At 44.7% G+C, this 72089-nt stretch overlaps 2 protein-coding genes across 4 annotated transcripts in view; both read left to right on the top strand.

The window, feature by feature from the left end:
- LOC140207052 (uncharacterized) overlaps nt 1-13806 on the top strand; it is a 15653-nt gene extending 1847 nt beyond the window's left edge. The window contains exons 2-3 of one of the 2 annotated variants that reach the window (XR_011888474.1): nt 8627-9992; nt 13217-13806. Coding sequence is in view for 1 of the 2 variants with exons in the window: in XM_072275375.1 (XP_072131476.1) it covers nt 8780-9778 (999 nt within the window). In the remaining variant the exon portion in view is untranslated. Of the gene's footprint in view, nt 1-8626; nt 10065-13216 lie in introns of those variants that run through there. The other variant, XM_072275375.1, reaches the window with a different exon arrangement.
- A 14580-nt stretch (nt 13807-28386) lies between these two features.
- Nucleotides 28387-42061, top strand: LOC140207050 (uncharacterized). Of its 2 annotated transcripts, none has more exons than XM_072275373.1 (2): nt 28387-28460; nt 39710-42061. In XM_072275373.1, exon 2 carries the CDS (start codon nt 40113-40115, stop codon nt 41319-41321), a length of 1209 nt encoding a protein of 402 aa, XP_072131474.1. In that variant the 5' UTR covers nt 28387-28460; nt 39710-40112; the 3' UTR covers nt 41322-42061. The 2 variants fall into 2 exon arrangements, with proteins under 2 accessions (XP_072131474.1, XP_072131475.1); XM_072275374.1 differs by lacking the exon at nt 28387-28460 and adding an exon at nt 31307-31375.
- The last annotated feature ends 30028 nt before the right edge of the window (nt 42062-72089 follow it).

Below are 72089 nucleotides of genomic sequence, written 5' to 3'. Positions count from 1 at the left end.
TGTAAATGTCCTGAATAATGGAAAGTTCACATCTACAGATGCGCTGGGCTATCCGCACCACTCTCTGCAGGTTCCTGTGATTGAGGGAAGTACAGTTCCCACACCAGGCAGTGATGCAGCCAGTCAGGATGCTCTCAATTGTGCCCCTGTAGAAAGTTCTTAGGATTTGGGACCGATACTAGACTTCCTCAAGCATCTGAGGTGAAAGAGGCGCACAGCCACATATCACACAGCCGGTATGTACAGACCACATGAGATCCTCAGTGGTGTTTATGCCGAGGAATTTAAAGCTGTTCACTCTCTCAACCCCAGATCCATTGATGTCAATAGTGATCAGCCTGTCTCCATTCCTTCTGCTGTACAGCCGTCCCCAACCACCGGGCCGCAAAGCATGTGCTACAGGGCCGGGAGGAAACGATATGAGTCAGCTGCACCTTTCCTCATTCCCTGTCACGCACTGTTGAACTTGAACATTGGGTTGTTAACTGTCCCTTATTTGCTGGGACATCTCGTATATTGGGCTAAGTTGGTTTGTCGCATACGGATTGTCCCATATTTCCCCCGCTAAGGTAGAGTGTTCCTATGAAACGATTCATGCTGAAATGGCGTGAAGCAAAGAAGCAGTTACCATTAATGGGAAAAATTTATGAGCATTCCCAGACCCAAAAATTAACCTACCAAATCATACCAAGTAACATATAAAACCTAAAATAACACTAACATGTACAAATGTAGTAAAAGCAGGAATGATATGATAAGTACACAGCCTATATAAGATGAAAATAATGTATGTACAGTGTATTCAGGAAGATTAAGCCAAAGCCGATTTGCGGGAAAAAAAATCGGCACGTACGCGCATGCACACACAGTGCCAACGCAAGGCTTCATGGTCATTGTAGTCTTTCTCAGGGTAAACACAAGTGACCCATATTTGACTGCTACTTTTGTCCCTTATTTGGGAGTGAGAGAGTCGGCAACCCTAACTGTAAAAGACATGCTGAGGTGAGTTTAACCCTACTCGAACACTACCCACCGCCCTCAGGTCGGCCGGTCCGCAAGAATATTGTCAATATTAAACGGTCCGCGGTGCAAAAAAGGTCGGGGACCCCTGCTGTAGTACACAACCACTTCCTTTGTTTTTGTGACATTGAGGGAGAGGTTGCTTTCTTGACACCCAGACAGGTGTTGTTCAGACAAATTCTTCAGCAATCAAAAGGTTGAGCATGGTGTGATGAATGTGCTGAGCTGTGTATATCACAATGCAGGAAGCATCATTGGAAAACCAGATGAGCTCAGGGCATGGAAACATGATATTGTCGCCATTACTGGGACCTGCTTGCACCCAACGGTCTGAGGGATTTAGAGGAACAAATTTGTAGAGAGATCACAGACCATGCCAAGAAACAAAGGTTGATTCAGTCAGTGATTATAATTTTCCATATACTGACTGGGACTCCCATACTTAAAAGGACTAGATGGGGTAGAGTTTGTCAAACGTGCCCTTAATCAGTACATAGAAGTCCTGATGTCGAGGTGTTCAATAAGCTGTCAGGGAATGATCCAGGGCTGGTGACAGAAATTAGTAATCATAATACTATGAGATTCAAAGTAAGTATGGAAAAAGAGAGGTCTGGACCATGAGTTGAGATTCTAAATTGAAGAAAGGTTAATTTTGACGGTATCAGAAAGGATCTAGAGGAACAGATTTGTAGAGAGATTGCAGACTGTGCCAAGAAACAAATGCTGATGTGATTATAACTTTCCAAATATTGACTGTCTCCCATACTGTAAAAGGTCTAGCTGGGGTAGAGTTTGTCAAATGTGTCCTTAATCAGCATGTAGAATTCCCAACGTAGAAGTGTGCAATAAGCTATTAGGAAATGATCCAGGGCTAGTGACAGAAATTAGTGTATGGGAACACTTGGTGTCTGGTGATCATAATGCCATGAGATTCCAAGTAAATATGGAAAAAGAGAGGTCTGGACCACGGGTTGAGATTCTAAATTGGAGAAAGGTCAATTTTGATGGTATCAGAAAGGATCTGACAAGTGTGGATTGGGACAGGCTGTTTCCTGGCAAAGGAGTACTTGGTAAGTGGGTGTCCTTCAGAAGTGGAATTTTGAATGTGTAGCGTTTGTATGTGCCTGTCAAATTAAAAGTTGAAAGGCAACTGGTGCAGGGAACCTTGGTTTTCTAGAGATATTGAGGCCCCGGATATTTTGTTCCTCTAAATGCCTCAGACTGTTGGGTGCTACCAAGACTCATTAATGACTACAAATCATAATTCAATGCCCTGAGCATATCTGATTTTTTTTTAGTTGTCTTCTGTTAGTTTTAAAAACTTTCCAATAGTTTTTGTTCTATTATTTGCCCTCTCTTTGGCTTTTATGTTGGCTTTGGCTTCTCATTTGTGTCCTCCTGCCTATCCAATGCTTCCACTTCTTTGGGATGTATCGATCACTCAGCTCCTGAATTGCTCCCAGAAACTTCAGCCATTACTGCTTCATCGTCATTCCTACCAGTCTCCCCTTCCAATCAAGTTTGGCCAGCTTCTCTGTCAAAGAAACATGGAAAAGTTCTGTTAAACAGGTCATTCAGCCCATCGAGACAATGCTGAAAATATTTAAACTCTCTAATGCAACATCCCGCACTGGGACCACAGCCCTCCATACCCCTACCATCCAGGTACCCATCCAAACTTCTCTTAAATGGTCAAATTCAGCTGGCACGAGCCACTTGTGCTGGCATCTCATTCCACACTCTCACAACAATTTCAGTGAAGAGTTTTTCCACAGGTTCCCCTTGAATTTTCACCTTCCCCACTTACCCATGACTTCTGGTTGTCATCCCACCCAATCTCTGTGGAAAAAGCTACTTGCATTCACCCTATCTGTACCCTCATAATTGTGTATACTTCCAACAAATCCTCAAAGCAATGTATAATTAATCAGAGTCTTTTTCACATGTATAAGATGATGAGGGGCATTGATCATGTGGATAGCCAGAGACTTTTTCCCAGGGCTCAAATGGCTAACACGAGGGGACACAGATTTAAGGTGCTTGAAAATGTGTACCAAGGGGATGTCAGGGGTAAGTTTTTCCACAGAGAGTGGTGGGTGCATGGAATGCACTGCCAGCGATGGCGGTAGAGGTGGATACAATAGGGTCTTTTAAGAGACTTTTGGATAGGTACATGAAGCTTAGAAAAGTAGAGGTCTACGTGCTAGGGAAATTTTACGCAGCTTCTAGAGTAGGTTACACGGTCGGCACAACTTTGTGGGCTGAAGGCTCTGTAATATGTTGTAGATTTCTATGTTCTATGTCAAACAGCGAAACAAGATTGGCTGTTCTCCAATCCTCTGGTACCTCCTCCTGTCACCAACGATGATTTAATTATCTCTGCTAGGGGCCCTGACAATTTCTACACTTACCTCCCGTAGGGTCCGAGGGAGCACCTTGTCATGCCCTGGAGATTTATCCACCCTAATCTGCCTCATGATAGCAAACATCTCCTCTTCTTCAATCTGTACAGGGTCCACAATGTTAATGCTGTTTCCCACACTTCGATAGACTCCGTGTCCATCGCCTGAGTAATAGAGATGATCTTCCCCATCTGCTTTGGTTTCAAACATGAATTACCATTCTGGTCTTCCAGAGGACCAACTTTGTCCCTTGCAATACATTTGATCTTAATCTATCTCTAGAATCCTTGAGGGTTATCCTTCATCTTTTCTGTGAGGGCAACCTCATGCCTTATTTAGACATCCTGATTTATTTCCTATGTGTTTCCTTGCATTTCTTATACTCCATAAGAACCTGCCTGCCTTTCCCTGTTATGCAACTCCATTTTGTGCTTCACCAGGGTCTCAATATCTCTTGAAAACCAAGGATCCCTACAGTTTCTAATCTTTACCTTTTATTCTGACAAGCACATACTCGCTTTCTACTTCCAAAATTTTGCTTTGAAGGCCTCAATTTACCAAGCACACCTTTGCCATAAAGCAGCCTGTCCCAGTCCACAGTTGCCAGATCCCAGTGTCATAATTCCAGGTGTTGATCCATGCCTTGAACACATCCGCCTTTCCTACGCTGCTCCTGGTATTGAAATATACAGGACTCAGCATATTCACTGCACCATGCTCAACTTTTTCATTCCTGACTTTGTCTGAGGACTGAACAACATCTGTCTCCACAACCCCTCCACTATCTGTTCTGTTATTCAGGCTCCCATTCCCCCTGTCAACTTTAGTTTAGTCATAGTCATACTTTATTGATCCCGGGGGAAATTGGTTTTTGTTACAGTTGCACCATAAATAATAAATAGTAATGGAAATAGTAATAGTAATATTACTATTAGTAAATAGTAATAGTCATAGAAATAATAATAGTAATAGAATAGTAATAGAAAATAGAAATAAATAGTTAAATAGTAATATGTAAATTATGCCAGTAAATTATAAGTCCAGGACCAGCCTATTGGCTCAGGGTGTCTGACCCTCCAAGGGAGGAGTTGTAAAGTTTGATGGCCACAGGCAGGAATGACTTCCTATGACGCTCTGTGCTGCATCTCGGTGGAATGAGTCTCTGGCTGAATGTACTCCTGTGCCCACCCAGTACATTATGTAGTGGAATGGATACATTGACCAAGATGGCATGCAACTTAGACAGCATCCTCTTTTTAACCCCCCACCCCTACCCCCACCTCCCACCATGCAGCTCTATCACCCCTTTGGCTTTCATCTCTCAGATCAATAAAAAGGGGGTGCATACCAATTGGATGAGACACTGGTTTTGGGAGAAGCTGGAGTGTGGTAGCAGATGGTTGCCTCTCTGACCAGAGGCCTGTGACTAGTGGTGTGCCACAGGGATCAGTGCTGGATCTGTTGTTGTTTGTCATCCATATCAGTAATCTGGATGATAACGTGGTTAGCTGGATCAGCAAATTTATGGATGAAACCAAGACTGGGGATTCAGTGGACTGCGAGAAGACTATCATGGCTTGCAGTGCGAACTGGACCAGCTGGAAAAATGGCTTGAGAAATGGAAAAAAGAATTTAATGCAGACAAGTGCGAGGTGTTGAACTTTGGTAGGATCTGCAAGTGTAGGTTTTACACAGTGACTGGTAGGGCACTGAGGAGTGTTGTAGAAGAAAGGGATCTTGGAATACAGGTCTATATTTCACTGACACTGGTGTCACAGGTGGATACGGACGGAAAGAAAGATTTTGGCACATTGGCATTCATAAACCAAAGTACTGAATACAGGAGATGGATGTTGTCTTGACCTTGTACAAGACAATGGTGAGGCCTAATTTGAAGTATTGTGTGCATTTTTGGTCACCAATCTGCAGGAAAGATGTAAAAGAGTATGAAAGATTTCGCAGAAAATTTGCAAGTATGTTGCCAGGTCTGGAGGACTTGGGTTACAAGGAGAGATTGAACAGGTCAGGACTTTATTCCTTGGAATGTAGAAGATTAATGTGAGATTTGATGGAGGTATACCACAATTATGAGTGTTATAGACAATAGGTGCAAGAGTAGGCCATTCAGCCCTTCGAGCCAGCACCACCATTCACCGTGATCATGGCTGATCATCCACAATCAGTACCCTTTTCCTGCCTTCTCCCCATATCCCTTCACTCCGTTATTTTTAAGAGCTCTATCTAACTCTTTCTTGAAAGAATCCAGAGCATTGGCCTCCACTGCCTTCTGAAGCAGAGCATTCTACAAAGCCACAACCCTCGGTGTGAAAAAGTTTTTCCTCAACTCCGTTCTAAATTGTCTACCCCTTATTCTTAAACTGTGGCCTCTGGTTCTGGACTCCCCCAACATCGGGAACATGTTTCCTGCCTCTAGCGTGTTTAATCCCTTAATAATCTTATATGTTTTGATCAGATCCCCTCTCATCCTTCTAAATTCCAGTGTATACAACCCCAATCGCTCCAATCTTTCAACATATGACAGTACCCCCCATCCCGGGAATTAACCTTGTGAACCTACCCTGCACTCCCTCAATAGTTATAATGTCCTTTCTCAAATTTGGAGACCAAAACTGTACACAATACTCCAGGTGTGGTCTCACCAGGGCCCTGTACAACTGCAGAAGGACCTCTTTGCTCCTATACTCAACTCCCCTTGTTATGAAGGCCAACATGCCATTAGCTTTCTTCACTGCCTGCTGTACCTGCATGCTTACTTTCATTGACTGACGAACAAGGACACCTAGATCTCGTTGTACTTCCCCTTTTCCTAACTTGACACCATTCAGATAGTAATCTGCCTTCCTGTTCTTGCCACCAAAGTGGATAACCTCACATTTATCCACATTAAACTGCATTGCCATGCATCTGCCCACTCACCCAACCTGTCCAAGTCACCCTGCATTCTCATAACCTCCTCCTCACATTTCACACTGCCACCCAGCTTTGTGTCATCTGCAAATTTGCTAATGTTACTTTTAATCCCTTCATCTAAATCATTAATGTATATTGTAAATAGCTGTGGTCCCAGCACCGAGCCTTGCGGTACCCCACTAGTCACTGCCTGCCATTCTGAAAAGGACCCATTAATCCCTACTCTTTGGTTCCTGTCTGCCAACCAATTTTCTATCCATGTCAGTACCCTACCCTCAATACAATTTTCTGTAATTTTGCACACTAACCTCCTATGTGGGACCTTATCAAAGGCTTTCTGAAAGTCCAGTTACACTACATCTACTGGCTTTCCCATGTCCATTTTCATAGTTACATTCTCAAAAAATTCCAGAAGCTTAGTCAAGCATGATTTCCCCTTCGTAAATCCATGCTGACTCAGACCCATCCTGCTGCTGCTATCCAAATATGCCGCTATTTCATCTTTTATAACTGATTCCAGCATCTTCCCCACCACTGATGTCAGACTAACTGGTCTATAATTGCCTGTTTTCTCTCTCCCTCCTTCCTTAAAAAGTGGGATAACATTAGCTACCCTCCAATCCGCAGGAACTGATCCTGAATCTATAGAACATTGGAAAATTATTACCAATGCATCCACAATTTCCAGAGCCACCTCCTTAAGTACCCTGGGATGCAGACCATCAGGCCCTGGGGATTTATCAGCCTTCAGTCCCATCAGTTTACACAACACCATTTTCTGCCTGATGCAGATTTCCTATAGATAGGGTTATTGCAAGCTGGCTTTTACACTGAGATTGGATGGGACGACAACCAGAGACCATGCGTTAGATTAGATTATGAGAACACTCAGTCCTCTTTTATTGTCATTTAGAAATGCATACATGCATTAAGAAATGATACAATGTTTCTCCAGAGTGATATCACAGAAAACAGGACAAACCAAAGACTAACACTGACAGAACCACATAATTATAACATATAGTTACAGCAGTGCAAAGCAATGCCATAGTTTGATGAGGAACAAACCATGGGCACGGTAAATAAATTCTCAAAAGTCCCCGAGTCCCTGAAAGCAGGCGGCAAAAGGGAGAAACTCCCTGCCATAAACCTCCAGGCACCGTCAACTTGCCGATGCCTTGGAAGCAGCCGACCACAGCCGACACTGAGTCCATCCGTCCGAAAACTTTGAGCTTCCGACCCGCCTCTCCGATACAGCCTCCCGAACGCCTTCGACCTCGCCCTGGCCACTGAAACACACAGAGCCGAGGACTTCGGGGCCTTCTGCTCCGTAGATTCCGGTTACCACACAGTAGCAGCGGCAGCGAAGCGGGCATTTCAGAAGTTTTCCAGATGTTTCTCCGTACTCTCACGTCCGTCTCCATCAAATCAGAATTGTGCACGGTCCCCTACTTGACAGATAACAGCCATCACCACCGAAGTGGCCACACACTGCCGTCACGCCGCCATCTTCTCCTCCCCACATTGTAGGGTTAGGGGTAAAAGGTGAAACATTGAGGGGAACGTGAGGGAAAACTTCTTCACACAGACGGTCATCCGGGTGTGGAATGAGCAGCCAGCTCAAGTGGTGCATGCGAGCTCAATTTCAACATTTAAGAGGTTTGTATAGGTACCTGGATGGTAGGGGTACAGGAGTAGATAGTTTAAATAGTTCAGTAAAAACTAGATGGGCCAAAGGGCCTGTTTCTGTGTTGTCCTTTTCTGTGACTCTGTGACAAGAACCTTAGATAATACTAACAGTCCCTCGGATTCATTTTAACAGCTGTGCAGACCAACCATACATCTGAGTAGGAGATACTTACATGGCATTAAAACAGCAGCACTTTAAATTAACAGAACATAAAAGAAAATCCCAGCTGCACGTCAACAAAGGCTATTTGTGTGAGAGTGTTTCAGTTACTGTGGGGCCAGGAACCCATGCAGCCTCAGTGGGAACAGGGAGTAATACCAATGGAGAGAGTCAAACTGAGCCAGGTGACAGATTGGAGATGGCAGAAATGCCCCATTCTTATAGCGACAGGAAGAGCATCAGAGAGTTTGATGGGTATTCCAGATACCAGCACTGTGCCCAGTTACAAGATAATTTCTCTCTCCAACTTGGGTTGAACCTCACTGTAACAGTGTGATGTCAGATCACACTTTGGCAAACAATAGTGATCTCATCTGAAATGTTGTCCTTCACCCATTGATGGATTTTGTAAATCTTTTTACAGCTTAAAAAACGACGAGGAATTTGTCTGCGAATTCAAACACAACACACCAGTTTTGCTGTCTCTGTCTTTGTATTTAAGAAGTGGAGCAAGGGATTCAATCGACCATCCTTCCTGCTCGCACTGTGGGGAGGGATTCACTCGGTCGTTTGACTAATGGCTCACCAGCAAGTTCACACTGGGGAAAGGCCATTCATCTGCTCAGACTGTGGGAAGGGATTCACTAAATCATCTCACCTACTGAGTCACCAGTCAGTTCACAATGCAGTGAGGGATTTCACCTGCTCAGTCTGTGGGAAGAGATTCACTCAGTCATCCAACCTACAGAGACACCATCGAGTTCACACTGGGGAGAAGCCGTTCACCTGCTCAGACTGTGGAAAGGAATTCACTCGATCATCTAACCTACAGAGTCACCAGCGAGTTCACACTGGGGAGAAGCTGTTCACCTGCTCAGACTGTGGGAAAGGATTCACACAGGCATCTCACCTACTAAGACACCAGTCAGTTCACAAAGGGGAGAGGCCGTTCACCTGTTCAGACTGTGGGAAGACATTCACTCAGTTATCCAACCTACAGAGTCACCAACGAGTTCACACTGGGGAGAAGCCATTCACCTGCTCAGACTGTGGAAAGGGATTCACTCAGTCATCCACCCTATTGGCACACCAGTCAGTTCACACTGGGGAGTGGAGGTTCACCTGCTCAGAATGTGGGAAAGGATTCACTCAGTCATCTGAGCTACTGGCACACCAGTCAGTTCACACCGGGGAGTGGCCATTCACCTGCTCAGACTGTGGGAAAGGCTTCATTCGGTCATCTGATCTGCGGGCACATCAGCGAGTTCACACCGGGGAGAGGCCGTTCACCTGCTCAGACTGTGGGAAGACATTCACTCATGCATCCAACCTACAAAGACACCAGCGAGTTCACACTGGGGAGAGGCTGTTCACTTGCTCAGTCTGTGGGAAGAGATTCTCTCGGTCATCCAACCTACAAAGACACCTGCGAGTTCACACTGGGGAGAGGCTGTTCACTTGCTCAGTCTGTGGGAAGAGATTCTCTCGGTCATCCAACCTACAAAGACACCAGCGAGTTCACACTGGAGAGAGGCCGATCACTTTGGGAAGAGATTCTCTCAGTCATCTCAGCTGAATGTGTATCATTGAGTTCACACTGGGGAGAGGCCGTTCACCTGCTGTGAATGTGGGAAGGGATTCACTCAGTAATCTAAACTTGTGATACACTACCGGGTTCACACTATGGAGAAGGTTTCAATAAGCTGCATGCTGGATATTTGTCAACACAAAATAATCTGCAGATGCTGGGGTCAAAGCAACACCCACAACGCGCTGGAGGAACTCAGCAGGTCGGGCAGCATCCATGGAAAAGATCGGCCGACGTTTCGGGCCGGAACCCTTCATCAGGACTGTAGAGGGAAGGGGCAGAAGCCCTATAAAGAAGGTGGGGGGAGGGTGGGAAAGCGAAGGCTGGTAGGTTCCAGGTGAAAAACCAGTAAGGGGAAAGATAAAGGGGTGGGGAAGGGGAAGCAGGGATGGGATAGGCAGGAAAGGTGAGGAAGGAATAGGGGAAAACACAATGGATAGTGGAAGGAGGTGGAACCATGAGGGAGGTGGTGGGCAGCTGTGGGAAGGGGCAGAGTGACATAGGGATAGAGGAAAGGAGGAGGACGGAATTATAGGAAGTTGGAGGATTCTATGTTCGTACCAAGGGGCTGGAGACTACCTAGACGTTATATGAGGTGTTACTCCTCCAACCTGAGTTTAGCCTCATCATGGCAGTAGAGGAGGCCATATATGGACATATCTGAATGGGAGTGAGAAGCAGAGTTGAGGTGGGTGGCTACTGGGAGATCCTGTCTGTTGTTGTCCCAGTCCACAGTTGCCAGATCCTAGTGTCATAATTGCAGGTGTTGATCGATGTACTGAACAGATCAGCTTTTCCTACGCTGCTCCTTATATTGAAATATACAGGGCTCAGCATATTCACTGCACCATGCTCAACGTTTTCATTCCTGACTTTGTCTGAGGAATGAGCAACATCTATCTCCACAACTCCTTCACTATCTGTTCTGTTATTCAGGCTCCCATTCTCCCTGCAACTTCAGTTTAACCCCCCTACCCCCACCTCCCACCGTGCAGCTCTGTCACCCCTTTGGCTGTCATCTCCCAGATCAATAAAAAGGAGGTGCATACCAGATACAGGTAAATAGGAACAAATGGGGTACTTATGAAATACAGGAAATTCAAGTGAACACTTACGAAAGAAATAAAAGAAGGCATGAAGTTGTCCCAGCAGACAAGGTGAAGGAGAATCCTCAGGGATTCTGCAGATATGTTAAGAGCAAAAAGACTGCACGGGAAAAAAAATAGTCCTCTGGAAGATCAGAATGGTAATCCATATGAGGAGACAAAATAGATGGGGGAGAATTTAAATATTATTTTTGCATCTGTATTTACTCAGGAGATGGTCACAGAGTCTTATAGAGGTGAGGCAAAGCAGGATCAACTTCATGGACCCTGTACAGGTAACAGAAGTGGAGGTGTTTGCTGCCTTAAGGCAAATTAACGTAGATAAATCCCCAGGGTTTGACAAGTTGTTCCCTGGGACTCTGCGGAAGACAAGTGCAGAAACTGTCGGGGCCCAAGCACAGATATTTAAATCATTCTCAGTGACAGGTGATGGACTGGAGGATTGAAGGATAGCCAATGTTGTTCCACTGTTCAAAAAAGGCTCTAAAAATAAACGAGGAAATCTTACATTGGTGAGCTTGACATCAGTAGTGGGAAAGTTATTGGAACATATGTGCAGAAACCGTATATATAAGTATTTGAATAGATGTGTTCTGATTAAGGATAGGCAGCATGGCTTTGTGCATGGTAGGTCATGTCTAACCAATCTTATAGAGTCTCTCGAGAATGTTATCAGGAAAGTGGATGAAGGCAAGACAGTGAAGTTAAAGTCTCATATGGGAGGTTGGTCAAGAAGATTCAGTCAGTCAGCACTCAAGATCAGATAGTAAACTGAATGAGACACTGGTTTTGGGAGAAGCCAGAGTGTGGTAGCAGATGGTTGCCTCTCTGACCAGAGGACTGTGACTAGTGGTGTGCCACAGGGATCAGTGCTGGATCTGTTGTTGTTTGTCATCTGTTTCAGATATCGGGATGATAACATGGTTAGCTGGATCAGCAGATTTATGGATGAAACCAAGACTGGGGATTCAGCGGACTGCGGGAAGACTATCACGGCTTGCAGTGTGAACTGGACCAGCTGGAAAAATGGCTTGAGAAATGGAAAAAAGAATTTAATGCAGACAAGTGCGAAGTATTGTACTTTGGTAGGACCTACCAGTGTAGGTCTTACACAGTGACTGGTAGGGCACTGAGGAGTGTTGTTGAAGAAAGGGATCTGGGAATGCAGGTCTATATTTCACTGACACTGGTGTCACAGGTGGATAGGGACGGAAAGAAAGATTTTGGCACATTGGCCTTCATAAACCAATGTACTGAGTACAGGAGATGGATGTTATGTTGATGTTGTACAAGACATTGGTGAGACCTAATTTGTAGTATTGTGTGCAGTTTTGGTCACCAACCTACAGGAAAGATGTAAAAGAGTTTGAAAGAGTTCAGAGAAAATTCACAACGATGTTGTCAGGTCTGGAGGACTTGGGTTATAAGGAAAGATTGAACAGGTCAGGACTTTATTCCTTGGAACATCGAAGATTGAGGGGAGATTTGCTGGAGGTAAACCACAATTAAGAGGGGTATAGATAGGGTAAATGCAAGCTGGCTTTTACCACTGAGATTGGGTAGGACTATAACCAGAGGCCATGGGTTAAGGGTGAAAGGTGAAATGTTAAGGGGAAAATGAGGGGAAACTTCTTAACACAGACGGTCATCTGGGTGTGGAGAGAGCAGCCAGCACAAATGGTGCATGCGAGCTCGATTGCAACATGTTAAGGGTTTGTATAGGTACCTGGATGGTAGGGGTATGGGAGTAGAAAGTTTAAATAGCTTGGCACCAACTAGATGGGCCAAAGAGTCTGTTTCTGTGTTGTACTTTTCAATGACTCTGACAAGAACCTTAAATAATACTAATATTCACTCTAATTCCTTTTAACAGCTGTGCAGACCAACCATACATCTGAGTAGGAGATATTTACATGGCGTTAAAACTGTGGCACTTTAAATTAATAGTACATACAAGAAAATCCCAGCTGCACGTCAACAAGGGCTATTTGTGTGAGAATGTTTCAGTTACTGGGGCCAGGAACCGATGCAGCTCAGTGGGAACAGGGAATAATACCAATGGAGAGAGTCAAACTGAGCCAGGTGACAGATTGGAGATGGCAGAAATGCCCCATTCCTATAGAGACAGGAAGAGCATAAGAGAGTTTGATGGTCATTTCAGATACCAGCACTGTGCCCAGTTAGAAGATGATTTCTCTCTCCAACTTGGGTTGAACCTCACTGTAACAGTGTGATGTCAGTTCACGCATTAGCGACTGAAGTGATCTCATCTGAAATGTTGTCCTTCAGCCATTGATGGATTTTGTAAATCTTTTTACAGGTTAAAAATGACTAGAAATTTGTCTCCGGGAATCTCGAACACAGCACGCCAGTTTTGCTGCCTTTGGCCAGATATTTAAGAAGTGGAGCAAGGGATTCACTCGATCATCCTTCCTGCTCAGACTGTGGGGAGGGATTCACTCGATCATCTGACCAACTGGCACGTCCGTCAGTTTACATAGGGGAGAGGCCATTCCCCTGCTCAGACTGTGGGAATGGATTCACTCGTTCATCTCAACTGAAGGTACATCAGTAAGTTCACACTGAGCAAGGCCATTTGCCTGTTCTGTGCGTGAGAAGGGATTCAGTTGGTCTTCCAACCTGTGGACACACCAGTCAGTTCTAACTGGGCAAAGGCTGGTCATCTGCTGAATTTGTGGGGAAGGATTCACTTCGGTCATCTGACCTAATGGCACACGAGCGAGTTCACACCGGGGAGCAGCCGTTCACCTGCTCAGACTGTGGAAAGGGATTCACTAAGTCATCCACCCTATAGAGTCATCAGCGAGTTCACACTGGAGAGAGGCCGTTCACCTGCTCAGACTGTGGGAAGGGATTCACTCAGTCATCTGGACTATTGGTACCCCAGCGTGTTCACACTGGAGAGAGAACGTTCACCTGCTCGGACTGTGGAAAGGGATTCACTTTATTACATCACCTACAGAGTCACCAGCGAGTTCATACTGGAAAGAGGCCGTTCACCTGCTCAGACTGTGGGAAGGGATTCACTCAGTCATTGGGACTGCTGGCACACCAGCGAGTTCACACTGGGGAGAAGCCGTTCACCTGCTCAGACTGTGGGAAGGGATTCACTCGTTCATCTGATCTGCTGGCACACCAGCGAGTTCACACTGGGGAGAAGCCGATCACCTGCCCATACTGTGGGAAAGGATTCACTTTATTACCTGACCTATGGAGACACCAGTCGGTTCACACCGGGGAGAGGCCGTTCACCTGCTCAGTCTGTGGGAAGACATTTGCCCAGTCATCCGACCTACAGAGTCACCAACGAGTTCACACTGGGGAGAAGCCGTTCACCTGCTCAGTCTGTGGGAAAGGATTCACTCAAGTCATCCACCCTACAGAGACACCAGCGAGTTCACACTGGGGAGAGGCCATTCACCTGCTCAGACTGCGGGAAGACATTCAGTCAACCCACCTACAGAGTCACCAGAGAGTTCACACTGGGGAGAGGCCGTTCACCTGCTCTCATTGTGGGAAGGGATTCACTCAGTCATCTAACCTTGTGGCACACTACCGGGTTCACACTGGGAGGAAGTTTCAATAAGCTTCATGCTGGATATTTGTCCATCACTGTCGCTGAATGCAATTTCGAGAGTGACTGTTGGTGCTGAACTCTGCAATTATTGCTGCTGCTCACCACACCCAGTTCTGCACCCTGGTCACTGGACATGGGAGGAGTTTCTTCTGCTGCATATTCACCTTTAATGGGACTGGAGTTGAACATTCTGGATCTGAGACATATAAATCAGTTCTATTTTAAACTCTGTCTTCGGTACTTAGTGAATTTATGACACACTTAGTGTACAGTAGAGAGTCAACTCAGGCCGGCTGGACCCTGCCAGTGATTCTGTTCCATGACAGTCCTTTAAATTCCACCCCTGTGGTTCCCCTCTCGCTCTCCCTGTGCTGATGGGTTCCAAACAGTCACCACTGTGTGGGTGAAGAGGTTTCCCTTGAATTTTCTGCAGACTGAAGAAGTCAAGCTGACTGCAGTTCTGTCTGAGATGTTCTTCGCCCCTCTAACCTCTGGACTGAGGAAGAATGACATTGGTAGTTAACCTCCTTAATCATGACTCATTTCCACATTATGGGTCATTTTCCCTGCTTCTAAAGGGTTGTTAGAAAACACCACTGTCCTTTAAAGACTGAAAGCAGAATGGGAAACCATTAGTTGGATGTTCAATGGAGCAGGGTCAGAAACCAGAGGCGGGTCTGCACGGGGCAGAGTTTGGGGCTCTGGACGATGGTCAGGGTAAGAACGTATGATGAGGAGAAGGGAATCAGCAGCGGGGTGTGGCAACGAAGGACAGAGTCGCAACATTTGGAAGCTGACAGAGAAAATTTTTCTGTTTTCTGACTGATGACACAAACAATATCTGTGGTGAGGTGCTCCACTGGTCAAGAAAAATGTGTGTTTGGAATGGTTATATCTATTGGGGGAGCTATTCCTGCTTGTTTATCCTGTAATATTTGAATGGTATTGTGGATTGTCCTCTCTGAAATAATGTATTGATTATCATATAATTTGTAAGATTTTGACTGTAAAACTGGATCAGGCTCGAATTTATGGTGCTGTAATGAAGTGATGGAGGGCATTCATGAGTTTGTATTTCAACGCAAGGTTTTGGTGAATGATATTTGCCACTTGATTATACCTTTGTAATTAATCAGATTGAGTTCAACTGCTGCAGGATCCTGAGATGTGTTGGATTGTGTCTGGTTTCTCTTGGCATTTTCTGCATTTACTGCCTTGTTTGTGTGTATTTCATGTATTTTTGTTTTTTTTTCCTTTTGTTAACCACCTTGTCCTGTATTTCTGGAAGGAACCCCTGTGTTTCTGGGAAGAGGTCTCCAACTCTCAGTCAGGTGCTCGATGCTTCCTTGTCACCATCTCGTCTGCTCAGATCGTTGGGATGTCTCCCATGGAGGGTCATACTCATTCAGCTGGTTAATGTTTTCTTCCATAGTGATGATTCATTTATCTGAATTAGTATCTCATTGAAGTTTTCTGGTCTGTATTTCTTATCACGATGGCATAGACACACCTGGAGTGCTGAATCCCGTTCATTTTTGATGAAAATATATACGTAGAAGTTTTATCTGACTGTTGTGTGATTTTTTTTTTTCATGTGTGTGATTCCCCTTCCTCCTCCTGTCCAAGGTAGTGTTAACCTAAGTGGGTCTGAGTGTAAATAGTCTTTTCTAAAGCTGTCATTTCAGTTCTTTATCTTTGTTAATTTTCCTGATTGCAATGGGACCAAGATATATTTTATATTAAAAAAAAGTCAATGTCGATATTGATGAAAGTGTTTATTGCCTTTGTTGTATTTGTTAACTATTGAGCTCTGTTTGGCAGGTTATTTTTATGCCTTGAACTAAATTTTGTCAAAGGTTTTCCCTATTTAGATATGTCGGTATCAAGAGTCCTGATGAAGGGTCTTGGCCCGAAATGTTGATTGCCATCCATAGATGCTGCCTGACATGCTAAGCTCCTCCAGCACTTTGTGTGTAGTTCTCTAGATTTCTCACATCTGCAGGTCCTCTTGTTTCCCAGATACTTACATCTTTCTTGAAAGAACAAGCCAAGAACAAGCCGGTAGTGGGGTTGTGTGGCTCTGTTGGTAAAATATTAAATAAAATCATTAGAAAGAGGTGGCATAAAGTCAGAAGGTGTAGAATCTGTGGGTACAATTAAGGAACAGCAAATGTAAAAAATATCCCTGATGGGAATTGTATGGAGACCTCCAAACAGTAGTAAGTATATGATCCACAAATTACAATGGGAGATAGAAAATGCATGCGAAAAGGGCAATATTACAACAGTCATGGGGGATTGTCATGCAGGTGATTAGGACAATTAGGATGGTGTTGGTCTCAAGAGGAGGAATTCCTAGAATGCCAACAAGATGCTTTTTTAGAGCAGCTGGTGTTTGAGCCCACTTGGGGATCAGCTATTCTGGATTGGGTGTTGTAATGAAGCGGAATTAATTCGGTCACTTAAGTTCAAAGAACGCTTAGGGGCAGTGATCTTTATATGATCAAATTCACCCTGACATTAGAGAAGGAGAAGCTAAAGTCAGGTGTGGAATAAAGAGAATTACAGAGGCCTGAGAGCAGAATTGGTCAAAATTGATTTAAAAAGAACACGGGCAGGGATGAAAACAGAGCAGCAATGGCTGGAATTTCTGAAAGCAATGTGCAAGGCACAGGATAGACACATCAGAGAGAGGAAGTAGTATTCTGAAGGTGAGGTGACAAAACCGTGGCTGATAAGAGAAATCAAACATAAAAACCAAAGAGAGAGCATAGAGCAAAAATTACTCTATGAGAAGATTGGGATTGTGTAAAATTGCGTTACTCGGGAGAAGTTTCTTGGGAAACAGAGATGGTCTGAAGGTAAATAGATCACCTGGATCAGATGGTGAACACCCCAGAGATCTGAAAGAAGTGGCTGAAGGGATGTGGAGGCATCAGCAATCATCTTTCCAGATCTTACCCCAACTACCCGAAATCTCCTCTCCTCACCCACCCTCCCAACTCCAGTCCTGTCCCCGCTTGCAAGGCAACAGTCTGCCGGTGTTTGCCCCCCAATGTGGTGAATCGCCACCACCGTGGGCTCAGACATTTCCACAGATGAGCCCCTCCTGTCCCCACCGGGACAAACATCCTGTCCGCCCCCTCTCTCACCGTCTTCATCCTCTCCCTCCCCGGGGAACCGGCATCAAACCGACGGGCCGAGCGGTCTCCTCCTACCTCTCAGCGATACATCAGACTCCGGCCGCAGGAGACGCTTCACAAACGCCCCAACTTCCCTCGGAGGGAAATGGAAATAAATCAGAAAGCGGACATTTACTTTGGGATTTGTTCCGCTCTCATGTGGAGTGTGACACTCGGACAGGCGACGGAGTCAGCGGGGTAACGCCCTCTCGGCCGGTCCGCCACCACTATTGGTTGTAACCAGTGATTGACATCGCCTCGGGCCAATGAATACAGCGCAGCGGACGTGCGGGGTGGTGGGGTCTCGTGGTCGGTAGCTCAGCCGTTAAACCGCCTCAGCGCGAGCAGAGCCGCGCGTGTGTGACGTCAGATACGCGCGAAGGGAAACCATGTGTGACGTCAAGCGGGTCCGCTTGCATTTGAAAGCACCTGAATGGACGTTTCTTATGATTTCAGTGGGACAACAACATTAATCACGGGTTTCATCACTGAATCCAGTGTTGTGAGATGTAAAGTCCCCTGTTATGTGTCCGGCTGTGCCGTGTTGTTGGTGGAGTGGGCAGCGTGGTGTTTGTCTCGATTCGGGTCACAACACCAGAATTGCCAGCGGGGTCCACACACAGTGTATTAGTGACCAGAAAACCTCCCGTCCCTGCAGTCTCTGTCTCCTGGTAAACTCAACACCCCGACAATGTGGATCATAGATACCCCTTCCTCTCAGAGTCAGGGGATCATTCAGACAGCTGATCAAAGAGAGGAATTATATTTATTGGTCATTAAAGTTCACCCAGATTCGTTTGGACGGATTTGATGTGGAGTTCGGGGGTCACAGTGAAAGGGCCGGACGGCCGAACTCTCCCCGTTGTCCAAACATCCTTCCGGGTGAGGCGACCCTTCACCTGTGAATCTTCCGGGGTCGCCCGTTGTGTCCGCTGCTCCCGATGCGGCTCCTCTACACCGGTGACACCGGCTCCTCCGCAGTTGTGCGGGGTCGGGTTGTTTTTTCGGGGGGATCGATGTTATTGTTCCCTTTTGTGGGAGGGGTGGGTTTTGGGGGTTGATGATCGGGATCCTTTTTATACGGAGTTGGGGTGGGAGTTTGATTTTTTTCTCTCTGAACGACTTTCATGTTCTTTGTTTGTTTCGTGACTCTCTGGAGGAGAAGAAAAAAAACTCAGAGTTGTTAATGGATACTTGCTTTGATAATAAATTAACCTTTGAACTATCTGCTCCGAGCGGGACTTCCCGGTGTCCAAACATTTTCATTCCGATTCCCATTCCCGTTCCGACGTGTTAACCCATCGCCTCCTCTTGTGCCAAGATGAGGCCACCCTCAGGGTCCAGGATCAGCGCCTCATATTCCGTCTGAGTACCCTCCAACCTGATGGCATGAATATCGATTTCTCCTTCCGGTGAACAAATCTCCCCCTCACTCCTCCCTCCCACTCCCTGACTTCCTCTCTGACTCACATCTCCTCTCATCTTAAATGTATTAGACATTTCAACCCCAGGAAAAATATATCGTCGGTCTACTCTATCTCTACCTCTCGTAATCTTATAAACGTCTATCCAGTCTCAACCCAGCCTGCGCCGCTCTGGAGAAAACAGCACAAGTTTGTCCAACCTCTCGTTATAGTTTATGCCCTCTAATCCAGACAGCATCCTGGCAAACCTCCTCTGCGCCCTCGACAAAGTCACATACGAGTTATCAGCGAAAGTGACCTGTCACAGGAATACCGTTTTACAGGTGTTACCACACAACATACCCAGGCAAGGGTTAACACAAGCGGTCCCCCAAGATATTCCAAAATCCACTCCTATGGATTATACGAAGTGATAGCCACACACATTCGTTGTGGTTCCGCGTACTGATGATCAACTCACTCTTGTGGGCATAGGAGAGTTCCGAGCCTCAGCTGCGACAAACTGAAGCTATCAGCTTTTTCTTTTTCTTTCTCTCTCTCTCTCTCTCTCTATCTCTCTCTCTCTCTCTCTATCTCTCTCTCTCTCTATCTCTATCTCTCTCTCTCTCTTTCTTTAGACTGGCCGACTGCCTGTCTGCAGATCGCTCTCTCTCTCTTATGGTTAAATCCACAGTCAGCGCCGTCAGCCTGTGACTGACGTCATAGTCCCGCCTCCTCACTCCGGCGCTCTTAAAGACACAGTCACAGTCCGACCGCAGGCTCGCAACAGCCGCAACACAACTTCCCGACTTTTCAACTCAGTGCTTCAACTAATAAAGACAACCACGCCATTTGCCTTCTTAACCACCCGATCAATCTGTGCAGTCTCTTTCAGGGAGGGATGAACTTGGAGTCTAAGATCCCTCTGATCATCAACACTGTTCAGCGTTTTGCAATTTACAGTGTACTGTCTCATACATTCGACCAACCGAGCAGCCAAGATGATCATCAGTAATCAAATCTCACTGAGATTTCTCAGGTCCTGTTGAATTTATTGCCAAGTGCACAAGTACGGGAAGGTGCAGGTACAGAGAAACACTGACTTGTGGCAGCATCACAGGCAAGTACATGCAGATAACACACCGAACACAAAATATACGATGCTCTGTCAGTAACAATCTATAAATACGTTTTATGTCATTAACAATATATAAAATACATTGTGTCGTGATCAATATTAAAATGTGCATCTTGTGTCAATAACAGACTTGGAAATGTTGAATTTGGTTCCTGTCTCCATTCCTCCTGTAGTCCACTACCTTTGTTTTTGTCACCATGAGGGAGAGGTTGTTTTCTTGACACCACTGTGTCGGGGTGATGACTTCTTCTCTGTAGGCTGCCTCGTTATTATTTGAGATTAGGCCAATCAATGTGGTGTCGTCAGCGAATTTAATTAGCAGATTGGAGCTGTGGGTGTCTACACAAGTCATGGGTGCACAGAGAGTGAAGGAGACAACCCTGTGGGGTATGTGTGCTGAGGGTCAGAGAGACAGAGGTGAGGGAACCCACTCTTACCACCTGCCGGCGATCTGACAGGAAGTCCAGGATCCAGCTACACAAGGCAGGGTGAAGGCCGAGGTTTCTGAGCTTCTTGTCGATACTTCACGACTTCGTATGGCTACTGCTCTGCCCATGACTGCAAGGAACTGCAGAGAGCTTTGGAGAGCAGAGAACATCAGAGAAACAAGCCTCCCCTCCATGGACTCTTCCTACACTTCCCCTGTCTCGGAAAAGCAGGCCGTGTACTCAAAGATCCTCACAACCTGGACATTCTTGCTGCAAACCCTCTCCCCCATCGGGGAAGAGATACAAAAGCCTTAAAACGCGTACCACCAGGCTCAAGGACGGCTTCCTGTCTGTGGTTATAAACTGAATGAATGGTCTCCAGTCCGATAAAATGGACTCGACCTCACAATGTAACTCGACGTGACCCTGCACCATATGTCTATCTGCACTGCACTTTCTCTGCAGCCATAATGCTTTGTTACATTTATTGTTTTGTCGTCTATCAGCTCAATGTACCATGGTAGTGTATTGATCTGTGTGGATGGTATGTCAGGCAAGATTTTCACTGTCGCTCAGTACGTGATAAGAGTTAACAAATTCCCCATTTTAATTGTGTGGAAATGTTAGATAGACTGAGCTTCTGCTTTGGAACTTCAGAGGGAAACTTAACTGAACTGAGGAACACAAATAAATAGAAAAGGCTTCAGTCTCGCATTACGATCTGCGGTAACTGGGAGTGTAACGTGGATGAAATTGCCGGAGAGACAGAGTCACTGGTAGATACAAAGCAGCTTCTTTATTCGACACAACAAGGTACTGTGGGCATCCTATGGACGGAGACGCTTTCCGCAGAAAGGTCTGCTAGTTGAATGTGGGCTCGATATTTATATGCTAAACACAAAGGCAATCGCTACTTAAGAGTTATAGACAATACTTATAAGGGTACGTCCACACTACGCCGGATAATTTTGAAAACGAAGCTTTTTCTCTTCGTTTTGTCCTCCAGTCCACACTGAAGCGGTGTTTTCAGCCCCCGAAAACGGAGATTTTCGAAAACACTCTCCAGAGTGAATAAATCTGAAAACGCTTAATATCCGGCGTAGTGTGTACGGGGTAAACGGAGATATTTTAAAACGCTGTCATGACAGCACCGCAACAGCAATGCTTTTTTCTGCTTCTGCTTGGTACTGCGCAAGCTGTTATAACGCGCAGCCGGTGTGAACGGCGTGAGAGTTAAATTGTAAAGTGATCTTTTTTGACTATTTAAAAACGCTGTCATGACGTGCCGGAACAGATGTTCGTTGTTTTAACAACGAAGTGAAGAAGTGAATAAGTATACTCACTTCGCCCTGTTTTCTGTCCTTGCTTGTATGAAGGTGGTTTACCTATTTATGCAAGTACTCCTCTGACAATAGATGTGTAACAGCCTAATGTAACATTGTATGGAAATACAAGATAACGCTGATGCAGACGTTTTATACATTTAACAAGGTGCTTTATTAATGCAACAGAGTTAGTCAGTTTTTCAATGTTCGTCGTCAGCTGGGTCATACTGTCCGTGAACTCCCTGTCGGTTGCCTCCATACGCTCCAGTATTTGTTTTTTTTTAAAGTTTTAAGTCCTCCTGCACGACAGCCAAGAGCAATTCAATTAAAGGTTTTCTACTCTGTAACTGGACAAACGCGCACTAAGTATATCGTTTCCTCTTCGCTTGTTTTCTGTGTGTCCTGCGCATGCCCAGTAGGAGGAGATTCACCCAAATATCCGCCTAATGTGGACGGAGATATTTTGAAAAACGCTTAGTGTGGACGCCTGTCGTTTTTCCTCGAAACCGGCGTTTTCAAAATTATCCAGCGTAGTGTAGACGTTTGAAGCTACATACAAACATCACACTTTCGGATTTTATCCTTTCCTTCCGACGCCAACATGTCTGGGTTGGCATCCACAGCCTTTAGGAATGTAAGTTAAGTCTACGATATATTTATTTGGCATTTCCCGTGCTAACATAGAAGATAATTAATATTTATAATGTATAGGTGATACTGCCTTCGAAACTACAGCATTAGGTCAAACTACCAGAAGTATCTGGTATTCACAACTTTTAGGAAGCCCATTGTGGTGGACTCAATCCACAGTCCTTTGTCAAACAGTTAAAATAAAAGTCTGGTGGCCAAAGTCACTTAAGTGTTAACAAATCATCTACCCAAAAGAAATCCAGTCTAACAACTGGGATCAGGTGACCGGTGGTGGGTCTCCCATACCAATTACCAGAATCAGGTTTAATAGCACCGGCATATCTCATGACATTCATTGTCTCCGAGGCAGCAGTAGAACCTAGTTCCAACAATAGATTTTAACAACTATGAATTACAATGATATACATATTAAATAGTTAAATTATATAAGTAGTGCAAAAATAAAAATAAAAAATGTAATTAACATTTAATTGTGTGGAAATTCTGGAGCAAAACTTAACTAAACTGTACACATTTATGAGAAGCTCAGAAAAATAGAGAAAAGGCTAAATTCTCATGTCTCATATATCTCATATACCCAGAAATATTGCCTGCACTTTGGCAGGTCAAAACAGTGGAATAGACCACAAGACCATAAAATATTGGAGCAGAAGTAGGCCATTCGGCCCATCGAGTCTGCTCCGCCATTCAACCACGAGCTGATCCAATTCTTCCAGTCATTCCCACTCCCCTGTCTTCACCCCATACTCTTTGATGTGCTGGCTAATCAAGAACCTATCTATCTCTGCCTTAAATACACCAAATGACTTGGCCTCCACAGCCGCTCATGGTAACAAATTCCACAAATTTACCACCCTCTGACAAAAGTAATTTCTCCACATCTCTGTTCTAAATAGACGTCCTTCAATCCTGAAGTCATGCCCTCTAGTCCTAGAATCCCATACCATGGGAAATAACTTTGCCATTTCTAATCTGTTCAGGCCTTTTTACATTCGGAATGTTTCTATGAAATCGCCCCTCATTCTCCTGAACTCCAGGGAATACAGCCCAAGAACTGCCAGACTTCCCTCATATGGTAACCCTTTCATTCCTGGAATCATTCTTGTGAACCTTCTCTGAACCCTCTCCAATGTCAGTATATCATTTGTAACCTCGTTTAGTCTAGTACGATTGAGGGGTGATATCCCGTGCCCGGCCAAACCTTACAACTCTCGTTTGGGTGGATGCTGTGCAATGTGTCCCCTGTTTCAAATCAGTACCCCGTAATAACAAGTCACACACAGTATGCGGTTAAATAATTAATACTTTATAACTTTTACTTGAACTATGGGGTCAGTAGAGAACCAAAATATAAAATAAAAAGGCACCACTATGTCTTTATACAGTTTGTGCACATCGTTGGAGCTCATGCAATAACCTCGGTCCACTATTCGATCTCCTCCAAACTCTGCCAGGTCCCCAGTCCCCGCTCAGGGTTCGCTCCGATCGCCAGGTCACAACATCTCTTTGGGTGCGTCTCTCTTCTTCCCCATGGCGCATTCTGGCCAAATCCCATGCAAACAACAGCTTCAGATACACAAGAAAGAATAACATCTCTCCCATTGGCTAACAAATGAATACAAGTCCCGATATCACTAATTATAACCCAAACATGCTGCTACAGAGAACCCCTTACATCAGCAGTTAACATTACAGAGAAGGCATTTTATTATAACACTACAGAAAAGCCATTTTATTGGCCTTAGCAAATAACATGAAAGAAGAAACCCCCTACATTTTTCTAAAATAAAGATCTCAAAACTGCACACAACAGTCTGTGTGATCTCAGGAGTGCCTTATAGAGCCTCACCATCACATCCTTGCTCTTATATTCAATACCTCTAGAAATGAATATGCCTTCTTCACCACCGACTCAACCTGGAAGTTAACCTTTAGGGTATCCTGCACAAGGACTCCCAAGTCCATTTGCATCTTGGCATTTTGAATTCTCTCCCCATCTAAATAATAGTCTGCCCGTTTATTTCTTCCACGAAAGTGCATGATCATACACTTTCCAACTTTGTATTTCATTTGCCACTTCTTTGTCCATTCCCCTAAACTATCTAAGTCTCTCTGCAGGCTCTGTTTCCTCAACACTACCCGCTCCTCCACTTATCTTTGTATCATCGGCAAATTTAGCCGCAAATCCATTAATACCATCGTCCAAATCATTGACATACATCGTAAAAAGTAACGGTCCCAATACCGACCACTGTGGAACTCCACTGGTAACCGGTAGCCAGCCAGAATAGGATCCCTTTATTTCCACTCTCTGTTTTCTGCCGACAAGCAATGCTCCACCCATGCTAGTAACTTCCCTGTAATTCCATGGCCTCTTATCCTTCTAAGCAACCTCATGTGCGGCACCTTGTCAAAGGATTTCTGAAAATCTAAGTACACTATATCTACTGCATCTTTTTGTCTACCCGGCTTGTAATTTCCTCGAAAAATTATAGGTTTCTTAGGCAGGATATTCCTCTCAGGAATCCATGCTGACTTTGGCATATGTTGTCATGTGTCTCAGGTACTCCGTAATCTCATCCCTAACAATCAATTCCAACAAATTCCCAACTACCGATGCCAGGCTAACAGGGCTATATCTTCCTTTCTTCTGCCTCCCACCCTTCTTAAATTATGGATATTTACAATTTACCAGTTATCTGGTACAATGCCAGAATCTGTCGATTCTTGAAAGATCACCTCTGCAATCTCTCCAGTTACTTCCTTCAGAACCCGAGGGCGCATTCAATCAGGTCCAGGAGATTTATCCACACTCAGACCATTAAGCTTCCTGAGCACCTTCTTAGTCGTAATTTTCACTGCAGAAACTTCACCTCCCTGATACTCTTGAATGTCCAATATACTGCAGACGTCTTCCAGTGTGAAGACTGATGCAAAATACTCATTCAGTTCCTCAACCTTCTCTGCATCTCTCATTACAATATCTCTAACATCATTTTGTATTGGTCCTATATCCACACTTGACTCTCATTTACCCTTTATATACTTAAAAAAGCTTTTAGTATCTTCTTTTATATTAGTCACCTGCTTCCTTTCAATCCATCTTTTCCTTCTGAATGACATTCCTAGATTTCTTCTGCAAGTTTTTAAAAGCTCTCCAATCCTCTATCTTCCCACTAGCTCTGTCTTCCTTGTACGCCCTCTCTTTTGTTTTTACTTTGGCTCTAACTTCACTTGTTAGCCACGGTAGTGTCCTTCTTATTTGGAAAAAAAATCTGTCTTGCACTTCCATCATTTTTCGCAGAAACTCCAGCCATTGCTGCATTGTTGTCCTTCCTGCAAATGTCCCTTTCCAGTCAACTTCGGCCAGTTCCCCTCTCATGCCATTGTAATTTCCTTTATTCCACTGAAATACCAACAGATTAGATTTTATTTTTTCTTCTCAAATTTCAATGTGAACTCAATCATATTGTGATCACTGTTCCCTATGGGTTCCTTATCACCTCTGGATCATTGCACAACACCAAAATCAGTGCAGCCGATCTCCAAGTCCGCTCAACAACAAGCTGTTCTAAAAAGCCATCCTTCAGACATTCTACAAACTATCTCTCTTGAGGGCCAGTACTGACATGGTTTTTCCAATCCACTTTCTTGTTAAAATCCCCAACAGTTATCATGACATTGTGTTTCTGACATGCCTTTTCTATCTCTTGCTAAACTTGCAATCCACATCCCAGCTGCTGTTTGCCGGCCTGTATACAACTGTCATCAGGGTCTTTTTACCCTTGCCATTTCCTAATTCAAACCATAGAGACTCTGCCAATCTTATGCCATCTCTTTCCAATGATTTAATATGATTTCTTGTACACAGGGCCACACCACTTCCTTTGCAAACTGAACTATTTTTCTGATACACCTTATATCCTTGGACGTTCAGCTCCCAATGGCAGCCATTCTTTAGCCAAGTTTCACAGAGGGCCACAACATCATATCTGACAATCTGTAGCTGAATTTCAAGATCGTCCATTTTATTTCTTATGCTGCGTGCATTCAAATACAACACTCTCAGTCCAGTATTTGTTGATATCTGTTTTAATTCCACCACGACTCTATCACCCTGTAACTCATGCCACTGGCTTTGATTAACCTTTATCTCCTGCCTGCTCTTTCTATAGTCTCTGTTGCATGCTATCTTTGATGTATTTCTGTTTTCCCCCTCCTCTGCCCAACCATTCCGGTTTCCATCTCCCTGCCAAATTTGTTTAAACCCTCATTAACAGCTTTATTAAATGTGCCCGCTAGGATATTGGACCCCTTTGGGTTCAGGTGTAACCCGGCCTTTTGGTACCGGTCGTACCTCCCCCTGAAGCAGCCCCAATGATCCAGGAATCTGAAGCCCTGCCCCCTACACAAATCTCTCAGCCACACATTAATACGCCTGATCACGCTATTCTTTCATCGCTAGCACGTGGCACCGAGATTACTACCCCAGAGGTCCACAGGGGTCTGTGTTGGCAACGTTTCTGTTTAAGTTCTATGTCAATGCATCGGATGACAGTATTGATGGCCCTGTGGCCAAATTTACGAATGAAGTTGAATATTGAAAGGCCTGGATAGAGAGGTCGTGGAGGGCTATAGTTTCTGGTTTTCACAATGCCATAAATACAACTTAAATATACAAACAATAGGCTTGCTCCCCGGCTTGAGATCCTAAATTGGAGAATGGCGCTTTATTCACAAAATCCTCATAGCCCACAGTGACTGTGCACTGATCCCAGCAATGGAACCCGCCACTGCAGCCCACAGTGCACTATGTACTGATTGCAAAGTTACGAAATTGCATGTGAATAGCCTCCCCTCCCCCAACTACACTCCTTCTGCATCATCAGCGGACTGGGACATCTCACATCTCGTTGCCTCCACCAGGACATTAAACTGTGAACAACTGTGGTCGGCACTGATCTCTGGGGTACTCCAAAACGATACCTCCTTCCAGTCTGAAAACGACCCACTCATCCAGTCACACACTACTGGCAATTGATCGATCTCCATCGAAAAAGCCTGATAATCTACGCCTGAGGTTCAATACCATTGCTGACTCTGAGTTTACCACCGTCAGATGCCAGGAGGGACATAATAATCAGAAAGTCTCTAGTCGCAGCCGTGTAAATAAAATATGATCTTAGTGTGTGTGTGGCGCATGCTCAGAATGCGAAGGAGACAGACAAACTTCTGAGCCAAGTCACAGACTGATGAAGGGGAGGAATGATCCATTTTGATACAGAGAGGGAAGCACAGAGTTTGATATTGTGCCTGATGCCGGAACTGGTCCCAGTGAGAAGATAAAGTCTTATTCCTCCAAATTGTCTTGAGCTGTGATCGTGTTTTTATCAGAAGGCACCATGGAGGCTAAAATTATCTGAGTTGAAATGTTGTCCTTCACCCACTGAAGTACTTTGTAAACTTTTAATAGTGCAGAAAAGTCAAAGGATTTGTGTATGGGAATCACAAACAATCTCAAGCACGTTAGTTCAGTTGTATCTGTCAGTTCACCAGCGCTTGAATGCCGCCGATCCTTGAATGTGGAGGCGGAGATGCTGGAGAAGACAGCGCCCCACTCGCTACAAGGAGAGCCCGATCACGTGCCCATGTCCGTGCTCTGATTGGATACATTGCCATGACGTTGCTAGCAGTGTGATGTCATTTACTGGCTCTCATTTTGAAAGGGATTCAGTCGGCCATCGCAGATACACCAACAGCTTCGCACTGGGAAGCGGCCGTTCACCTGCTCCGTGTGTGCGAAGAGACTCATTCAGTTAACCCACCTTGTGATGCTCCGGTGAGTTCACAATAAATAGAGGCCACATTTCTGTCCGGAGTGAGCAAAGAGTTTTACTAAACCATCCCAACTGCTGCAACATCAGCAACTTCACATCGGGGGGAAGTTCAAATCAGCTCTGTGTCAAATGTTTAACCATCGCGGTGACTGAAGGCAGCTGCAGGTTCATGAGGAACTGTTACTGTCAGAATCTGCAGTTCTTCCAGTTCTTAAACTAGACTGGTGTTTAATATTGTGCATCTGTGAAAGATAAATCAGTTCTGTATCAAATCCTGTGTCTCAGGTACTTACTGTATCTACCACACTCACGATGTACACTAGAGAGGCCACTCGGCCCATCTGGTCCCTGCCCATGTTTCTGTTCCATATCAGTATATAAAAATCTATCCCTGCCGCTCCCCTCTCACTCTCCCTGTGATGACAGGTTGTAACTAGTCACCACTCCGTGGGATAGGAGATTTCCCTTGAATTTCATAGAATCATAGAAATCTACAGCACATTACGACCTTTTGACCCACAATCCTGTGCCGACCGTGTAACTTACTCTAGAAACTGGCTAGAATTACCCTACTGCATAGCCCTCTATTTTTCTAAGCTCCATGTAGCTAAAAAGCTGCTATTGTATTCGCCTCTAACACCGTCGCTGGCAGTGCATTCCACACACACACCACTCTTAGTTTAAAAAACTTCGCTCTGACATCTCCTCTGTACCTACTTCCAAGCAGTTTAAACTTATGCCCCCTCGCGTTAGCGGTTTCAGCCCTGGGGAAAAGCCTCTGGCGATCCACACGACCAATGCGTCTCATCATCTTATACAATTGCATGAATTTCCTGCATGATTTTCTCCAGGCTGAATAAGATGATGAGCTCACTGTGGTTTTGAGATTCTTCAGGGCTCTGGACGAAGCTGGTTAAACTCCTTCTTTCCTGCGCTTTTCAACGTTTTGGGTCATTTTCACCAATTTCAAAGGACTGTGCCTCAAACAGCTGGGTTGTTGCAATACACCTCTAAAGTCTACAGCAGACGAGCGAGTGAATCTTCAATGGAGCAGAGTCAGAAACCAAAGAGTTGCCAGCCTGAGTCAGGGCTTTGGGGCTTCAGAGAGAGACGGGGTCTAGAGTTTACAAAGAGGAGGAGGAATCAGACCAACAGGATATGGCTACAAATTAAAGATCAGAAGCATTTGGAAACTGGTTGACCGAAAAAAAAAAGGTGTTTAATTTCTGCAAACTACTGGTGGAAATCAACAGATTAGACAGCAAATGTGGAGAGGAATAAATGAACAACGTTTAGGCAAAGCTCTTTCAGAATTCCTAGACTGTGTATTCCTCTGCTTAGTTGCTGCCTGAACTTCAGAGTTCCTCCAGCATTTTGTGTGTGTGTGCGTCTCTGTATTTCCAACAACTGCAGATTCTCTTGTGTTTCATATCTGCATTTGTAAGAGGATTGTACTTTGGTGTTAGAAACACGTTGATATTGAGTATATTGTTTCTGCGTTAAAACATCTGCTGAATTTTCCATACACACACAAAAAAAAACTGAAGTATGAATATGGAACTGGGGCTGGAAGAAACTTTTAATGGCAGTGTGATTACCCATAAAGGCCTGCAATAAAAATTTCGCCGTCGCTGAAGCACTGATGAAATGCGCAGGCGTCAAGGTTGTTGACGTCTTTGAATATCACGCATGCGCGCCATACAAAAAAGGCCTCGTGTTCAGTTACAGGTAAGAGTAACACCGACTTTGGGACAATTGCTCTAAATTCTGGACACCGTGGCCCACGATCCCGGGATAGTCCTGCTCTCTTCCCTCTCCCTCAGCCCCATCATCTGTACACGGGCCCCGGGGAGCTTCCGGCTGATGAGGGAATGGGAACCGATGGATCTCTCAGACAGAGCTGAGCTCCAGCTGTCTAAATGCAAGGATTGGGAACTCGGAGAAAGGGAACAAAATCTTTTACATTAGCTGTTAAGAAAATCACCTTTGTTCTGCCCCCAATCACAAACGAGAGAAAATCCGCAGATGTTGAAAATCCAAGCAGCACACACAAAATTGCTGGAGGAATTCAGCATTTGTACTCTTTTCCATAAATGCTGCCTGGCCTGCTGAGTTCCTCCAGCATTTTGTGTGTGTTGCTTGTTCTACCCCCTCTTGTTCTGGACCCTTTTTGTGAGGACATTTTTTGACCCATTCTCTCTGGGTACATAATGATATCAAACACCTTTGTCCTGGGCAACAAGTAGCTTTCATATTACAAATGTGTCAGACTCCAATGAGACAGACTACTGCCCTTCCCTTCATATTCATTCACATTGCCATCAATGAGTTCACCACCGTTAGCCATCTGGGGGAGGGTTCAGGGGAAATATGCATGTACAATACAGAAATTGATGTTACCTGTGTTTATTATGGCGATGCAAAAGTTGCTGGAGAAGTTGCTAGTGGGAAGAACCGGAGAGATATTTCGTAATCTTACTCATTTAAGCATCATTTAGCAAGCAAATCACATATAGGCGGCGTGCAAAAGCTCTGGTGAGAAAATCCTTCATTACCTGCTATAGGCCTGCTACATAGGCTGTGTGAGAGTGCAGATGAACCTGATCGAACCCAGGGGAGTTCAAAGTCCTTATTGACAGTGAATTGCTCACTGTTGAAATGAATACCTTTATAAATAAAATTCAGTTTACACATGTTGTCACTGGGTAAAAATTGCACAGTACAAGATTTTTGCGCACACTGGTCATTACAAATTAGAGGGAACATTGGTGGGGAGGCGGGAAGACCTTCAGTGTCCCTGACACCCTCACATACCTGACTCCCTGTAACCCTGCACATTAGAGAGTTGGAGCTGGAAATGGATGAATTCCGGATCATTCGAGAGTCAGAGGGGATGATGGATATGACCTGAAGATAGGTGAGTTACATCAAAGGTGCAGGACCCAGGAAACTGGGTGAGAGTCAGGAAGTGGAATGAGGTTAAGTAGCCACAGCAGAGTACTCTTGTGGCCGTCCCCCACGACAACAGGTAGACCACTTTAGAAACTGATGGGGGGATTACCTGGCAGAGGAAATTCAAAGTGGTGATCGGGGATTCATTAATTAGGGGAACAGAACTAGAAGGGGACTAATATCCTAGTGGTCATGCTTGCTAATGCCAGAACAGATAGTGGAGACATTGAATTGAATTGACTTTATTACTTACATCCTTCATGTACATGTGGAGTAGAAATCTTTATGTTCCATCTCCATCTAAATGTGCAATTTATGGTAATTTATAATAAATAGTATGTATAACAGGACAGTCAATATAATATAGAAATACAATTGTATCAGCATGAATAAATCAGTCTGATGGCCTGGTGGAAGGAGCTGACCCAGAGCCTGTTGGTTCTGGCTTTTATGCTGTGGTACTGTTTCCTGGATGGTAGCAGCTGCAACAGTTTGTGGTTGGGGTGACTTGGGTCCCCAGTGGTCCTTCAGGCCCATTTTACACACCTGTCACTGTAACTGTCCTGATAGTGGAAAGTTCTCGTCTGCAGATGCGCTGGGCTATCTGCACCACTCTGTGCAGGGTTCTGTGATTAAGGGAAGTACAGTTCCCATTACCAGGCAGTGATGCAGCCAGTCAGGATGCTCTCAATTGTGTCCCTGTAGAAAATTTCTTCACATATGGGGGCACATTCAGGTTGTTGAAGTACCTGTGGATTCACAGGGTACTGAACCTCGTGTTGAAACTCAGTTAAAGTCTGAGGTGTCTGACTTGGTTGAAAAGGAATGCAGTCCTTTAGTGTCACATGCACTTGGTTCAGTGAATAAGGGGTTAACCCTGGTACCAGTGGAAATTGAGGTTTCTCAGTCACTTGTGTTAGTTGGTGATGAGATGAAAATTGCTGAGGTAAATGTTATTGAAGATATTGAGAAGGGTGTTGTTTCTGAACCTTTGAATAAGGTAAATTTAAAGTCTGGATTGGTTTCAGGACCGTTGACCTTGCTGAGAGGACAGTGGTTTGGTAACAAGGTGCCTGCTAGTCTGTTACAGTTTGTTTTACAATTTAGGAATAAACAATGTGGGATTCTTTGTCAAGTTTGTGGTGTGGAGAGACAAAACTTGAAGTGTTGTTTTGACCAGGAGGGACCATCTGCCGGTGTTATTATGGAAACATGTAGAACTACGGATCTTGGAGATAAAATTAATGACTTGTTTGGAATTGATGACTTGTTTAGAAGTTCAGCAAATAGGCTTAGTTTGGAAAACATTGGTGATAAGCTAGCACCTGTGCAGCGTGAAGTTCAGGCAGATATCCGAGCTGATAAGCAAGCTGATCACGTGATGGTTAATTGTTCTGTTTCGAAGTGGACAAGGGACAATGGGTGATCAAACACCATTTTGAATATAACAGAATCTGGTTTTGCAGGAATTTGACTTTTTATACCAAAGCATGTGAAAGATAAGGACAATATCGTGGTAGACTGATTGTCTGAGTGTTAAGTTTAAAAGTGAAATAGAAACTAGTATTTGTATACGCTTCTGTAATGTGCTACATGATAATCACATATGTATTGCTTTATATTCTGTAATGTGCAGTTAAAACCTTTTGATCTTTGATCAAAATTTTGCTTTCTTGTGGGGAGGTGTTATGTGCTCCTAGGGTTCATATTTTCTGTGGACTGCACTTTAAAACGTTGGTAGAATGAGACTGACTTTTGGACACTGTTTGAGCTGTTACAGAGAGAGAGAGGGACGAAGCTGTTATACGAGAGATGGTGTTATACGAACTCTAAAGTGTGTTTACACTGATGCAAGGACGCTGCCTGCTTGTGAGTTCTTACAGAGAGAGAGCGACATGGTGACTGAGGGTGGGGTTATTTGATGGACAGCTGGTGTTCAGCGTGCTGAGATAAACACAAGGTCAGTTGGTTGTTATCCAGACACACGTAGACACACATGGTTTCGGACACTGGGTGAGCTTTGTTGTGCCCACAGAAGGGTGGGTTTTTGGAGGATCGATTGGGAGAATGGATAAGTGGCTCTCACAGTGTGGCAAAGGTTGTCCGGTTGGAAGTTATCCGTGTTTCCAACCCTTGCCTGGGTTGATAACTTTACCACAGAAGACGGTCTCCTTTTTGTGGTCACATTCGGTGACTTTAAAGGAAAAGAAGAGGGGAGAGGAAGGTTTGAAACAGAAGAAACCTAGTGACAAAGAGGTCACTGTTTGGACTGTCACTCTAAGTAGCCCATAAGGGTGAGTTTGAGTTCCATTCGAATGCGAAGGTGTGGTTATAACTTAGTTAATCCACAAGAGTGGGTTCTCTGGTGAGGGGAGTACCTTTGTGAATACCACGTGTGTGTTACCCTTGTCTGGGTGTGGTAGCTCACTGAACAAAGGCACCCTCTGGCAAATCACTGTTGGAGTTATTTCATATGTCATGGAACTGGATAAGTGGCTATCACATTGTGTGTTTGGGGTAACCTTGTGTGGAAACTCCCTGTGTGTGATAATCCTTGCCTGGGTTGGCAGTTTTACCACTTGAAGAGGGTCCCCTTGGTGATAGACTACTGTTGGTGATAATCCATACATGGATTCTGTTGGAGTACCCTGTGGCCACCACTTTGAGATGTCCCGTAGCTGAATTCGGGTGTGGTACCACTTGTGCTGAAAGGATATTTGTTGAAGATCACTGTCGATGATACTTTGTGTGTGGAGTGGAACAACTTTGGAGATAAAATCGACTACTACTGTTATTTTGTTTTGCTGTCGTGGAATCTGTGGAATATTGACATAATTGCCTTCTCACAACATTCGCCTTTTGGATTACAAACATCTCTCATTAATTATCCTGAGCGTTGAACTGAACTGTCTTACCTTCCATCGTAAGACTGTATCCAATTACCACCTAAGCTTGAAGAAGTTTGGGTTTTATATTTACACATTTGTATATGCAAAAGTTCTGCTAACCTGTCTGATTTACCTGGTTATATATCACTGTATTGCGTAATTACTAATAAAAATAGCATCAGTTGAAAGCAATACCAGACTTCAGCTGTTTTTTGATTTCTGCTGGTTCGTTAACCTGTTACGGGGTACGTAACAGACACCAGTCAGATGTCGTTCAGACTTCAGACAAAGTCAGCGATCAAATGGCTGAGCCTGGTGCGGCGAACGTGCTGAGCTGTGTAGATCAAATGCAAGAAGCATTTTGGGAAAGCCAGATGGGTTCAGTGCATTGAATTATGATATTGTTACCTTTACTGGGAGCTGGTTGCACCCAACTGAGGAATTGAGAGGAACAAATTTACAGAGAGATCGCAGACTATGCCAAGAAACAAAGATTGATATAGTAAGTAATTTTATCTTTCCATATGTTGACTGGGACTCCCATACTGTGAAAGGACTAGATGGGGCAGAGTTTGTCAAATGTGCTCTCAATCAGTAGAATTCCCATTGTAGAAGTGTGCAATAGGCTATCAGGAAATTATCCAGGGCTAGTGGCAGAAATTATTGTATGGGGACACATTGCACCTCGTGATCACAAAGCCATGAGATTACAAGTAAATATGGAAAAGAGACGTCTGGACCACGGGTTGAGATTCTAACTTGGATAAAGGTAAATTCTGATAGTATCAGAAAGGATCTGACAAGTATGGTTTGGGACAGACTGTTTTCTGGCAAAGGAGTACTTGGTAAGTGGGAGGCCTTCAGAAGTGAAATTTTGAGTGTGTAGAGTTTGTATGTGCCTGCCAAAATAAAAGTTGAAAGGTAACTGGTGCAGGGAACCTTGGTTTTCCAGAGAAATTGAGCCCCGGGATATTTTGTTCTGCTAAATGCCTCAGGCTGTTGGGTGCTACCAAGACTCATTAGTGACTACAGTATTATAATTCCATGCCCTGAGCTCATCTGACATTTTTTTTAGTTGTCTTCTGTTAGTTTCTAAAAGTTTCCTAACAGTTTTTGCTCTTTTGTTTGCCCTCTCTTTTGCTTTTACGTTGGCTTTGGCTTCTCAGTTCAGCCACAGTTGTGCCCTCCTGCCTTTCCAATGCTTCCACTTCTTTGGGATGTATCGATCACTCAGCTCCGGCATTGCTCCCAGAAACTCCAGCCATTGCTGCTCCATTGTCACTCCTACCTTTTCCCTTCCAAACAAGTTTGGCCAGCTTCTCTGTCATAGAAACATGGAGAAGGTCAGTGCAGAAACATGCCCACTATGGACGATTCAAATGGTAATATATATGAGGAGACAAAATAGATGGTGGAGATTTTAAATAGTATTTTTGCATCTGCATTTACTCAGGAGATGGATACAAATTCTATAGAAGTGAGGCAAAGCGGCATCAACTTCATGGACTGTGTACAGATTACAGAGGTGGAGGTGATTGCTGTCGTAAGGAAAATTAGCGTGGAAAAATCCCCAGGGCCTGACAAGTTGTCCCCTGGGACCCTGCGGAAGGCAAATGCAGAAATTGTCAGGGCCTAAGCACAGATATTTAAATCATCATTAGTGACAGGTGAGGTACTGGAGGATTGAAGGATAGCCAATGTTGTTGCACTGTTCAAGACAGGCTCTAAAAATAAACTAGGAAATAATACGTTGGTGAGCTGGACGTCAGTAGTGGGAAAGTTATTGCAACGTATGTGCAGGAACTAGTTATATAAGTATAGTGGACGAGTAACCCCACAATGTAGTGTTTGTGCCCCAGTTGACTCCCGTAACGTGAACCACCGTCGACCCCGCCAACAGTGAGATCGCTTTGGTGTGGATATGGTGTAATGCACCCCAGTACAAGCCCACAACACAAAATATCAAACAATACACAGTGAGTGAGTAAATGATTACACTTTGTAGTTACTTCTTAGTGCTGGGTTCGTAGAAACAGATAAAATAAAGGCACCAAATCAGTATACTTATCAGTTTTGTGCCCAAAAGATTTTAATACGGTGGAGCTCACGCCACCAGTTCCATCCACAACGACCATCCGAGCCTCGGGCCACCATTCGAACCGCCGAGCCTCAGTAGCCGCCATCCACTGCCCACATGTCCGTCCTCTTTGCTCGCCTCCCAAAAAGACTACAAACTAGCTCAGTTCATTCATACAAGATAACATAACAAACACTCCATTGGTTAGTTCCTCCCCCTTATCTGCAGTTAAAACCCAAACATTTCAGTTACAGTGACCCATTACATCATTAGGTAACATTACAGACAGGCCATTTCATTATAATGCTATAGAGACGCCATTTTGTTACCCTTAACCGTTAACATTACAGTTGACATTACTGAAAGCCCTACATAAGTATTCAGATAGATGTGGACTGATTAAGTTGGCAGCATGGGTTTGTGTGTGGTAGGTCATGTCTAACCAAACTTATCGAGTCTCACGAGGATGTTATCAGGAAAATGGATGAAGGCAAGGCAGTGGATGTTGTCTACATGGACTTTAGCAAGGCACTTGACAAAGTCTCATATGGGAGTTTGGTCAAGAAGGTTCAGTCACTCAGCATTCAAGATGAGATAGTAAATTGGATGAGACACAGGTTTTGGGAGAAGTCGATGGTTGCCTCTCTGACTGGAGGCCTGTGACTAGTGGTGTGCCACAGGGATCAGTGCTGGATCTGTTGCTGTTTGTCATCTATGTCAGATATCTGGATGATAACATGGTTAACTAGATCAGCACACTTGTGGATGCCAGCAGGATTGGTGGTGACGTGGACAGTGAGGACGACTATCATGGCTTGCAGTATGATCTAGACCCACTGGAAAAATGTGTTGAGAAACAGAAAATGGAATTTAATGCAGACAAGTGTGAAGTGTTGCACGTTGGTAGGAACAAGGTCTTACACAGTGACTGGTAGGGCCCTGAGGAATGCTGTAGAGGGAAGGGATCTGAGAATACAGGTCCATAATTCAATGACAGTGGTGCCCCCATTAGATAGGGATGGAAAGAAAGATTTTGGCTCATTAGCGTTCATAAATCTGTGATGATATCCTGAGATCTTCATTATGGACTGTGCTTTTAAAGAGAGAGAGAGAGAGTGTGCAGCTGTACAGCACAGACAACGTGTGTGTGTGTGTGAGAGAGAGAGAGAGAGAGAGAGAGAGAGAGAGACACACACACACACAGACTGCTCACAGTTTGTTTGGGATTTCTGCAAAGACACTGCCAGCTACTCGGTTCCTACAGAGAGAGAAGGGAGGAGCTACTTGATGGACAGCTGGTGTTCAGCACAATAGTATCTGAACTAGTGTAATTGCTTGTTTCGTAGGACACGCAGACGCACTAAGGTAAGGTGAAGTTACCACTATCCTGTTCAGGTGCCCACGAGAGTGGGACTGAGGATCAATCGTGAGGGATCGATCTGTGGTTATTAGTGCGTGAAAGAGAGACCCTGTGGAGTCTACCAGTGTGTCTAACCTTTGCCGGGGTTGGTAGACTATCACTTGAAGACAGTGCTCTTAAATTGGTCAAGTTTGGCTAACTTGGAAGTCTTGGAAGACAACGGGAAGATCAATGGCATCAGCTCACCTGAGGAACTAGATATCTATCTATCTATCTATCTATCTATCTATCTATCTATCTCTATCTCTATCTCTATCTCTATCTCTATCTCTCTCTCTCTCTCTCTCTCTCTCTCTCTCTCTCTCTCTCTCTCTCTCTCTCTCTCTCTCTCTCTCTCTCCTCTCTCTCTCTCTCTCTCTCTCTCTCTCTCTCTCTCTCCCTCCCTCCCTCCCTCCCTCTCTCCCTCCCTCTCTCTCCCTCTCTCTCCCTCCTCCCCTCTCCCCCTCTCCCCTCTCCCCTCTCCCCCCCCTCCCCCCCTCTCCCTCTTTCCCTCCCTCCCTCTTTCCCTCTCTCTTTCCCTCTCTCTCTCCCTCCCTCCCTCCCTCTCTCTCTCCCTCCCTCCCTCCCTCTCCATCACTACTCAACTCAATACCACGAACTGAACTGATTTCATTTACCCATCATCGTAAGACTGTATTCATTTATCCCCAAGGCTTGAAGAAGCTTGGTTTTTATATTTCCACACATTTATATGCATGAACTTTGCTAACCTGTTTGATTTATCTGAATTTATATGACTGTATTGTGTAGTTACTAATAAACAGCATTAGTTAACAGCAATACCAGACTCCAAAGTGTTTTCCATTTCTGCTGGTTCTTTAACCCATTATGGGGTACGTAACAAACCAAAGTACTGATTACAGGAGATAGATGTTATATTGACGTTGTGTAAGACATTGGTGAGTCCTAATTTGAACTATTGCATGCAGCTTTGGTCACCTACCTACAGGAAATATGTAAAAGAGGTTGAAAGAGTTCAGAAAAAATTCACAAGGATGTTGCCACGTTTGGAGAACTTTGATTATAAGGAAAGGTTGAACAGGTCCCTTTATTCCTTGGAATGTAAAAGGTTGAGGGGAGATTTGATGGAGTTTTACCAAAATTATGAGGGGTGTAGATAGGGTAAATGCAAGCTGGCTTTTTCCACTGAGATGGGGTGGGACAACATCAAGAGGCCATGGGTTAAATGTGAAAGGTGAAATGTTAAGGGGAACATGAGGGGAAACTTCTTCACACAGACGGTCATCCGGGTGTGGAATGAGCAGCCAGCACAAGTGGTGAATGTGAGCTCAATTTCAACATTTCAGAGGTTTGTGCAGGTACCTGGATGGTAGGGATATGGGAGTAGAAAGATTTAAATAATTCAGCACAAACTAGATAGGCCGAAGAGTCTCTTGCTGTGTTGTACTTTTCTATGACTGTGACAAAAACCTGAAATAATACTAATATTCACGCTAATTCCTTTTAAAAGACCAACCATTCATGTCAGCAGAAAGTGTATACATGGTGTTAAAACTGTGGCACTTTAAATTAACAGTGCATAAAAGAAAATCCGAGCTGCAGGTCAACAAAGGCTATTTGCATGAGAGTGTTTCAGTTACTGTGGAGCCAGACACCCATGTAGCTCAATGGGAACAGGGAATAATACCAGTGGGGAGAGGCAAACTGAGCCAGGTCACAGATTGGAGACGGCAGAAATGCCCCATTCTTATAGCGACAGGAAGAGTATCAGAGAGTTTAATTCCAGGTACCAGATACCATTTAATTCCAGATACCAGCACTCTGGCCAGTTAGAAGATGATTTCTCCTTCCAACTTGGGTTGACCCTCACTAATACTGTGATGTGTGACTAAAGAAATCTCATCTGAAATGTTGTCCTACACCCATTGATGGCTTTTGTAAATCTCTTTACAGGTTGAAAATTGCAAGGAATTTCTCTACAGGAATCTCAAACACAACACACCAGTTATTCTATCTCTGTCCAGATATTTAAGAAGTGGAACAAAGGATTCCAATCGATCATCCTTCCTATTCAGACTGTGGGGAGGGATTCACTCGATCATCTGACTGACTGGCACACCTGTCATTTTACCCATGGGGAGAGGCCATTCACTTGTTCAGACTGTTGGAATGGATTCCCTCGGTCATCTCAGCTGAAGGTACATCAGCAAGTTCACACTGGCCATTCACATGTTCTGTGTGTGAGGAGCGATTCAGTCAGTCTTCCCACCTGTGGACACACCAGTCAGTTCACACTGGGCAGAGGCTGGTCATCTGCTGAATTTGTGGGGAAGGATTCACTCGGTCATCTGACCTAATGGCTCACCAGCAAGTTCACACTAGGGAGAGGCTGTACACCTGCTCAGACTGTGGGAAGAGATTCACTCATTCATCCAACCTACAGAGTCATCAGCGAGTCCATACTGGGGAGAAGCCATTCACCTGCTCAGAATGTGGGAAGAGATTCACTGAGTCATCCAACCTACAGCGTCATCAGCGAGTTCACACTGGGGAGAAGCCATTCACTTGCTCAGAATGTGGGAAGCGATTCACTCAGTCATCCCACCTACAGAGTCATCAGCGAGTTCACACTGGGGAGAAGCCATTCATCTGCTCAGTCTGTGGGAAGAGATTCACTCGGTCATCCGACCTACAGAGTCATCAGCAAGTTCACACTGGGAAGAAGCAGTTCACCTGCTCAGAATGTGGGAAGGCATTCACTCGGTCATCTGACCTACAGAGTCATCAGCGAATTCACACTGGGGAGAGGCCATTCACCTGCTCAGTCTGTGGGAAAGGATTCACAAAGTCATCCAACCTACAGAGTCACCACCGAGTTCACACTGGGGAGAAGCCATTCACCTGCTCAGTCTGTGGGAAGAGATTCACTGAGTCAACCAACCTACTGGTACATCAGCGAGTTCACACAGGGGAGAAGCCGTTCACTTGCTCATTCTGTGGGAAGGGATTCACTCAGTCATCCACCCTACAGAGACACCAGCGAGATCACACTGGGGAGAAGCCATTCACCTGCTCAGAATGTGGGAAGGTATTCACTTGGTCATCCCAACTACTGGCACACCAGTCAGTCCACACTGGGGAGTGGCCATTCACTTGCTCAGAATGTGGGAAAGGATTCACTCAGTCAACCCAACTACTGGCACACCAGTCAGTTCACACTGGGGAGTGGCCATTCACATGCTCAGAATGTGGGAAGGGATTCACTTGGTCATCCCAACTACTGGCACACCAGTCAGTTCACACTGAGGAGAAGCCATTCACCTGCTCAGAATGTGGGAAGGGATTCACTTGGTCATCCCACCTACTGGTACACCAGTCAGTTCACACTGGGGAGTGGCCGTTCACATGCTCAGTCTGTGGGAAGAAATTCACTCGGTCATCCCATCTACAGAGTCATCAGCGAGTTCACACTGGGGAGAAGCCGTTCACCTGCTTAGAATGTGGAAAGGGATTTACTCGATCATCCCAAGTACTGGCACACCAGTCAGTTCACAGTGGGGAGTAGCCATTGTTATGAATCCCTAGGTTTCGTTTGCTGTGGACTGTCATTTTAAGAGCGAGAGAGAGAGAGATTTAGAAGGGGAATCAGTCCAACTTGCAGCTTGTTTACATCACTCGCAGCTTGTTCAGTTTTAACCAAGGACACAGACACTCAGAGTCAGACGGAGACGAAGGAGAAAAAATAGAAGGATCGAAACCAGGGAACTAGTGGCCAAGGGTCACTGTTTAGAACTTTCCTATGCCCACAAGGGTGGGCTAATTATTGATTCAGCGAACATCGAATGTGTGGTTGTCACCTCGTTTGATCCATAGGAGTGGATCGGATTGGGGTATCCTGTGAAGACCACTTATGTGTTAACCCTTGCCTGGGTGTGGTCTGGTAATTCACTTGAAGACGATACCCCTTGTGACAAGTCACTTTTGGTGATAATTCGTATGTGGATTTGGAATGACGACGAATAAAATCTGCAGCGACTGTTCTCTCGTTTTACCACCGTGGAACCTGTGGAATTAGACATAATTGCCTTCTCTCGACATTTACCCTGGATTACAAATATCTCTCTCTCATCACCTATTCCATGGGTGAACTGAACTTTCGTACTTTACCATCACAAGACTCTAAGCCTTGTTTCCCCCGAGCTCAATAGTTTGGGAGTTATATTTGAACTCATATATACACATAATACTGTTCACTTTTGTTTATCTTGCTTAAGTTACTATATTAAAGTAGATACTAATAAAGATAGTGGTTTTAACATCAAAACCAGACTCCAGATATAGTCTATTGCTGCTGGTTCGTTTCTAAAGCATTACAGTTCATAACAAAATTTGGGCCTGTGTCAAATTTGGGGGTGTATTGATTGATTAATTATTGATTTCATCAGTGAAATCCCTTTTGATTTATTTGTGTGTGGAAAATGATCAGCAATGGATGTTGATAGATTTTTCAAAGTGCCAACCTCTGAGGCATTAGAGGATGCCAGAAGGATTGAGTTGTTGAGTATTGCTAAAAGGTTAAAGTTTGCTAAGGTGAAATTGGCAATGAGGAGGGCACAGTTGCAGAGGATAATAGCTGAGCATTATGTATCTGAGGGTGTGTTTAAAGTGGAGGAGTTGGAGGTGTTTCCTGAAAGTAAACTTAGTAAGCTTGAGCTCCCGTACAAGTTAGAAAAATTAAAGATGGAGGCTGCGGAAAGGTAGATGCAGTTTGAGGCTAGAGAGGCAGAAAAACAGAGGGAGGAAGCAGAAAGACGGAGGATGTTCGAGCTGGAAAAGATATAGAGATTGTAGCAAAGGGGTCTGGCATTAGACTCTGGTGATAAGTTTGAGGCCAGTCAGGAAGTTAAATTGGTATCTCCATTTGATGAGGCAGAAGTTGATAAATACTTTGCATTTGAGAAGTTTGCTCAGAGTTTAAAGTGGCCAAAAGAGGGTTGGCCTATTCTCTTACGAAGTGTAATTCAGGGGAAGGCTCAGCAAGCCTATTCTACCTTGACAGTTGATGAAGCAGCTGATTGGGACATAGTGAAACAGGCTGTGCTCAAAGCTTACGGCTTGGTCCCAGAAGCAAAAGTTTAGAAATTTGAGGAAATCTGTTATATGGAATTTGCTTATGAAAACTTTGTGTGTATTGACCGCTGGTACACATATAAAAATGTAAATGATGATTTTAACAGCTTGAAAGAGTTGGTTTTAATTGAAGAATTCAAAAGGTGCATCCCTGATGACATAAAGATGTATTCAGATGAAAAGGATGCTGCCACTTTGCAGAAGTCTGCTAGATTAGCAGATGAGTTTGCTTTAACTCATAAGGTTAAGTTTACCCAGAATAAGAGTTTCCAAAAGAGTAGCAGGGATAACCAGGGTAAATCAGAAATTAAAGCTGGGATTAGTGACAAGAGTAAGGATGAAGGGAAGCAGTTGAAAGAGAAATATTCTGGTATTACTTGTTACTATTGTAAGAAAGCTGGTCATAAGATGGCTAATTGTTCTGTCCTGAAGAAGAAAAAGGAAAAGGAGGCAGTCCCAAATGCCTGTGATCAGCATGTTGAAGCACCTATAAACCCACAGGGTTCTGAACATTCTGTTGAGGCTCAGTTAAGGACTGAGAGGTCTGACCAAGTGAAGAAGGGATTCGATCATTTTATGCCAGATGGGTTTGTACTAGTAAAGGAAGGATCAACCCTGATACCTATGAAAATTTCTTCGATATACTGGGGCTTCTCAGTCACTTACGTTAGACAGCGTTCTAAAGTTTGGTGATGAGACTTAACATTAGTGAGGTAAATCTTATGAAAGGCATTGGGGGTGGCATGGTTTCTGTGCCACTGCACAAGGTAACTTTACAGTCAGGGTTGGTTTTTGGACCTGCTAAGATCAGATTATGCTCCAGTTTACCGGCGAAAGATGTTACTTTGCTGTTAGGGAACGACCTGGCAGATGGTAAAGTTGTTCCTGCGGTGCAGTTGACAACTAAGTCAACCACTGACGACCCACAGATGGATTTTAACATTTATCCTTCCTGCGCAGTAAATGGATGTAAATGGATGTGACCGTACACATACGTCTATCTGCATTGCACTTTCTCTGCAGCCATAATGCTTTGTTACAGTTATTGTTTTGTCGTATATCAGCTCAATGTACTGTCGTAATGTATCAATCTGTGTGGATGGTACGCCAGGCAAGATTTTCACTGTAGCTCAGTACGTGATGATAACAAACAAATTCCCCATTTTAATTGTGCTGAAATATTAGATAGACTGAGCTTCTGCTTTGGAACCACAGAAGGAAACTTAACTGAACTATTGTCATTTCTGAGGAATGCAGATAAATAGAAAAGGCTTCAATCTCACGTTACGATCTGCGGTAACTGGGATCAGGTGACCAGTGGTGGGTCTCCCATACCAATTATCAGAATCAGGTTTAATAGCACCGGCAAATGCCATGAAATTCATTGTCTCTGCGGCAGCAATAGAACCAAATTCATACCAATAGATTTTAACAATTCTGATTTAAAATAAGAATATACGTATTAAATAATTAAATTACATAAGTAGAATCTATGTATTACGAAATAAAAAAAATAAAAAAATGTAATAAACTATTTTAATTGTGTGGAACTATTTGACTGACTGGGTTGTTGCCTTGGAAATTCTGGAGTGAAGCTTAACTAAACTGTACACATTTATGAGAAGCTCAGATAAATAGAAAAGGCTAATTCTCACATAAATGGGTCATAGATCCAGAAACATTGGCTGCACTTCAGCAGGTAAAAACAGTGGAATGAAACATGCTGAAAATATTGCAGATAAAAACATATTGTCCACCCACAACGAGAGGACATGACAGATCCGGATCTCACTGCCTTGTCTGAATGGGAGGAAGATGAAGCTACACTGTGACGGAAAACCAAGATATCAGAAGATTGATGTTAATGAAAGAGAGTTAAGTGAGACAATGGAGAAATATTCAAAATGCTAATAAGAGAGAAGACAGAGATTAACGAGAAAGAAACACCTTTCAGATATTGACAGACCGGTTGCTTTGAACCTGAACTGTTTGAAGTTTGATGGACAGGCGATACCCCAGCAGGGGGATAAAAAGAACAGGTTCGCTAAGGCAAGACACACGCCACGAGATCACGAGACAACGAGACCCTGGAAGAGCGGTGTGCCCCCACAAGTTGGTGCGAGTTGGAGGTCTGGTTCGAGGGAACCAACCATAGACTGACAGGGTGAAAAGGTACAATCGGCGGGAACCTGGTGTTTATGTCCGCCCTTGCCTGGGTGCCGGGTTCACCGCGGAAGGACGATCGTATCCGGAACGGACGGGTCACAGTCGGTGACCTCAGAAGACTGTAAAAGGGCTCACCCGAAAGCTAACTGTGAGGAGCATCAAAGGTCTGTTTTGAATCAGGAAATTTGCATATTCTCTCCCTCTCTCTAATGGCACAACAGCGATTGCTGCGAACTGTACTCAACTGAACTGAACTCTGTGTCACTTAAGACTGATCATTTTACCCCTAGACTGCAATAGAGCTTGGTTGATTCCTATTACCCTAGTTCTGTGTACATGTGTGTGTTTTATCATTGCTAACCTCTTGCATTTATAACCTTATGATTAGAGTAATGTGTCACTTATTTCTTCAATAAACCTTTATTAATTTCTGTTAAACCAGACTCCAACTAAGTGGTCCATTTCTGCTGGTTTGGCAACCCAGTTACGGGGTACGTAACAACACGTACACGTAGAGCAGTGACCGGCAGATGCTGCAGATCTGTGGGAAAACGTGAACAGGAAACGGGATCAGGTGACGGGTGGAGGGTCTCCCACCTGAACAGGTGACTCTGCTCCTCGCCCCTCACCCGCTGCCCAACCCATCCGCCACATTTTCCACATTATTCCATATTTACACCAGACACGTATTTAGATTTTCCCTCCATATCTTCCCTCTCCCTGTCCCTCCACCTCCAGGTCACAGAGTCACGGGTTCGATTCCCATCCCGATCCAACACACAATTCAGACCCAAACAGGAAATGTGCAGGTTTCATTTAAATCAGTCTGTGTTTAAAAACACTCATTTCTATTCACATTCCTCCAGCCTCACTGGACAGTAACACTGAAACATCAAGTGAGAAACAGCAGGAGGTGGCCATTCAGCCCCTCTAACCATCAACAAAATGATGGCTGCTCTCCCATCTCAGCCACATGTTTCTGCCTGATCCTCATTTCCTCGATCCCTTCAGTCTCCACACATCTGCCGGCCTCTGTTTTATGTGAGGACGATCACCGAATCTTCACCGGCCTCTGTGGTGGGGATTTACAGACATTCACCCCCCTCGGAGTGGAGACATTTCCCCTCATCTCAGTCCCGGACAGTCCACCCCCTTTTTCAGAGACTGGGATCCCTGGTTCAACCGGTAATGATGTTGTGCATTTCAATGTGTTCACCTCTCAGTCCTCAATTCTCCAAATGAAAGGGTTATCACATTTGATCTTTCTTCATATGATGACCCACCACTCCAGGGATCAGTCTGGTGAATCTTCATTGCACTCTCTATAACAAATACTCTCTAACCTCTCTGTTAACCCTCTATGGAATTAATTTCCATCTTCTGCAGCCCCGTGTTGCCCCAACCACTCACCTCCCACCCCTGTCACTATTTCCACCTTCCCACCTCCCCCTCACCTGGACCCACCTCTCACTCCCCAGCTCTTGCCCCATCCCCACCCCTCACCTCTTTTCTCGGACTATTTCCCGTCCACTCTCAGTCCAGAGGGAGGGTCTCGGCCCGAAATGTTGACGGTCCATTTCCCTCCACAGATGCTGCCCGACCCACTGAGTTCCTCCGGCAGTTTGTTCTTTGGTCTGTGTGACCCGTGTTAGTGTGGGGAGCGGGATTTTACACCATATTCCCGGTACAGTCTCAACAAAACACAAATAATTGTCACTTTGCCCGGACCATCGGCCCCGCTTGCAGGGCAACAGTCTGCCGGTGTTTGCCCCCAATGTGGTGAATCGCCACCACCGTGGGCTCAGACATTTCCACAGATGAGCCCCTCCTGTCCCCACCGGGACAAACATCCTGTCCGCCCCCTCTCTCACCGTCTTCATCCTCTCCCTCCCCGGGGAACCGGCATCAAACCGACGGGCCGAGCGGTCTCCTCCTACCTCTCAGCGATACATCAGACTCCGGCCGCAGGAGACGCTTCACAAACGCCCCAACTTCCCTCGGAGGGAAATGGAAATAAATCAGAAAGCGGACATTTACTTTAAGATTTTTTTTCCGCTTTAACGGGCTGTTCGATCTTACAGCAGGAGACGGGGTAACGCCCTCTCGGCTGGTCCGCCTCCACTATTGGGTGTAATCAGTGATTGACATCGTTTCGCACCAATGGGAATAGCGCAGCTCGGCATCAGTTCAATTCCTCTGTTGACTGTTGGGGGGGGGGGGCGTGGCTCGAGCTCAGTAGCTCAGCCGTTAAACCGAAAAAGTTCGAGCACCGCAGCGCGTGTGTGACGTAAGGCACCATGCTCGTGACAGCAGATGCAGATACGGGGAGTCCATGGGTGACGTCAGGCGTGGGGGAGGGGCTGCTGTGTGACGTCACGTGAGGGGGAGCGCTTCAGTTTTAAAACACCTTTTGTTGGGTCCGATCTGGAACAACAAAATTAAATTCGGGTTTCATCGGGAGCGGATCCGGTGTTGTGAGATGTGTCCGGCTGTGCCGTGTTGTTGGTGCAGTGGGCAGCGGGGTGTTTGTCTCCGGGCTCTCCTCAGCCCCGGTTTTCACTTTGCGACCGAGCCCGGGCCGTGGATCAATTCCTTGTGGTTCTGCAGGGGGTTTGGGGCGAAGGGACAGTCTGTCTGTCTGTCTGTCTGTCTGTGTGGGTCGGGGTTATGAGTGGGTCCCGGGACACATTAACTTGTAAACACCGGACCATCTGGTGAATTGGATCAGACAGCTTCGCTCGCCTGTCCTTTCAGGAAACAACAATTCTCTCTTCATATTAATGACTGTCTAAACTTGCTGTGAACAAGATTCTGTGTTACAAGATTGTGAGTTACAGAGTCTAGGACAGCTGTCACCGTCATGGGCTGCGAGTGCAGACAGGGATTGGGGTGACTGAGCTGTGCATCAGAGAAGGACACGGGTTTGTACAGCCTCCTGTGGGGTAGAAATGTCCACACGGTGAATTCGGATCTGCTGGCACATCGAGAGTCTGAAAGGGAAAGGGAATAGGGAAGGGGCTGAGCAGAGAGTTTTAACAGGGGTGGAGGGGTACAGGAGCTGTCTGATAGATCGTTTTAATTGTTTTTATAATCTGACAGATGGTGACTGAGAACGAAGCTTGTTGACGGAGGATATCCGGAGGCGAGCAGCTCAGACACGGGATCAGGAATTGAATTGAATTGACTTTATTTCTTACATCCATCAGGAGTAAAAATCTTTACATTACGTCTCCATCTAAATGTGCAATGTGCAATCATAGTAATTTATAATAGTTTATAATAAATAAAACAGACAATGTAATATAGAGTACACTCAAATCAGCGTGAGTTCATCAGTCTGACGGCCTGGTGGAAGAAGCTGTCCCGGAGCCTGTTGGTCCTGGCTTTTATGTTGCGGTACCGCTTCCCGGATGGTATCAGGAGAGAGACAGTGATGTGATTTCCTGTGTCACGGGTACAGACAGTCATCTCAAGTGAGGAGTTTGTGTGGAGATGCAGCTTCCCTGGAGGTGGAGGAAAGAGGACACACCAACAGGTGGAACCAGCTGTGGGAAGACATGGTTTGTCAGGTCTGATGACGAGCTGAATGTACCATAACCTTCAGACTGAATCAGAAAACCATTCTGAGGGTATTTGAAATGTCAGAAGCAGGGGAGATGTGATCACACGTGCAGAGGGCAGGGGTTGTGTCTCTATCAGATCCTCAGTGAGATGGTTCAAGTTACAATGTGCAGGGATGAAAGCACAGTGTTTGGAGCCGGATTTAATCACTGATTCTGACACAGTGAGAGGGTTAGTTTTGCTGTAAGGAAGCAACATTACTATCCCCTTACTGTCTTACCTCTCTGCCCTGTCCTCCCTCTCACCCCCACATTGGACATAAGTTCAGGGTGAAAGTGAATTCTTTTAGGGGAGTCTGAAGGGGAATTCTTAACTCAGAGGTTGGCGGGAGTGTGGAATGAGCTGCCAGTAGAAGTGGTGGATGTGGGTTCGATTTAGACACTAAAGAGAAATTTGGGTGATGACATGGATGGGAGGTGTATGGAGGCTATGGTGCAGGTAGTTGGAAATAGGCAGTAAAAACATAAACAGGTCAGCATTGACTGGAAGGGCCGAAGGGCCTGTTTCAGTGCTTCTGGGCTCTGTGACTCTAATAATATTCTGATCTGTAATTTCCACAGTCAGTGCTTTGCTGCTAATGACTGAACCCAGAAATTTACCCAAACAAGAACTGAAAGACTCGTAGAATTGAAAGACTGCAGAAAGTGTTTACAAGCTGTGATACTTGCCAAGGGGGGTGTTACTAAGTACTGACCATGCAGGTTGCCCAAACTTTTGCTTCGGGCCCTTTTCCTTTCTTGCTATTTTGAAACTGTAAAAGATGGAAATAAAAATGTAATCTTGCTTAAAATATTAAAGAAATGTACCATATTTAATTTTGTGCCTTTTGGAAATCAGGTCATCTTTTACTCGCTTAGCTATTCACAGTAACACAAAATTTAACCAGGGGTCCCCAAACATGAGCTTGCCACTGTATATATCCTGTGCCTTCTGAATTGCTTCCAGAAATTCCTGACATTGCTGCTTTGTTTTTATCCCTGCCCGTGTTCTTTGCAAATCAATTTTGACCAATTTATCTCTTATGCCTCTCTAATTCTCTTTATTCCACATCTGACTTTAGCTTCTCCTTCTCTAATGTCAGGGTGAATTTGATCATATAAAGATCCCTTGCCCCGAGGCGTTCTTTGAATTAAGCTAATTGATTCCGCGTCATTACAACACCCAATCTAGAGTAGCTGATCCCCAAGTGGGCTCAACCACAAGCTGCACTAAAAAAGCATCTTGTAGGCATTCCAGGAATTCCTCCTCTTGAGACCAACACCATCCTAATTGTCCTAATCACCTGCATGACAATCCCCCATGACTGTTGTAATATTGCCCTTTTCGCATGCATTTTCTATCTCCCATTGTAATTTGTGGATCATATACTTACTACTGTTTGGGAGTCTCTATACAATTCCCATTAGGGATTTTTTTTACATTTGCTGTTCCTTAATTCTACCCACAGATTCTACACCTTCCAACCCTATGCCACCTCTTTCTAATGATTTTATTTAATATTTTACCAACAGATCCACACAACCCCACTACCAGCTTGTTCTTGGCTTGTTCTGTCAAGAAACATCTGGGAAACAAGAGGACCTGCAGATGTTAGAAATCTAGAGAACTACACACAAAGTGCTGGAGGAGCTCAGCATGTCAGGCAGCATCTATGCATGGGAATCAACATTTCAGGCCAAGACCCTTCATCGGGACTCTTGATACCCACATATCTGGAATATCAACAAGCAAAGAAAATAGAAAGGAGTGTGAAATAGGGAAAACCTTCGACAAAATTTAGTTCAAGGCTTAAAAAAACCCTGCCAAACAGAGCTCAATAGTTACCAAATACAACGAAGGCAATAAACACTTTCATCAATACCAACATTAGCTTTTTTAAAGTGAAAATATCTTCGTCCCATTTCAATCAGTAAAATTTATAAAGATAAATAAGAACTTTGGAAAACTTTAGAAAAGACTATTTACACTCAATCCCACTTAGATTAACACTACCTTGGACAGAAGGAAGTGAAATAACACACATTTAAAAAAATCACACCACAGTCAGATAAAACTTCTAAGTACGAGGGGTGATTGATAAATTCATGGCCTAAGGTAGAAGGAGATGAGTACTACTGCCCTCGTTACATGCACATGCAGTTCAACTCTTTGAGTGATTATGCAGAAAGTTTGAAGATAAGAACTCATCAGGGGTAATTGACAGGTTTGTGCCCAAGGTAGAAGGAAATGAGTTAATAACTTCAAACTTTCCGCATAATCACTCAAAGAGCTGACCTGCATGTGCATGTAACGAGAGCTTTATAACTCATCTCCTTCCAGCTTAGGCCATAAACTCATCAATCGCCCATCTGTGGACACTTTCTGGAGGTCCAAGATCCGTGTGCTCCACGACTGCTGGACTAAGTGTGTAGGAGGGGACTATGTTGAAAAATAAATGTGCTTGGTTTTCTAAAACTGACTCCTACCCGAGGCTGCGAACATATCAATCACCCCTCGTATATATTTTCATCAAAAATGAACAGGATTCATCACTCCCTGTGTGTCTATGCAATCGTGTAAGAAATACAGACCAGAAAACTTCAATGAGAGGTCAAATCAGAAAAATGAAACATCACTATGGAAGTATGACCCTCCATGGGAGAGATCCCAACGATCTGAGCAGACGGGATGGTGACAAGGAAGCATCGAGAACCTGACTGAGAGTTGGATCCCTCTTCCCAGAAACAGAGGGGGTCTTTGCAGAAATACAGGACAAGGTGGTTCCAAAAAGAAAAAAAATCAAAAACACATGAAATACAAACAAACAAGGCAGCAAGTGCAGAAAATGCCAATAGAAACCAGACACAATCCAACACATTCCAGGATCCTGCAGCAGTTTAACTCAATCTGATTACTTACAAAGGTACAATCAAGTGGCAAATATCATTCATCAAAATCTTGCTTTAAAATACAAACTCATGAACGCCCTCCATCAATTCATAAAGGTACCATAAATTCAAGCCAGATCCAGAAAATCTGACAAATTATATGATAATCAATACATTATTTCAGATAGGACAATCCATAATAACCATCCGGATATAATATTACAGGATAAACAAGCAGGAACAACTCCCTCAATAGATGAAACCATTCCCAACACACCCTCACCACGGGTATTGTTTGTGTCATCAGTCAGACAACCGAATTATTTTCCCTGTCAATCAGCTTCCAAATGCTGTTACTCTGTCATTCATTGCCACACCCCGCTGCTGATTCCCTTCTCCTCATCATACGTTCTTACCCCGACCATCGTCCAGAGCCCCAAACTTTGCCCTGTGCAGACCCGCCTCTTGTTTCTGACCCTGCTCCACTGAACATCCAACTGATGGTTTCCCATTCTGCTTTCAGTCCTTAGAGGACAGTGGTGTTTTCTAACAACCCTTTAGAAGCACAGAAAATGACCCATAATGTGGAAATGAGCCCTGAATAAGGAGGTTAACTCCCAATGTCATTCTTTCTCAGCCCAGAGATAAGAGGGGCAAAGAACATCTCAGACAGAACTGAAGTCAGCTCGACTTCTTCAGTCTGCAGAAAATTCAAGGGAAACCTCTTCACCCACAGAGTGGTGACTGTGTGGAACCCATAAGCACAGGGAGAGCGAGAGATGAACAACAGGGCAGGATTTCAAAGGACCGTCGTGGAACTGAATCACTGGCAGGGTGCAGCCGGCCTGAGTCGACTCTCTACTATACACTAGGTGTATTATAAATTCACCAAGTACCAGAGACAGAGTTTAAAATAGAACTGATTTATTTGTCTCAGATCCAAAATATTGTACTCCAATCCCATTAAAGGTGAATATGTAGCTGATGAAACTCCTCCTATGCCCAGTGACCAGGGTGCAGAACTGGGTGTGGGGAGCAGCAGCAATTATTGCAGAGTTCAGCACCGGCAGTCACTCTCGAAATTGCATTCAGCACAGTCATGGACAAATATCCAGCATGCAGCTTATTGAAACTTTCTCCCCAGTATGAACCCGGTAGTGTATCACAAGTGTAACACAAGTGTAACAAGGTTTCACTGATAAAGTAACGGCCTCTGTGCAGTGTTTCACTGCTGAGGTAATGGTTTCTCTGTAGCAGCAATGTTTAGGTTACGACTGGAGATAACAGGGTTTTGGAGTGTGGGGCTATCCAATGAGGGAAATGTTCTTTCCTGCGAGTCTGGAAGAGAGATTTTCATGGTCTTTTGCTGGGGAGAGATGAGAAGACGTGAATGGAGAGAGTGGGCCCATTTTCTTTTTTTTTGTTTTCTTTACTAACCCTACAGTCAAAGTAAGAATTTTAAATCTCATTCATTTAATCACATATTGTGTACTGTTTGTTATTTCGGAGTACTGATTTGTAACAGAGGACACATCACACAGCATCCACCAAAATGAGATTTCATAAGTTTCGCCCGGCTGATGGGCTATCACCCCCTATATTAAGCTGCTAGCCGAAGCGAGAGTTACATAAGGTTACATTACTGAGTGAATCGCTTTCCACATTCACAGCAGGTGATCGGCTTCTCCCCAGTGTGAACTTGCTGGTGTCTCTGTAGTTGAGATGATCGAGTGAATCCCTTCCCACACACTGAGCAGGTGAATGGCCTCTCCCCAATGTGAACTGACAGGTGTGTCAGTAGGCGAGATGACCGAGCGAATCCCTTCCCACAGTCTGAGCAGGTGAACGGCCTCTCCCTGGTGTGAACAGACTGGTGTGCTTGTAGGCTAGCTAACTGTGTGAACCCCCTCCCACACTCTGAGCAGGTGAATGGCCTCTCTCCAGTGTGAACTCGCTGATGTACCTTCAGATGAGATGACGAAGTGAATCCCTTCCCACAGTCTGAGCAGGTGAATGGCCTCTCCCCAGTGTGAACTGACTGGTGTTCCCTCAGTTTAGATAAGCAAGTGAATCCCTTCCCACAGTCCGAGCAGGTGAATGGCCTCTCCCCAGTTTGAACTCGCTGGTGTGCCATTAGGTTAGACGACTGAGTGAATCCTTCCCCAAGAATTCAGCATATAACCAGCGTCTGCTGGACTGGTGTGTCCACAGGTGGGAAGACCGACTGAATCCCTTCTCACACACAAAACAGGTGAGTGTCCTTGTCCCAGTGTGAACTTGCTGATGTACCTTCAGTTGAGATGACCGACTGATTCATTCCTACTGTCTGAGCAAATGAATGGGCTCCCCACTGTGTAAAATGACAGGCGTGCCAGCAGGTCAGATGATCGAGTGAATCCCTTGCTCCACTTATTAAATGTCTGGACAGAGACAGCAAAACTGGTGTGTTGTGTTCGAGATTCCCGGAAACAAGTTCCTCGTCATTTTTAACCTGCAAAAAAGATTTACAAAACCGATCAATAGGTATAGGACAACATTTCAGATGAGATCACTTGATTTGTCAAGGTGTGAACTGACATCACACTGTTACTGTGAGGTTCAACCCAAGGAAGAGAGAGAAATCATCTTCTAAATGGGCACAGTGCTGGTATCTGGAATGACCATCAAATTCTGATGCTCTTCCTGTCTCATTAGGAATGGGGCATTTCTGCCATCTCCAATCTGTGACCTGGCTCAGTTTGACTCTCTCCATTGGTATTATTCCCTGTTCCCACTGAGCTGCATGGGTTCCTGGCCCCACAGTAACTGAAACACTCTCACACAAATAGCTGACAGTGTATTCCACGCACCCACCACTCTCTGTGTAAAAAACTTACCCCTGATATCCCCTTGGTATCTATTTCCAAGCACCTTAAAACCATGCCCCCTCATGTTAGCCATTTCAGCCCTGGGAAAAAAACCTCTGGCTATCCACACGATCAATGCCCCTCATCATCTTGTACACCTAAAAAAGGCTCCAAACATAAACAAGGAGGTTATACATTGCTTTGAGGATTTGTTCGAAGTATACAAACTTATGAGGGTATAGACAGGGTAAATGCAAGCAGCTTTTTCCATGGAGGTTGGGTGAGATGACAACCAGAGATCATGGGTAAGTGGGGAAGGTGAAATTTTAACAGGAACATGTGTAAAAGCTCTGTACTGAAATGGTCGTGAGAGTGTGGAATGAGATGCCAGCACAAGTGGTGAATATGAGCTCAGCTTCACCATTTCAAAGAAGTTCAGATGGGGGTAGGGGTATGGAGGGTGATGGTCCCGGTGCAGATTGGTGCATTAGACAGCTTAAATGTTTTTTTTTGGCATTGACTAAATGGGCCAAATAGCCTGTTTCCTTACTGAACTTCTCCATGTTTCTATGACAGAGAAGCTGGCCAAACTTGTTTGGAAGGGAAAGATAGGAGTGACAACGGAGCAGCAATGGCTGGAGTTTCTGGGACCAATTCAGGAGCTGAGTGATCGATACATCCCAAAGAAGTGGAAGCACTGGAAAGGCAGGAGGACACAACCGTGGCTGAAATGAGAAGCCAAAGCCAACATCAAAGCCAAAGAGAGGGAAAATAAAAGAGCAAAAACTATTGGGAAACTTTTAGAAAGCAGCAGAAGATGATTAAAAAAAAAAGTCGGATGAGCTCAGGCGTGAAATATGATATTGTAGTCATTAATGAGTCTTGGTAGCACCCAACAGTCTGAGGCATTTAGAGGAATAAAATATCCAGGGTCTCAATATCTCTTGAAAACCAAGGTTCCCTGCACCAGTTACCTTTCAACTTTTATTTTGGCAGGCTCATACAAACTCTACACCCTCAAACTTTCACTTCTGAAGGCCTCCCAATTACCAAGTACTCCTTTGCCAGAAAACAGCCTGTCCCAATCCATACTTGTCAGATCCTTTCTGATACCATCAAAATTGACCTTTGTCCAATTTAGAATCTCAACCCGTGGTCCAGACCTCTCTTTTTCCATATTTGCTTTGAATTTCATGGCATTATGATCACTAATTTCTGCCACCAGTCCTGGATCATTTCCTAACAGCTTATTGCACACTTCTACGTCCGGAATTCTACGTACTGATTAAGGGCACATTTGACAAACTCAAACCCATCTAGTCCTTTTACAGTATGGGAGTCCCAGTCAATATATGGAAAGTTAAATCACTTACTGAATCAACCTTTGTTTCTTGGCATGGTCTGCAATCTCTCGACAAATTTGTTCTTCTAAATCCCTCAGACTGTTGAGTGCAACCAAGTCCCAATAATGGCTACAATATCATAATTCCCTGCCCTGAGCTCACCTGGCTTTCCTACGATGCTTCTTGCATTGTGATATACACAGCTCAGCACATTCATCACACCATGCTCAGCTATTTGATTGCTGACTCTGTCTGAGGTCTGAACAACATCTGACTGGTGTCAAGAAAACAAACTCTCCCTCACTGTCACAAAAACAAAGGAGGTGATTGTGGACGACAGGGGGAATGGAGACAGGCTGACCCCTATTAACATCAATGGATCTGGGGTTGAGAGGGTGAACAGCTTTAAGTTCCTTGGCATAAACATCACCGAGGATCTCACATGGTCTGTACATACCGTCTGTGTTGTAAAGAAAGCACAACAGCACCTCTTTCACTTCAGATGGTTTAAGAAGCTTGGGATGGGGCACCAAATGCTCAGAACCTTCTAGAATTACACAATTGAGAGCATCTTGACTGCTGAATTAAGGCCTGGTATGGGAACTGTACTTCCCTTAATCGCAAGGACCTGCAGAGAGTGGTGCAGACAGCCCAGAGCATCTGCAGATGTGAACTTCCTACTATTCAGGACATTTACAGAGACAGGTGTGGAAAAAGGGCCCAAATGATATTGGGGACCCAATTCACCACAACCACAAACTGTTCCTACTGCTACCAGCCAGGAAACGGTACCACAGCAAAAGGACCAACAGGCTCTGGGACACCATCTTCTACCAGGCCATCAGACTGATTAATTCATGCTGATACAACTGCATTTCTGTGTTATATTGACTGCCCTATGTACAAACTATTTATTATAAATTACTCTAAATTACACATTGCACATTTAGACGGAGACGTAACATAAAGATTTCTACTCCTAATGTATAAGAAGGATGTATGTAATAAAGTTAATTCAATTCAATTCACCCTCTCCAATATCTGTTCTGTCATTCTGGCTCCCATTCCCCCTACAATTTATTTCAACCACATCACCTCTCCCCGCGAAATAGCACGAGCAAGCCTTACCCCTGCACTAGGATATTAGTCCCCTCTTGTTCTGTTCCCCTAACTAACAAATCCCCTGTCACCCCTTTGACTTTCCTCTGCCAGGTAACCCCCCGGCAACAGTTTCTAAAGTGTTTCACCTGATGTTTTGTGGGATAGCAACAAGAGAACTCTGCGATGGCTATTGAACCTCATTCCCCTTCCTGACTCTCACCCAGTTTCCTGTGTCCTGCACCTTGGGTGTAACTCACCTCTCTTCATGTCATATCTATCACCCCCTCCAACTCCTGGATAATCTGGAATTCATCCATTTCAAGTTCCAACTCCTTAAAGTGCAGGGTTACAAGCTGCAGCTGGTTGCATATCTTGTAGGTGAGGGTATCAGGGACACTGGAGGTCTCCCCACATTCCCACCAATGTTCCCTCTAATTTGTAATGACCAGTGTGCACATAAATCTTGTGCTGTGCATTTTTAACCCAGTGACATGTGGACAGTGAATTTTATATAGAGAGGTACTCATTTTAACAGCTGGCAAATCACTGTCGATAGGAACTTTGATCTCCTCTGAGTTCGATCAAGTTCACCTGCTCTCTCACACAACCTATGCAGCAGGCCTGTAATGGGTAATGAAGGATTTTCTCACCAGAGCATTTGCACATTGTCCATATGTGGTTTGCTTGCTAAATGATGCTTCAAATAGTCAGATTTCCAAATATCACTCCACTTCTTCCCACTTGTAAATTCTACAGCAACTTCTACAGATCCAAAATGATAGGAGAAGACAGGAGGTGGAGGGATGGAGCCAAGAGCTGGACAGGTGATAGGCAAAAGGGATATGAGAGGATCATGGGACAGGAGGTCCGGGGAGAAAGACAACGCTGTGGGGGGGAACCCAGAGGATGGGCAAGGGGTATAGTCAGAGGGAGAAAAAGGAGAGACAGAGAAAGAATGTGTGTATATAAATAAATAACGGATGGGGTACGAGGGGGAGGTGTGGCATTAGCGGAAGTTAGAGAAGTCAATGTTCATGCCATCAGGTTGGAGGCTACCCAGGCGGAATATAAGGTGTTGTTCCTCCAATCTGAGTGTGGCTTCACCTTGACAGTAGAGGAGGCCGTGGATAGACATATCAGAATGGGAATGGGATGTGGAATTAAAATGTGTGGCTGAATGTGCGATTCGTTTTGCTGAACACCTACGCTCTGTCCGTCAGAGAAAGCAGGATCTCCCAGTGGCCAGGATTTCACCCTGGACACTGGGTACTACTCCCTTGCCAGGTGAACATTTTTCATGTCCACAAGTTGATTTTATTGATTTGCCCAGAGTACATTGCTATAGATACTGCTTAGTTATTATAGAGGTGTTTAGTAGATGGATTGAAGCTATTCCAACTACCAGTAATGCTGCTATGACTGTTGTGAAGGTATTATTACAGGAAATAATTCCCAGAGATGCTGAGCTCTGACAATGGCCCACACTTAGTGGCGAAAGTAAACAAAGAGGTATGTAACAAACTAGTTATCAAGCACCAGTTCCAGTGTGTACACCCCCCACAGGCTGCTGGCATAGTGGAGAGAGCCAAAGGCAAGGAAATTGGCCGAACAGCGGAGACTGGACTCACTTGGTTGAAGGTCCTACAGTTAGCCCTATTCCACATGAGGGTTACCCCACAGGGGAAAACAGAGTTGTCACCAGCACCCTGGGGACCAAGACCTTGTGTACCATTGCTCCCAGAAAGTCTACAAGCAAATTTGGATAAGCATACCCTAGGGGAAGAGATGGGGAAATATATATGCTAACTAACCAAAATTCTCCAAGCATTACATTCACAGGTATGACAGGCTTACAATGAAGAGAACTACCCCACAGAGAGGAGTGACTATCCCACCATAGAACCTGGGAATTTTGTCCTGATCAAGAACTGGGATTGAGGGAAACTCAGACCTCGGTGGAGAGGACCTTATCAGGTGTGACTGACCACTCCCACGCTGTGAAACTGAAGGGGCAATCTCGGTGGATACATCAAACAGACAACAAACGTGTTACTGAAGGAACTGAGTAGAAGGACTCTCTCCGACTAAAGAAAAATGTATTGGCTGATAGTGGTGTTCGTGTTTATGTCTTTGAGAGGGCTCAGCCCAGCATCCGGGGGCCCCCATGTTAACACCTTTCTGTCTCTGTGTCACACCTATGCCAAACAGGTAGAACTAGGGACCTGCTGGGTTTGTGGTGAAATTCCCCAGCATGGTAAAACTATGATTCCAATGTCAGTAATCCCGCTCAACCACAGTGAGAAACTCTCAGCCTGGGCTTTCTCAAATAACACCCAGGGAAGTGAAGTGAGGAACTGTGTCCAGTCAGAGATGACTGTGGCTGTCAGTGTTTTGAGGGATGGTATCTCAGGCCCCCACCAAACAGAACCTCCTATACTGGGAAACATGCATCCTGGCCATACTTGCAGATGCCCAGCAGCGGAGAGGAATAACTGAGACTGAGCGATTTTGGATGATCACTTTTCTCTCCTATAGACTGGCCAGGAATTCAGGAGAGATGATCAATTTGGCTACAACACTTGAGGAGCTGATCACAATACTGCAGGGGCCCCGACAGAAACACAGGCCCAAGTAACGGAAATATCCACTGAAATGATTGCAATCTGGCAAACAGTCCTACAGAACTGTATGGCTTTAGATTTTATCCTGGCTGAGAAAGGGGGAACCTGTGCTATTATTGACACAGAATGCTGCACCTATATCCCTGATGACTCTACTAACATTACATCCCTCTCCGAGCACACTGCCAAGGAGATTGACAGCATCAAGAAAGTAGGGCAGGATTTACAGGAGTTCACCGAAGGGTCGAAATGGTGGTCTTCGAAGGCCTGTTCGGTAATATGTGGGGCAAGATATTGCATTATGGCCTAATAGTTGTATTTATCATTGTTATAATTACTGATGTCTGCTGTTTTTACCCACTGATGAGTCAATGCTGTACTCGGTTACTTTCTCTGTAAAAATGACTGCTTTGTTGATCATGTAATGATGAAAAGGAGGGAATGATAAAGTATGTAAAGGGTTAACAATAGCAGCCGGTCTTCATGAAAGAAACTGCTGGTGGTGAACAGATGATGAACACGACAGACCAACTCAATAACTACTTTGGTTCTGTCTTCACTAAGGAGGACATAAATAATCTTCCGGAAATAGCAGGGGACCGAGGGTCTAGGGAGATGGAGGATCTGAGGGAAATACATGTTAGTAGGGAAGTGGTGTTAGGTAAATTGAAGGGATTAAAGACAGATAAATCGCCAGGGCCAGATAGTCTGCATCCCAGAGTGCTTAAGGAAGTAGCCCAAGAAATAGTGGATGCATTAGTGATAATTTTTCAAAACTCTTTAGATTCTGGACTAGTTCCTGAGGATTGGAGGGTGGGTAATGTAACCCCGCTTTTTAAAAAAGGAGGGAGAGAGAAACCGGGGAATTATAGACCGGTTAGCCTGACATCAGCGGTGGGGAAAATGCTAGAGTCAGTTATCAAAGATGTGATAACAGCACATTTGGAAAGCGGTGAAATCATCGGACAAAGTCAGCATGGATTTGTGAAAAGAAAATCATGTCTGACGAATCTCATAGAATTTTTTGAGGATGTAACTAGTAGAGTGGATAGGGGAGAACCAGTGGATGTGGTATATTTGGATGTTAAAAAGGCTTTTGACAAGGTCCCACACAGGAGATAACTGTGCAAACTTAAAGCACACGATACTGGGGGTATAGTATTGATGTGGATAGAGAATTGGTTGGCAGACAGGAAGCAAAAAGTGGGAATAAACGAGACCTTTTCAGAATGGCAGGCAGTGACTAGTGGGGTACCACAAGGCTCAGTGCTGGGACCCCAGTTGTTTAGAGTATGCAAAGGATGCAGAGTGACTTGGATAGGTTGGGTGAGTGGGCAAATTCATGGCAGATGCAATTTAATGTCGATAAATGTGAACTTATCCACTTTGGTGGCAAAAATAGGAAAACTGATTATTATCTGAATGGTGGCCAATTAGGAAAAGGGGAGGTACAACGAGACCTGGGTGTCATTATACACCAGTCATTGAAAGTGGGCATGCAGGTACAGCAGGCGGTGAAAAAGGCGAATGGTATGCTGGCATTTATAGCGAGAGGATTCGAGTACAGGAGCAGGGAGGTACTACTGCAGTTGTACAAGGCCTTGGTGAGACCACACCTGGAGTATTGTGTGCAGTTTTGGTCCCCTAATCTGAGGAAAGACATCCTTGCCATAGAGGGAGTACAAAGAAGGTTCACCAGATTGATTCCTGGGATGGCAGGACTTTCATATGAAGAAAGACTGGATGAACTGGGCTTGTACTCGTTGGAATTTAGAAGATTGAGGGGGGATCTGATTGAAACGTATAAAATCCTAAAGGGATGGGACAGGATAGATGCAGGAAGATTGTTCCCGATGTTGGGGAAGTCCAGAACAAGGGGTCATAGTTTGAGGATAAAGGGGAAGCCTTTTAGGACCGAGATGAGGAAAAACTTCTTCACTCAGAGAGTGATGAATCTGTGGAATTCTCTGCCACAGGAAGCAGTTGAGGCCAGTACATTGGCTATATTTAAGAGGGAGTTAGATATGGCCCTTGTGGCTACGGGGGTCAGGGGGTATGGAGGGAAGGCTGGTGCAGGGTTCTGAGTTGGATGATCAGCCATGATCATAATAAATGGCAGTGCAGGCTCGAAGGGCCGAATGGCCTACTCCTGCACCTATTTTCTATGTTTCTATGTTTCTATGTTTACAATATATATTAATGACTTGGATGAGGGAATTAAATGCAGCATCTCCAAGTTTGCGGATGACACGAAGCTGGGCGGCAGTGTTAGCTGTGGGGAGGATGCAAAGAGGATGCAGGGTGACTTGGATAGGTTGGGTGAGTGGGCAAATTCATGGCAGATGCAATTTAATGTGGATAAATGTGAAGTTATCCACTTTGGTGGCAAAAATAGGAAAACAGATTATTATCTGAATGGTGGCCGATTAGGAAAAGGGGAGGTGCAACGAGACCTGGGTGTCATTATACACCGGTCATTGAAAGTAGGCATGCAGGTACAGCAGGCGGTGAAAAAGGTGAACAGTATACTGGCATTTATAGCGAGAGGATTCGAGTACAGGAGCAGGGAGGTACTACTGCAGTTGTACAAGGCCTTGGTGAGACCACTCTGGAGTATTGTGTGCAGTTTTGGGCCCCTAATCTGAGGAAAGACATTCTTGCCATAGAGGGAGTACAAAGAAGGTTCACCAGATTGATTCCTGGGATGGCAGGACTTTCATATGATGAAAGACTGAATTGACTAGGCTTGTACTCGTTGGAATTTAGAAGATTGAGGGGGTATCTTATTGAAACGTATAAAATCCTAAAGGGATGGGACAGGCTAGATGCAGGAAGATTGTTCCCGATGTTGAGGAAGTCCAGAATGAAGGGTCACAGTTTAAGGATAAAGGGGAAGCCTTTTAGGACTGAGATAAGGAAAAACTTCTTCACACAGAGAGTGGTGAATCTGTGGAATTCTCTGCCACAGGAAACAGTTGAGGCCAGTTCATTGGCTATATTTAAGAAGGAGTTAGATATGGCCCTTGTGGCTAAAGGGATCGGGGGTATGGAGGGAAGGCTGGTACAAGGTTCTGAGTTGGATGAGCAGCCATGATCGTACTGAATGGTAGTGCAGGCATGAAGGGCCAAATGGCCTACTCCTGCACCTATTTTCTATGTTTCTATGTTTCTAGATGTGCTGAGACATGCTGAGCCATATTTCTTCTCGAGGGTCGCTAGCTAGCATTTCAGGATGCTTAACTCCTTGGGCAATCATGCGTAGAGATAGGACAACTTCAGTCTGTTTTGTGTGTGAAAGCTATTATGACTATTTTGTAATTTGTCTTTAGGGGCTGTCATGTAGTTAATAACTTTGGCTCCAGCTGGTCCTGTGTGGGGGGTATCTGGATTGATATACCTGTGGTGTAAGGGGAATTGTTAGCCAGTTAATGGATTGGGTGGGAACAGTCATAGATTGTTCCTGTTTGAGTGACTAACTGAGTAAGCCCCGGGTGCTTGGAATAAGGAGTTTGTAGTTATACAGTCTCTGAGTGACTTTATCTGGATTCGACTTCCACAGAATGGGAGTGGTTTTAAAGGGCTGGGCTGCTGGAAACACATTACCAGACCTGGAATGATTGTAACTGGGTCTGACAGAGGCATAACTGGTACTTCTGGGCACATTCAGTCTCACTTCAACTGTTTCTTACCTTCCTTTATACAGGTATGTAATGTCTAAGGGACCAGTGTTTGAGTAAATGAGACTCACCAAACTTTCTCCTGATAAATCACTGGAATCTCAGAGTCAGATGGGTCCTCTCCAGTTGATGCTCTCAGTCCTCGGGCTGGTTCACTTGTTGCTGTTCCCTCGTCTTCAGTCGTGGTTTGCTTCCAGTTGGGGTTTTTCTTCCAATAAATCTCTCACCGTGGGTCTAACTTTAACATGAAAGATAATGAAGCACATTAACAATAAAATGGAGAACCAAAATTTCTGCTACATGTTTCTAAGAACAAAACACACTGAAATTTAAACACTGAAAATAAATATAATGATCTCAGTGAGCAATCTTTTATTGTCCCTCACACGTCACAAAACGATATGGGATAAGAAGGAGCCATCATTCAGTCATGGTGAGACATAAGACACAGGAACAGAATTAGGTGATTCGATCCATCTGGTCTGCCCCACCACTCAACCATGGCTGATTTTTATTCCAACACCATATTCCTGCCTTCCTCCTGTAACCCTGAAGCTACTTAGCAATCCTGAATATATTAATCTCTGCCTCTCCCTGTGAGGATGGAATGGGAACTCATCCTTTCCTCAGTTTAGCAGTCATTGCTTCCAAAGGAACTCCAGAAACAAACATCTGATCCAAGACCAGAAATAGTTGCTCAACACCTCATAAACCTGGGCAGCTCGATCCCTGGGCCCAATTTACCTGGGTCAAAATCTGTGATATCCCAGGACTCAATCTCACAGGGTCACACAGCTGAATCTGCCACTCACCGATCTTGACAGACTCACACATCATCCCCACATCTCAGACTGGGTAGTGCAATCCGGGATTTCCCCACAACCAATGTCCAGCTGCTCGAAATTTCTGCTTCATTTCAGAAGGATGACCATCCAGCCCCATCTGTAGAAGCACTAACCAAAGTCAAAGCCAGAACACCAACAGTTCCATATGCCTGGAATGTAGATCACAGGATTATAGCCCAAGCACCAACTCTCACAGTACTCTTTGCTGCCAGTAAAATGCTGCAGTGTGACAGCCAGTCACAGTTCAGAAACTAGCACCTCCACACCAATACACAACAGAACTGGTACCTGATGACCCTCTGGCATTCCAGCTAACAAAAACTGATCTGGAAATAACTCAGGGATGCCAAAGGTGCAAAAGAACACTTCACAATGAAGACAAAGGTTAGAAGAAAGATTGCTGATATATAACATTGAGGTGGTGGGACACAGGGTGGACTGAGGTTGACCCAGATGGTTGATGCATATCACTGAAGTGGGGGGGGGGGGAGGGGATTTGGAGACTGGACAGAGGTTGAACAAGATGGGCAGGGATGAGCACATGGAACCAGGTGGGAGAAGGGATCAAGGACAATCACTGATGATCCTCCAGCAATACACAGATACTGAATTAATCACACATACTCCTGAATAAAAGATCCTAAAATGACAAAGTTAGAGGAAACAATAAGAATTTCGGCATGTGCCCTTTGACCCTCACCAAATTTTTATCAACACACCATAGAAAGTTTCCATCCGGACACTTCATGCTTTTGTATGGCAACTACTCTTTCCGTGACTGCGAGGAACAGCAGAGAACTTTGGATACAGATCAGCACTTCACAGAAACCATTCTCCCCACTAGACTTCCCAGTCCCTCAGTAAAGCAGGCAGTGAAATCAAAGATCCCCAAAACCTGGGACGTTCTCCTTTCTCACCCACCCCAGTCGGGGAGAAGACACGACAGCCATAAAACTTCAGGACAAATGCGAGGAGCCTCAGGAAGTGAGGCAAGTTGGGGGAAGTTAATGGGACTCAGTGGCCAACATCAGATTTCCCCAACACAACATGGAGAAAGAATTACCACCCATCCGGGGACTTTGAGCACATACCACATGATCTTGCATCACAAAGCGGAGGGTGGGACAGAGCTGCAGCACACAGCCTCACGTGAGCTGTTGGCGAGACTCCCATTTCAATTGTGCGGAAATAGACAGCCTGGGCTCCTGGTTTGGATCGTTCAATGCAGATTAAGTGAAGTCCAGACATTTTTTGAGGAGCCCAGATAACTGGGTACTAAATGAGTAATTGGCCCTCAGTTCAGGGCTCACGGCCAACATTAGATCTCCCCGCTTGGGATCGGTCTCAATACTCACTGATGGGGAAAGTGATATCTTCGGCCCGCAGACAGTGATCCCGACCCCCGGCACCCCGACCCAGGAGGCGTGGTCACTTTCCTGATCCTGCATACGACCCACTTCATCACTGAGCGGAAAGGAAAACACCGCCCACCCGGAGACTGTGAGCATGCGCTAAGATCTTGTTATATCTGCGGTTAAATGCGAGGGGCAAAGGGGATCACGTGACTGGTGGGGTCTCCCATCACCCCAGGCAGAGCACTCCAGCTACCCACTACTCTGTGGAAAGAAACAAGCTTGCCGCTCACATCTCCTCTCACCTTAAATATGTTAGACATTTCAACCCCCAGGAAAAATATATCTTCTGTCCACTCCTCTCGTAATCTTATAAATGTCCATCCAGTCTCACCCCAGCCTGCGCCGCTCTGGAGAAAACAACACAAGTTTGTCCAACCTCTCGTTATAGCTGATGTCCTCTAATCTAGACAATATCCTGGTAAATCTCTTTTACACCCTCTACTATTATTCTGACATTTCACATTCTTAAAATAAAGTACTGATCCTAACTGACCTAAGACTGGGAATGTTTTCTTGGATTAAATGTCAGGAATTGTGTAAAACTGAGTATTTGGCTATGTTGTATGTAAACTTCTGACATCAACAGTAGCCATTAATATGAAAAAGAAAATTTGCTAGCATATCAAACAGAAAAAATGGCAAATTTTCTGTTCTCATTGATGAATCAACAAGCTTGAGCATTAAGAACGCCCGAATAGTTTATTTGAAATGTGATAAGGAAGGTGATCCCCATTTTATGTTTTTAGATCTAATTGAACTGCCTGATCAGAAAGCTGCAACTATTGTTAAGCATCTTTTGAATTGTCTCAAGAACCATGGGTTTGATGACTCTTACTTGAAACAGAACCTTGTAGCATTTGCTAGTGATCGGGCGAACATAATGCCTGGTGTCAAATCTGGTGTTGCTACAATTCTCAAGGAACATTACCCTGATGTGACAAATTGGCACGGTCTTAATAACAGATTAGAACTTGCAGGAAGTGATTCATTGAGAGAAGTTCATAGAATAAATCATTTCCAATCATTTATGGACAAATTCTACTCTGTTTACAGTAGACCACTTCTAAATCAAAAGGAACTGTCCGAATGTGCCTCTCAACTAGAACTACAAATTTGCAAAATAGGCCGTGTTCTGGGCACCAGGTGTGTGGCTAGCTCATTTCGAACAGTTTCAGCAGTGTGGCAAAATTATGAAGCACTGTGTTTTCATTTTGAAAAAGCAATGAAGGATGAAACAGGATCCGGGAGTGACAGAAAAACCTATGAAGGTCTGTTGAAAAGGTTCTTCAGAACAGTTTCTATTGGACTGAGCTCTAACGTATGACACGTTGCATGAACTTGGTTTACTGTCAGAGTGTTTACAGAAACACCACTACTACGACTGTTTATGCAGACAAACTGATTCAATGGAGCATAAGATCACTGTATGGACTGAAAGACCAACCTGGTACAAAAACTCTAGAAGCTCAAGAGGCAGTTGAAAAGGGGAAGTTTGGAGAAATTACCTTAACAAGCAAGAACAAAATTGACTCCATTAATTATCGACAGTTTCTTACTCGTCACCTTATGTTCAGGGCAATATCCTTGAAAGGTTCTCAAACTTCTAAACCTCAAAGTATGTATTAATTCCCTGTTAAATGAAATGTGTGCCCTTGATAAAGATAACTGGCCTGCTGAAATACCACTTAATGTTTTTTTTTCGAGTCAAGTCGTATTTTATCGTCATTTCGACCATAAACCGCTGGTACAGTACACAGTGAAAATGAGATAACGTTTCTCCAGGACTCTGGTGCTACGTAAAACAACACAAAACTACACTAGACTATGTGAGACAGCACAAGGCTACCCTATGCTACGTAAAAACAACATTAAAAAAATGTACTAGACTATAGACCTGCACAGGACTACATAAAGTGCGCAAAAACAGTGCAGGGCAGTACAATAATTTATAAACAAGACAATAGGCACAGTAGCGGACAAATTACAATATAATAATAAATGATGTGAATGTCAGTCTAGACTCTGGGTATTGAGGAGTCTGATGGCTTGGGGGAAGAAGCTGTTACGCAGTCTTGTCGTGTGAGCCCGGATGCTTCGGTACCTTCTGTCTGATAGAGAATTATGGAGAAGCTGCAATATTATCTCTCTGTAAGAGGTTTAAGCTTTCTTCTTCCTCTGTAATAAATGCCTTCAGGGATTATGTGGAGGATCGTGGACTCCGCATCCCCCAAGATTTACGCCCATTACTGAGCTGTTCACAAGTTATTCCTATTAGTACTGCCAAGTGTGAGAGAGGATTCAGTCACATGAACTTGATAATAACAACAACACACTCAAGGACTCTCATAGATCATGTATCATCACTTATGTTTGTTAAACTACACAGACCTCCTCTCGTTCAGTGGAATCCTGAGCCGTATGTCACAACATGGCTGCAGTACCACAGATCAGCAGATGATACCAGGACAAGAGTTGCTTCAGACCCACGAACACATATTACACCTGACCCTTTGTGGAAATTATTGTGAAACTTCTCATTGGTGGCATTTGGTAAGTAGGTAATTACTTTTAAATTGGTAAAATACATGATTAGTGTCTTTTTCTTTACTTGCTTGATAATTATATTTTATGATATTAGAGAGTGCAACCGTGTAATACTTTATCATATTATTAAGTATTATATGTTTTATTGTACCAGTCAGACACTGAAATGTAGTGATAGGCTAAAGTCCTGTTAATCTCTTAACTATCACTATATTTCTGTGGATCTCTGGAATTCATATATTTCTTTCATCTTGGTTTACCATTATACCAGTGCTAAAGAAGAAGAATGTGGGCTGCCTTAAGGACTATTGCCCGGTAGCACTACATCGACAGTGATGAAATGCTTTGGGAGGTTGGTTATGACTGAAATGAACTCCCGCCTCAGCAAGGACCTGGACCCACTGCAATTTGCCTATCGTCACAATAGGTCAATGGCAGACGCAATCTCCACGGCTCTTCCCATGGCTTTAGACCACCTGGACAACACAAGCACCTATGTCAGGCTGCTGTTCATCGACTACAGCTCCGCATTTAATACCATCATTCCCACAATCCTAATTGAGAAGTTGCAGAACCTGGGCCTCTGTAATTGTATTCTCATCTTCCTAACCAGAAGAACACAGTCTGTGCAGATTGGTAATAACATATCCTCTTCGCTGACGATCAACACTGGCGCACCTCAGGGGTGTGTGCTTAGTTCACTGCGCTACTCTCCGTATACACATGACTGTGTGGCTGGGCACAGCTCAAACACCATTTACAAATTTACCGACAATACAACCATTGTTGGTCGAATCTCAGGTGGTGACGAGGGGGCGTACAGGAGTGAGATATGCCAGCTAGTGGAATGGTGCCACAGCAACAACCTGGCACTCAATGTCAGTAAGACGAAAGCGCTGATTGTGGACTTCAGGAAGAGTAAGACGGGGGAACACGTACCGATCATCATAGAGTGATCATGTGGAGAGAGTGAGTAGCTCTAAATTCCTGGGCATCAAGATCCCTGAGGATCTAACCTGGTCCCAGCATATTGACGTAGTCATAAAGAAGGTAAGACAGCAGCTATACTTTATTAGGAGTTTGAACGATTTGGCATGACAACAAACAAGCACAAACAAGATGCTGGTGGAACTCAGCAGGTCAGGCAGCATCTAAGGAAAAGAGTCAACAGTCGACGTTTTAATTTGAGACCCTTCTTCAGGACCGAGAAGGAAGGGGAAACATATCTGAGTAAAAACGGGACGGGTGAGGAAGGGGTGTCTATGGTCCACATTGTCAGGGTGTTGAGTTTACCAGGAGACAGAGACTGCAGGGACGGGAGGTTTTCTGGTCACTAATACACTGTGTGTGGACCCCGCTGGCAATTCTGGTGTTGTGACCCGAATCGAGACAAACACCACGCTGCCCACTCCACCAACAACACGGCACAGCCGGACACATAACAGGGGACTTTACATCTCACAACACTGGATTCAGTGATGAAACCCGTGATTAATGTTGTTGTCCCACTGAAATCATAAGAAACGTCCATTAAGGTGTTTTTAAATACAAGCGCACCCCCACAGGTGACGTCACACAGGCGCACGACGCGCCTGACGTCACACATGGGCCCCCCACACCGGCATCTGCCCTCACGTGCGCGGTGTCTTACGTCACCCACGCGCTGGAGAGCTCGAGCTTTCTCGGTTTAACGGCTGGGCTACTAATCACGTGACCAGCCTCTCCCCCCGCCGCTGTCAACAGAGGAGTCAGGAGCTGCGCTATTCCCATTGGTGCGAAGCGATGTCAATCACTGGTTACAACCAATAGTGGAGGCGGACCGGCCGAGAGGGCGTTATCCCGCAGATTCCTCACCCGGTCAAGCGGCAAACTCCTCACCAGATCGGAGCAAATCCCAAAGTAAATGTCCGCTTTCTGATTTATTTCCATTTCCCTCTGAGGGAAGTTGGGGCGTTTGTGAAGCGTCTCCTGCGGCCGGAGTCTGATGTATCGCTGAGAGGTAGGAGGAGACCGCTCGGCCCGTCGGTTTGATGCCGGTTCCCCGGGGAGGGAGAGGATGAAGACGGTGAGAGAGGGGGCGGACAGGATGTTTGTCCCGGTGGGGACAGGAGGGGCTCATCTGTGGAAATGTCTGAGCCCACGGTGGTGGCGATTCACCACATTGGGGGCAAACACCGGCAGACTGTTGCCCTGCAAGCGGGGCCAATGGTCCGGGCAAAGTGGGGATGGAAGTGGTGTTGGGGACCCGGGGTTGTATTGAATAACAGGGCGGTGTGGAGGGGCCGAGTGGCCTGCTCCTGTTCCTGGTCTCTGTGTGTTTAAATACAAGGAATAACCAGACCCTTCCCGGGCCTGCAGGATGTCCCAGTCGGTGTTGTAGGGACCGGTGCTCGGAGCCCAGTTATTCCCAGACTGTGATCGTTCTCACATAAAACAGAGGCCGGCAGATGTGTGGAGACCGAAGGGATCGAGGAAATGCGGATCGGGCAGAAACATGGGGCTGAGATGGGAGAGCAGCCTTCATGGTTAGAGGGGCTGAATGGCCACATCGTGCTGTTTCTCACTTGACGTTTCAGTGTTCCTGTCCAGTGAGGCCGGAGGGAATGTGAATAGAAACGAGTGTTTATGAACATAGAACTGATTTAAATGAAATCTGCACATTTCCTGGTTGGATCTGAATTGTGTGTTGGACCGGGATGGGAATCGAGCCCGTGGCTCTGTGATCTGGAGGTGGAGGGAAAGGGACAGGGAAGATATGGAGGGAAAAGGTAAATAGATAGATAGATAGATAAACAGATATACTGTATTGATCACGAGGGTGTATATCTATCTATCTATCTATATATGAGTGGACCACTTTAGAAGCTGTTGGGGGGGATTACCTGGCAGAGGAAAGTCAAGGTGGTGATTGGGGATTTGTTAGTTAGGGGAACTGAACAAGAGGGGACTAATATCCCAGTGGTAAGGCTTGTTAGTGTTAGTGTGGGGAGAGGGGGTGATGTAGTTAAAATAAGTTGTAGGGGGAATGGGAGCCAGAATGAGAGAACAGATAGAGGAGAGGGTGAATTGAATTGAATTGACTTTATCACATATATCCTTCCTATACATGAGGAGTGGAAATCTTTATGTTATGTCTCTATCTAAATGTGTAATGTGTAATTTATAATAAATAGTTTGTACATAAGACAGTCAATATAACATAGAACTGCAATTGTATCAACATGAATCAATCAGTCTGATGGCCTGATAGAAGATGATGTCCCAGAGCCTGTTGGTCCTTTTGCTGTGGTCCCTTTTCCTGACTGGTAGCAGCAGGAACACTTTGTGGTGTGGTGAAATTGGGTCCCCAATATCCTTTGGGCCCTTTTTACACACATGTCTCTGTAAATGTCCTGAATATTGGGAAGTTCACATCTACAGTTCCCATAGCAGGCAGTGATGCAGCCAGTCAGGATGCTCTCAATTGTGTCCCTGTAGAAAGTTCTGAGGATTTGGGGCCCCATCCCAAACATCTTCAACCGTCTGAAGTGAAAGAGGAGTTGTTGTGCTCTTTTCACAACACAGCCAGTATGTAGAGACTATGTGAGATCTTTGGTGATGTTTATGCCGAGGAACTTAAAGCTGTTCACCCTCTCAACCCCAGATTGATTGATGTCAATAAGGGTCAGCCTGTCTCCATTCCCCCTGTCGTTCACAATCAGCTCCTTTGTTTTTGTGACAATGAGGGAGAGTTTGTTTTCTTGACACCAGTCAGATGTTGTTCAGACCTCAGATAGAGTCAGCAATCAAATGTTCGAGCATGGTGCGATGAATGTGCTGATCTGTGTGTATCACAATGCAAGAAGCATCGTAGGAAAGCCAGATGAGCTCAGGACAGAGAATTATTGGGACTTACTTGCACCCAACAGCCTGAGGGATTTAGAGGAACAAATTTGTAGAGAGATTGCAGACCATGCCAAGAAACAAAGGCTGATTCAGTAACTGATTTAACTTTCCATATATTGTCTGGGACTCCCATACTGTAAAAGGACTAGATGGGTTTGAGTTTGTCAAATGTGCCCTTAATCAGTACGTAGAATACCCAATGTAGAAGTGGGCAATAAGCAGTCAGGAAATGATCCAGGGCTGGTGGCAGAAATTAGTGATCATAATGCCAT

This window comes from Mobula birostris, chromosome 13 (genome assembly GCF_030028105.1).
Source record: "Mobula birostris isolate sMobBir1 chromosome 13, sMobBir1.hap1, whole genome shotgun sequence".
In the NCBI taxonomy this organism is placed as follows: Eukaryota; Metazoa; Chordata; class Chondrichthyes; order Myliobatiformes; family Myliobatidae; genus Mobula; species Mobula birostris.
This window is presented reverse-complemented; position numbering and strand designations above follow the sequence as displayed.

Coding starts and splice junctions, on each gene's coding strand:
- LOC140207050 (XM_072275373.1), top strand. CDS start 40,113: ATGGCTCACCAGCAAGTTCACACTAGGGAGAGGCTGTACACCTGCTCA.